We start from the raw sequence: 65,969 nt of genomic DNA on the forward strand, positions 1-65,969 counted from the left end.
TCTTTCTGTTTGATTTTTAGACAAACCCCCACCGAAGCCAGGCCAGCCTTGAACTTTCTATGTAGCTGACGATGGCAGCAAGCACCCATACCTCCTAAGCTGCCTCACCAGCCCACGAGCTAGCATTCTGCGGTCAATTGGGTGCATTGCTAAGTGTCAATAAGTCTCAGTGTTTGTGGGCACAGAGACCAGGATTCTAAGCCCACTTCTAGTTTTTGTAGCTATGTGGAACCTGGGAGTTCCAGCTTCCTCATCTCATAGATGTAATTAGAATATCCACATGCAGGGCTTTCAGAAACCCTTAGCAGAGGGCCTGGCTCATAAATGGTATTTAGTACACAGTAGCTATTAATCATACAAGAAGAAATAATTATAACATGTCATGCTGGCAATCTAATAGTGGAAAAGGCCCTGGTGAACAGGCCAGGCTAATGAGTTGGGAAAAACCCTTCCACCCAAGGGAGGGAAAAGCCAGCGGGAACCAGAGTTCAAAAGTGGAAGACGGAACAGCTGTTTGGAAGCCCCCAGAGGCAACTTCACCTTGACCCACAAAACCGAAAAGAGGTGTGGCTTCCGGTACAGATAAGAATCCTGAGAACAAAGCGTGCTATTAATTAAGTCTGGCCTATTTTAAGTTAATGGGATATTTTCCCCCTAAGGATAAGCTCACAATAAAAGTTCAAGAGGAAAACACAGGGTGGGTGGGGGCCACATTGCTGGCTGCTTGGTCGACCATTCAGTCCTCGGATGCCAGGGTGGGTGGTCTGGTTTCAAAGTCAAGTTTCTTCACCTTGGGCCTCTTGGAGGTCAGATTGAGCATGGATCAGAGCCACCCATAGAGGCAGAGAACCTACCTCAGCCCCCAGTCAGTGGAAAAGTCAAACAGTGGGAAACTTGACCGTGTCTCCACCTTCAGGGGAAAGAGGCCGGACTGGCAAGCCTTTGCTTCCCTGCGGAGGATATGACTCACAGAAAGAGCTGGAGGACAGAAAAAGCAAGCGTCTAGGTGGCCTTGGGCAAGTCACTTTCCACTGTGCCCGGTTCTCATCTGAGAAGTTAATCATTTTTAACCAGACTGCAAAACTTCAGATAACTGCTTTTTTAACTGTGTTAAGTAACAAAATGTATTGGGATAGGAATAGCAAGGACATTTTCCTTCCTTTTTTCTTTTTTAAGAAAGAGTCCCGGCTGAGCAGTGGTGGCGCACACCTTTAATCCCAGTACTCGGGAGGCAGAAGCAGGCGGATCTCTATGAGTTTGAGGTCAGCCTGGTTCACAGAAGCAAGTTCCAGAACAGCTAAGACTGTTACAAAGAGAAGCCTTATCTCCAAAAGGAAGGAAGGAAGGAAGGAAAAAAGGAGCCCCCAGGATGTATCGCAGACAGAACTCCACTTGTCTTGTAGCTGAGGATGACTCCGAACTCCCGCTCCTACCTCTGATGTGCTGCAATTCAAACATACTCTACCATGCCTGTTTCCAGAATCCTGGGAATCGAGCCCAAGACTCTGTGAATGCTAAGTAAACACCCTACAGAGTTACATCGTGCACACTGAGGCAATCTTATTTATTTCACTTTGTATATTGGAACAGTCTTGCTGTGCAGCCCAGGCTGACATGGAACCATGATCCTCCGAGTGCTGGAGCCCAGGAGTTCATCATTATGCTTTGCTTTCTGGTGTGCATCTAAGGTGTCATGTGACACTCCAGCTAGGAGAGGTTAACGCTGCGCCATCAGTCCAGTACCTCCAAGTCAAGACGGAGGAAGACCTTTAAGCCTAGCTCAGAGAAAATTCCAGGAGAGAGAGCTACCTGTATGTGTGAAGGAGTTGAGTCACACCCTACACTAAGCACTGTGCATGGGCATTTTCTTTTCCTTTTTGAGACAGGGCCTCACTATGTAGCCCTGGTTGGCCAGGAACTCACAGAGATCTGGGGGCTTCAGCCTCCCTAGTTCTGGGATTAAAGGGGCTCCTTTTTTCTTCGTTCTTCCTCTCCCTTTCTTCCTTTCTTTTTTCTCTCTCTTTCTTTCATGTGTATAAGCGTAGTTGCATTATGCATGCCTGGTGGCATCAGAAGTCAGAAGAGTGTGTTGGATCCCCTGGAACTAGAGTTACAGACAGTTGTGGGCCCATATGTGGGTGCTAGGAACTGAACCTGGGCCCTCTATAAGAGCAATAAATGCTCTTAGCTGTGGAGTCATCTCTCCAGGCCCTAAAGGAACTATTTCCTTGTAATCTGTAGATTCAGTTCCAAATAAACACACAAAGGCTTGTATTAATTATAAACTGGTTGACCTATTGCTCAGGCTTATTACTAACTAGCTCTTATAACATAAGTTAACTCATAATTCTTATGTATGTTTAGCCATGTGGCTTGGTACTTTTCTCAGCAAGGCATTTTCATCTTTCTTCCTCTGTGTCTGGGTTGTGACTGTGTCTCTGCCTTTCCTCTTCCCAGAATTTTCCTAGTCTGGTTGCCCCACTTATACTTCCTGCCTGGCTATTGGCCAATCAGCATTTTATTAAACTAATATGAGTGACAAATCTTTACAGTGTACAAGACCATTATCCCACAGCAGTAACCAGCTACTGGTTAGGTATTGCTGATAACGAGACTGAGGCTAAAGAAGGACATGTTAGTTCCTTTGGCATAGTTGTAACCACAATGCCAGACAGGATAACTCCAAGAAGAAAGGTTTAGCCTGACTTGTGGCTTCAGAGGCTTCAGCCCATGGTTGCATAGCCCCACAAACTTCGGGAAAAGATCATGGTATAAGGAACATATTGTTGACAAGCTTCCTCACCATGTGCTGGAAGCAAGAGGCAGAGACTACAGAATGGGTTATGCTCCCCCTTATTGTTCCCAGAGTTTCCACCACTTTCAGAGGTAGAGCCTCCAGGCAGGACCGAGACAAAACTTTGTATCCTGTGGGGAGCATTTTACATTTCAACTAAAACTCAGAACTCTGTGCTCAGCTCTGTCAGCTGAAAGCAGGAGCAGGTGACAGTGTAGGTCTGCGATCTGAACCTGCCAGGCACAGCAGGACCAGGGCCACCTTCAGGACCACAAGGCATGGGCAGCCACTTCCAGATAATCAAGGTAGATCCCAGATTCGAGTTGATTGTCTTGTTGCCGTCAACAGGAGGTTCCTGTGCAGATGTTAATTCCCCTGGGGCTGGAGAGGTGGGCAGGCAGTGGACAGCACCCAGACAGGTAATCAGCACATAACCTACTGTAACTCTAACACCAGGGAGTCTGATGCCCTCTTCTGGACCATGTGGGCACAGCACTTACGCTTGCATGGACATCCCCACCCCGTCCCCATGTACACACATACATATGATTTTAAAAATTTAAAAATTGGGGCTGGAGAGAGGTTAAAAGTGCTTACTGCTCTAGAAGAGTACCAGGATTTGGTTCCCAGCAGTCACGTGGTGGCTCGTAACCCTCTATAACTCCAGTCCCAGGGGATGCCATGCCCTCTTCTGGCCTCTGATGGTACCCAGCATGCACGTACTACACAGATATGCATACATGCAGGCAAACATTCATATGCATAAAAACAAGATTTTTGAGGGGGAATTTCGAGACAGGGTTTCTCAGTGTAGCCTTAGTGGTCCTGCAACTCACTCTGTAGACCAGGCTGGCCTCATACTCACAGAGATCCTCCTGCCTCTGTTCCCAAATGCTGGGATTAAAGGCGTGCACCAGCACTCCCAGTTCATCTTCATTTTTACTATATTTTTAACTTATGCCCTTTATTTTATTTTATACTTTTTGCTTGTTTTTTGGGGTGTATTTTTTTGTTGTTTGTTTAAGCATTTATTTATTTGAGGGGGTGCCATCTCATACACACGGGATGGTCAGAGATCTTTCAGGAATCAATTCCTTCCTGCCACTGTGTGGGTCTCAGGGATTGAATTTAAGTCACCAGGCTCTGTGGCAAGTGCCCTTTTTTGTCTTTGATGAACCGGGGGCGGGGAAGCAATTCCTGAACCTGTGGCCTCTGTGAATGGCAAGGGAGCGCTCTAACCACTAAGCCACACCCTAGCAGCTTCTTTTTTAATTTTGAAATTACATTTTGGTTATTTGTTTAGAGTGTGTGGTGGTGGTGGTGGTGGCGGCAAGGGTGGGGGTGTATATGGGTGTGATTCCTCAGGCTGGCCTCCATTTCACAATCCTCCCAGCCCCATTTCCTGAGTGCTCGGATTATAGGTTCATGCTGAGGTGACGCTTGGAGCTCCCACGGGGAGGGAGTGCTCCGAGGCCTTGTCTGGAGAAATTCATCTTGGTTCTAGAAGTCATGGGACCCTAATCTTTAAAGGTCCTATGGGTGGGAGAAGCTAAGATGTAAGGCAGGAGCCCCAGGCATAGAGGAGACGGGAGTCCTGCCCCGTGTCTGAGTATGCGCAGACCTTTCTGCTGGGGCCTGACTACTTCCGCAAGCTCCTTTATCACAGCTGCTGTTGTCTATGGTTTTCAGAGCTATGGAGGGACCCTAGCTTAAGGTTTGTTCCACTCTCTTCTGGGAGGGTTTCTGGAGGGCTCCCCCGCCAGCTGACAGAGCTATCTACAGAGGCCCTTTCTCTTCTAATTGAGCTACCAGCTTTCTGAAAAGCGCAGATCTGGAGTCTCTGAGCAGAGCTAAGCCAGGATAGGAAAAGCAGGGCTGTAGGCCTGTCTAGTGGGGCACAGAGCCAAGGGCTTAGTCTCAGAATTGGATTATTAGAATTTAGAGCTCTCAGCCCTGCTGGCCTCTGGGACATGTGGATTACCGAGGCATCTGGCTGGGGCCCACAGGCCTTTCCCACATTTCCTGCCAGGTCTGAGAACAAGTATCCTCCCTCTGCTGTGACACCAGGGGGCACAGAATGCTCCATCTACCCCCATGCTCTCACTGCCTGCCTCAGATGCCTGGAAACACACCAGCGCACGTGTACCTGGAACTTACCATGGAGTTCTGTGGGCCACAGGCCATAAGCATCAGAATCTTCTGAGGTCTTGTTAAGGATGGAAAATCATGGACCTCACCGCAAACATGGCATCAGAATCAGAGGTGGGTCCATATCTGTGACCTAGTGAATCCTTCAGGTAGGCCAGTGAGAAGGCTCGGTGGGTAAAAGCTCTTCTGCCAAGCCCAACAGCTGGAGTTTGAGGACCAGGAACCACATGGTAGAAGAGAACTGACTCCCAAAAGTCTCCTCTGACCTTCATACACATACCCCCCCATACACACAATAAATAAATTAATAATTTTTAAAAATGTGATTTTTTTTTTCAAGACAGAATTTCTTTGTATTGTTCTGGGTGTCCTAGAACTCACTCTGTAGGCCAGGCTGGCCTCAAACTCACAGAGATCCATCTGCCTCTGCCTGCAGAGTGCTGGGATTAAAGGCCTGCACCACCCGCTACCCCCGCTGGGGATGATTCTTTAGCGTGCTGAAGGGGGGGAAACAAAGGTATGGAGGACGACGCCAGCCATCCCATACAGCCACCCAAGTGTGCGCCAAGCCTGCTGGAGGCTCTAGACAGCTCCTCACAAAGATCTCCATCAGCTGTGGAAACCGACTCAGTGTGCCACACTTCCAGGTGCCACAATTCCATGGCAGTCGGCAAATGACAGTCCCTAAGATACACCACGAGCCAAGCCCCTAGTGGGCACTAGCCTTGCTCTTTCCCATCCTCGCATTACACTTGAGGAAACAGGTGCGAAGAGAGCGCACAGCTACCCAGCACCACACGGTAAACAAGCCCAAGGCCTGATCGCTACACAGCTGCTGTCCTTCTCGTGCACACTCTGGATTTCCTCCAGGGCAAAGCCCTTGACATCACTTCCTAAGGAGTTATTTCTCACCTCCCTAGAGCAGGCCAGGCGAATCTCTGTGAGTTTGAGGCCTGGTCTAGAGTTCCAGGACACCCAGGGCTATTAAATAAAGAAACCTTGCCTCAAAAAAATGCCACATTCTGGCCTATGTATTATATGAGATTGGAAATTGCTGGGTACAAAATGGTTACTCAGTCAATATATGTGGCAGGCAAGAAATTCCATCCAATACGGGGCGTGCAGGAGGTTCTGGGGAAAGGTGAATATCTTCTAACTGGGCCCAAAGCAAAGAACACCTTGGCTGACATTCTCGTTTTTTATTGGTTCTGAGATCAAAGGGCTAGGCGAGCTGGGACGGGCATAGAGCTCAGGAGGGCGCTGAAAGGCTCTGCCCTGGGGCAGACATGCTGTGTGGGGTCTGCTGGCGGGCTCCCTGGCCCACCCAGCCAGCAGCGACTGGGCACATGGCACTTGGCGCCTTGCATGTCCTCTAGCGGCTTGGCACTGTGGCCTCCTCGCTGGTGGGCGCCCCTTTCCAGTTGCAGGAGTTATGAGTCTTTCACAGTGCGGAGGGGTGGGGATCCGGGGTGGGCACCTCCCCGGGGTGCAGGCAGGCCCCATCCGCCAGTACATCCTGGGCTCTGGGCATCTACTGCGGAGTGAGCAAGGCGAGCTCGGCTCTTTTCCCCGCAAGTGGGAGTTGGCAGTCCTGGAGAAGCCCTGGAGGCCTCAGCGGGACATCATCCGGACGAACTCTGGGAGGGAGACAGGAATGGGTGGAGACAGTGGCAGTTAGGAGCCAGTACAGAACTCTACCACCGTCGGTCCGTCCGTATTGCCCTGGCTTCGAGGCTGCTCCTCCTCCACCTCCACGCTGCATCTTTGTGAGGCAGCTCTGTGAAGTGCTACAAGGGCTGGAAAAGAAGAGGCTCAGTCTGCAGAAGACAGAAGAGGTGTTCTGGGAAGGACTCTTACTACTGGGTCTTGGAAAATAAACAGAAATTCACTCAAGGGTGGGCAAGATGACTTAGGAGGTAAGGGCACTTGCTGCCAAGCCTGAAGACCCGAGTTTGATCTTCATGGGATCCCTTGATGGAAGGGAAAAAAAAAAAAAAAAAAGAATCCCTACAAGTTATCCTCTGACCTCCACACTCAGGCTATGGAACGACACACATATTTTCTAGACGGATGGGTGGATAGATGGATGGGTGGATGGGTGGACAACAATTAAAACAATTTAGCCTAAGTGGAAAATAAAATGAAAGGCATCTGGCACAAAAAACAGCACATTCACAGGAGGGCCTCACAGGCTAACGTATCTCGCGTATTTCAGAGTGAAGGAATGGTCGATACTGTGGCTGGGATAGTGACCTGTGGTCAGGTGGCAGAGGCTAAGGACAGGCCGAAGAGTATGGTCCTCAGAAGACAGGATGATGAGTGAACAGACAGACAGATGGGTGGACAGACACAAGGACGGATAAATGTAGAAACAGATGGATATAAAATCGATGGGGAAATGACTGAACGGAGAGCTCAATGGAAATACAGGTAGAAGTACAGACAGCTGGAAGGAAGAGTATGATCATAGGAACAGAGCACAGAGGTGCTGGCGGACGGTGGTGCAGGCAGACGGAGGAGTGGGCGGACGGAGGTGTGGGTAGACAGAGGTGTGGCGTGGCCGACGGAGGAGTGGGCGGACGGAGGAGTGGGAAGACGGAGGTGTGGCGTGGGCGACGGAGGAGCGGGCGGACGGAGGTGCGGGCGGACGGAGGTGTGGGCGGACGGAGGAGCGGGCGGACGGAGGAGCGGGCAGACGGAGGTGCGGGCGGACGAAGGTGCGGGCGGACGGAGGAGTGGGAAGACGGAGGTGCCGGCAGACAGAGTGGGCGGACAGAGGTGTGGGTAGACGGAGGTGCAGGTGCCGGCAGATAGTCGGAGGAGTGGGCGGATGGAGATGTGGGCAGACGGAGGTGCGGCCTGAGGTGTGGGCGGACGGAGGAGTGGGTAGACTGAGGTGCGGGCAGATGGACGGAGGAGTGGGCGGACGGAGGTGTGAACGGACGGACGGAGTGCGGGCGGACTGAGGAGTGGGTGCACGGAGGTGCAGGCAGACGGAGGTGGGGGCAGACAGAGGTGTGGGCGGACTGAGGAGTGGGTGCACGGAGGTGCGGGAAGACGGAGGTGTGGATGGGGACAAAGATACTGAGATGGATGCGAGGGCAGATGGAGAGCAGAATGAAGAGATGGGTAAATGCCTGGGCCAATGGTTGTATGGATGGCTTTAGAGATGATGAAGAACTGACCAGGCATCTGGACAGATGGAGAGACGAGCGAGTGAGAGGTGCGAAAGATGGGCAGCTAGATGGATGCAGGAGGGGGATGGGAGGTGGATCGGTGTATACACAGGTAAGACACAGGTAAGATAAAAGAAATGCAGGGAGGAAGGGCAGGGTGCACCCACAGACTCAGCCGTTTCCAGACCCCGCTACCTTCAAAGTCCACTCGTCCATCTCCATTGAGGTCCACATCGCGGATAATCTCCTCAATGTCTCGGTGTCCCACCTGATGACCCAGCAGCTTCCTCATGGCCTCTCGCAGCTCACTGGTGCTTATCTCCCCATCACCATTGGTGTCGAACTGGAGAGTGAAGGAGGAACAGAGACTGCACTGATGGGCAGTGACCTCAAGGCTGAGCAGTGTCCCGTAGACCAGGGTTCCTTTTCTAACCAAGTTCTCTCCCGTGATCTGGGGCCCAGGGATTCAGAACCCTTCAAAGTCATTCTGAGACTGGGACTCGGCCTGCCCACCCCTGCCTGTCAGCAGCCGTCACTCACCTCCCGAAAGGCATCTCTCAGTTCCTTTACACCGATCATATCTGCTGTCTCTGCCAGGAGTTTAGGACCCATTAGTTCCACAAAGTCATCGAAGTCCACATGGCCGCCCACTGGAGCAAAGAGAATAGCGTGGGTCATCCTCTACCTACCCACTGCCCTCTAGGGAACCTCTGTGATCGCCCCCATCTCCAGGCCCAGGTTGTGACCAAGGCAAGGAGGACAGAACACAGACAGGTGGCTTGACACAGAATGACTCGAGGAGTGGCCAGGGAGTGGGAAAGGAGCAGCCACAAGGTGGACACAAAGGAAGCAGGGACAGGAGGAAGAAGCACTGGGTCGTGGATCTGGGTGAAGAACTTCAGAGACGGAGAAGATGCTTTCGGAGGAAGGTAAAAGAAGACAAAATTTACGGGTACCTGCTCCACGTGCCCCAAGCCTTACTTTAGCTGTGCAAATACAAATTCAACTCCCAAGTGACTCTCAGGAGGTGGAAGGAGACTGGGCACCTACTTGCTGACTACAACTTTGAACAGGGACTGAGCACAGCACAGGGAACGCGGGGCTGGAGGGGTGAAGGCCTTGAATGTTTACATGTGTCTAGAGTATGCAGGTGTATGTCCATCTGTAAAGGACAGAGGTCAGTGTCAAGCATGTTCGTTACTTTTGAAGCAGGGTTTCTCACTAACTCGTGGCTCGCTGATTCAGGTACAGTACTAGGCCGGCAAGCCCCAGCTGTCTCCACCTCTCCAGCACTGGAATTATAAGTACATACTGCCTCTCTTGGCTTTCTCCCCAGACATCATCATCACCATCACCATCACCATCATCTTCATCAAGACAGAGTCATATGTATCCCAGGCTGGCCTCAAACTTGCTCTGTAGCTGAATTTGAACTTCTTTTTAAACATTTTAAAAAAAGATTTATTACTTTATTTTATGTGTATGGGTTTTTCACCTGCCTGCATGTCTGTACTCCATGTGCATGCCTGGTGCCCACAGAGCCAGAAGAAGGACTCAGAGGCTTCTGGAGCTACAGTGATAAAGCCACCACGTGGGTTCTAGGAATCAAACTTGAGTTCTCCAGAGGAACAGCCGGTGTCCATGACTGCTGGACCATCTCTCCAGCCGTCATCGAGAGCTGACCCTCTCTCTCCATCTCCCCAGAGCTGACCGAGGCAGTCTGCACCTGTGCTCTCAGCACCAGGGAGGTGGAGACAGAAGGATCCCTAGGGCTTGCTGGTCAATCACTCTAGCCAAATAGTAGGCATTCCTGAGGACCAAACCAGGGCTTTGAGTACGCTAGACAAATCACTCCACCAACGGGGCCATTCCCTGTCCCCAGTGTCTGTATTCTACATCAACTTTTTTTTTTTTCAAAACAGGGTTTTCTTTCTTCTTTTTTTTTTTAAATGTTTATTTATTTATTATGTATACAATATTCTGTCTACAGGCCAGAAGAGGGCACCAGACCCCATTACAGATGGTTGTGAGCCACCATGTGGTTGCTGGGAATTGAACTCAGGACCTTTGGAAGAGCAGGCGATGCTCTTAACCACTGAGCCATCTCTCCAACCCTCAAGACAGGGTTTTCCTGTGTAGCTTTGAAGCCTGTCCTGGAACTTGCTCTGTAGCCCACATAAAGAGAAAGGAACTCATAATGCTAACAGCACCCTCTGACTTCCTACTGTGAGCCAGGTTTTAGGCTGTTACTCACCTATCCCCTAACTTCCTTCTACTGTCTCATTACAAGCCTGCTTTACATGGGAGGAAACTGAGGTTCCGAGGAACGGGGCCCCAGAGCTGGATCCAGAACTTGGTGCCAGGCCTGTGTGACCTGAGGACGGGGACTCACGGTTCATGTTGATCTGCTGGGAGAGCTCAATGAGTTCCATCTCCGTGGGCATGTAGCCCATGGTGCGCATGCAGTTCCCCAGGTCCCGGCAGTTGATGTAGCCGTCCTTGTCCTTGTCGAATTCTCGGAAGGCCTCTCGAAGCTCTGGGGAAACGAGCAGGGGCAGATGTGGTTGGAGGAGGACCCCGAGACGTCTCAAGTACAGACAGCCCAGGGCCAGCTCACAGAGGTAGACCCTGGAGTCCTCTAGGGCTCTTGTTTGCCCAGTGTGCCCTGCTTTGTGCCCGGGACTCTTCCCACCAACACCTAGAGGTGTGAGTTCAAGGCTGGCCTATTCTACATAGTGAGCTGCAAGACAGCCAGGACTAGCTAGAGGAACGCTGTCTCAAAAAATACAAACCAGCCGGGTGGTGGTGGCACATGCCTTTAGTTCCAACACTCGGGAGGCAGAGGCAGGCAAATCTCTGTGAGTTCAAGGCCAGCCTAGTCTACAGAGTGAGTTCCAGGACAGCCAGGACTACACAGAGAAACCCTGTCTCAAAAAAAAAAAAAAAAAGAAGAAGAAGAAGAAGAAGAAAGAAAGAAAGAAAGAAAGAAAGAAAGAAAGAAAGAAAAAGAGAAAAGAAAAGAAAGAAAGAAGAAAACGAAAACAAAACCCACCCCACCTTCCAGTGGAGATGAACAGCCCTTTTCCCCGAGGGCCTGACTTTACCTTCGATCTCCTCTGGCCGTAATGATCTGTCCTGAAACAAGAGAACATGTCACATTAGCAGCAGCAAGGGACCTAGAACTCACAAGATGCCCATCCAATGGGGGCCATCCAAGTGGCAGCAGGCTCTAGGTGGGAAGGGATGGGAACTGAGCAGAGGTCTTTCAGGACTTTGATGGGGAAAGAAGCAGCCCCCAAGTCTTAGAGTCATGGAGGAGTATTGACGGAGGAGTCCCAAACCCAACAGTCCCCCTAGAAACTGGGCCACCAAAGCGCTGCACCCTTTTCCAGTCACAAGAATGAGTTGGGAACAAAGCTGGTCCAGAGACGGAAACCTGTAATTAAAACAGGGCCAGGGGAAGTCACCACCCAAGGACACCAGGAGGAGCCAGGCATCAGGAGTGAGCAGGACAGCGGGAGATAGGGGACCACAGGAGGAGAGCAGGCAGGGACCACACAGGTAGCCCCAGAAAGAGAATAGAAGATTTAGGTTACGTGAGGAAGAATTGAAGCTGTGTCCCCACCTTTCCCCAGTGTGACCACATGCCTATACCCTGCCCAGTACAGGACACAGCATAGGACCCAGGACTGCCAGTGTCCAAAGCAAGCATCTGCAGCCTCCAGCAGAGCCCGTATCTGCATAGGGAACCACAGAAACTTGGCATTAAAACTGGTACCAGAGAAATCTCCAAAAAGCAAATTTAGGGAGACATGGGGAAGGGTCCTGATGGTGGCATTCATCACCCCAGGTCTGCCGGGGAAGGAGACAGACAGGTACAGAACACGTATGGGTACCCATGTTCCAGCTCTCTGCCTTCGGATGAGAAGAGTACGAGGCAGGTCTGTGACCCTAAGGAGGCTCCCAGCAGAACAGGGACCCAGATCACTAACACAGATGCATAGGAATGCTGTGGTGAGCATGAGGCAGCTCAGCTGTGCACAACGGCTGTTTCGGTCAGTGGGGCCAATGAGGGCAGAGACAGTGGCGCCCAGAGACGATGGCTCCCGGATACAGGCACCCAGTCTGATGATCCTGTCCAAAGGGAACGGTTGTACTGTTGTTCAAAGTGTGTGTGAGTTTGGAATGAGCAAGCTATAGATTCCCCAGGTCCTCCCAGAGGGCATTTCTAGCTGAGGGGAAAGAGTTACTTGAAGGGAGTGTTGTCCAATCGACAGTACTGCGAGGCTTTTCCCTTAATGGCTGGCAGAGTGTATGTGGCATAAGGGTCACTCCTGCTCCCAGACCGAAGTATATGTTCCTGGACATTCTAGGGTGGCCAGAAAGATGTATTTCCATGTATTGTACCACGAGTAAGTGAAAATGAGTGAGTATAGTCATCTCTTACTATCAGTGGGGGATTGATTTCCAGAAACCCCAGGCATGCCAAAATCCAAAGATGCTCAAGTCCTTTACATAAAATGGCACACAATTTGCATATAATTTACATACCTCCTCTGGCATACTTCAAATCATCTTGAGATGACTTATTCTATTTATATGATGCAAATGCTATGCAAATAGTTGCTATGTTGTATTGTTTAAAAAATGAAGACAAAAAAATCCATGTGTTTTCAGTGCAAGTACAAGGTTTTATCTTTTACTTAAAAATTTTTGAAAGATTTATTTTTATTTGATGTATATGAGTGTTTTTCCCGCATGTGTGCATGTGGTCCCCCGGCAGGCTGGTGCCCTAAGAGGCCAGAAGAGGACATCAGATCCCCCAAATCTGGAGTTGCAGTCAGTCGTGAGCCTCAGGTGATTTTGGGAACTGAATTTAGAACCTCTGCAAGAACAGTCAGTGCTTGTAACTGCTGAGCAATTTCTCCAGTTCTAGATAAAAGTTTTTTTTTAACATTTGTGGGTGTGTATGTGCGCATGTGTGTGTATATGTGTGCGCTTGTGTGTGCATGTGTGCGTGCACATGTGCATGTATGTCTGTGTATGTATGTATGTATGTGTGTGCATCTGTGTATGTGTGTACGTGTGTGTGTATGTGTGTGCATATGTGTGTGCATGCTGTGTGTATGTGTGTGCATGTGTATATGTGTGCATGTGTGTGTAGGTCAGAAGAAAACTTACAGCAGTTGATTCTTGCCTTCGACCCTGTGAGTTCTGAGGATTGAACTCAGGTCTTCTGTCTTGGCAGCACCTTTACCTGCTAGCCATCTCACCAGCCTCAGATGCCAATTTTAAAAATATTATTTCTTGCCAGGCTAGCACTTGGGAGGCAGAGGCAGGTGGATCTCTGAGTTCGAGGCCAGCCTGGTCCACAGAGTAAAGACAGGGAAAGCCCAGGGTTATGCAGAGAGACCCTGTCTCGAAGATAAATAAATAAAATTATTTCTTGATCTATTGTTCTTGAATCCCCAAATGCGGGGACCCCAGGAAATGGGGAGCTGACTATATGCATGTGTACACAGTATGCAAGGTAGACTCAGTGGGACAAGCTGCTTAGATAGAGCTCACTTCCCACCCCAGACCCCAAGCAGCTTGCTGCTGTTCCAGGGCCAGTGCTGCAGGTCTGGGGGAGGAGGTGCACGCGGCAGACTCTTCCACTCTGCTCCCAGCTTCCAAGGAGAGGCAAAGCAAGGCACTTCCTCACAGTGAGCCTGCAGCAGCAGCAGCCCTGGTGGCTGTTACCAGGCTCACCCAACGGCCCCAACCCCATGCAGGGCAGTGGAGGAACATGTGTGTATAGGGTTACACACTGAAATATGCACCAATCCTGCAGGGGGGGGCAGGCAGGAAGCATTGGGAACATACAGGTTGTGCAGTTAGAGAGAAGCCCCCAGAACCTAAAGTCAGACTGGCCCAGGTGCGAAGCTCTTAGCTGCTGCCTCCTAGCTGAGGGTCACTCCATTCTCTAAGCCAGCCTCCCCAGTTGTAACATGGCTCTGTAACAGTACTTACCTCACAGGCCTTTATGTGCGTTCCTCAAGGCAAGTATTCAGCACGTGAAATTTAATCAATGCAATCTACAAATGTTTGTATCCATAACATTCTCATTACCCACTTCCCTGTGGCAACTCAGACCTGCAGGAGGCTATTCAGTACAGCGGCCACTGACCACACACCGCTACTTACGTTTGAGTTGGAGGGCTGAGGAAGAGTTCAGGATAGAACATATGCTTAGCATATACAAGACCCTGAGCTCAATCCTCAGCAAACAATGGCTTTTAATGAAAATAAAATAAAAATTAATAATTCTGTTCATTAGCTACATCCCTAGAGGCCTTTAGCCACATCTGATCAGGGCTGCTCACTGGATATCACAGGGTAGACTAACAGGAGAGCATTTGAGTACACAGAATTGCTGGTAAGAGCACAGAATCTGTAGAGTCGGGATATCTGTGTTTGGATCTACCTCTGACACTGCTAGTGTGACCTCAAGTGTGCTACTGCATCCGACTCAGTTTCCCCACATGTGAAATGCGGACGATAGAAGTACCTGTCTCTGGGAGCTGGGGCTTTTAGGAGGCGATTTGCAAAGACACTTAGCAGAGTCCTGCTTTCCTCAGCACACCGTGGGCACTCTGTAAGGCTCCCAAAGAATTGTATATGCTGATTTATTTATCTATGTGTGTGAGGTATGTATGCAGGTGTGTAAGGGTGTGTGTGTGTAGGCGTGTGTGTAGGTATGTATGTGTGCAGGGGTGTCTGTGCAGGTGTGTATGCTGGCAGTATTGTAGCAGTGTTGTGTGCAGGTGGGTGTGTAGGTGTGTGTGCAAGGGTGTATGTGTAAGTGTATGTGTGCGGGGGTATGTAGAGGGACGTGTACAGGGACATACGTATAGGGTGTGTGTGTGCAGGGGTATGTGTGCTTGCATATGTAGGAGTGTGCATGTGGCAAAACAGGGGTCAACCTTGAATGCTGTTTCATAGGCTCCTTCCACCGGTTTTTACGTGTTGTGTGTACACACGCGAGTGCAGATACCCTTGGAGGCCAGAAGGCATCAGCTCTCTGTGGATCTGGGTTAGAGTTACTTGTGACTTGCCTGGCATGAGTGCTGGGAACTGAACTCAGGTCTCCTGAAGGAGCAGTCCCACTTAGGCATCTCGCCAGCCCATCTCCGGCTCAATCCACCTTATGTTTTGAGACAAGGTCCCTTACTGGGTCCTGAGGTTCACTGGTTTTAGGCTGGCGAGTGAACCCAGGGCTCTTCCTGTCTCTGATCCCCCCAGCACCTTATGCAAGAACCACCCATCACCATGTCCAGCTTTAGTGAGTGATGGGGACTAAGCTCAGGCCCTTTCCCAAATACCATCTCCCCAGTCTCTGCTTTTATTATTTTGTTTAAAAATCTTTTATTAGCATTATTTTTTTTTCATCTGAGTGGTTTGCATTCATGAGTATATGTGTACAGTGTACATGGCTGATGCTCATGGAGGTCAAAAAAGGGCAATAGATTCCCCTGGGACTGGAGACACAGATGGTTGTTAGCCACCTAGTGAGTGCTGGGAACCACACTTGGGTCCTTTGGAAGAACAGCCAGTGCTCTTAACCATTAAGCCATCCTTCCAGCCCCTGCTTTAATTATTTCTTGTTGGTTGATGCAGACTCACTTTGGAACCAAGAAACAGTTTCTTAAGTTGGGGGTTTGAGGATAGGGAGTGCTGCGTACAGAACCCCTTTCTTCCCAGCATCTCCTCATGCCCTATGAAGCCAAGTTCGGCCAGCTGCACCTGGCCAACTTACGTACAGGCTGTCTGTTCTCAGCAAAACCCTTCCGAAGAAAAATGCAGGCAGGACCCAGCAGGTTGTGCATGACGGCGCAGTTCTGGGCCAGCATCATGAGTGGTCCCGGAAGCTCACCACCAGTGGCCAGTCCCTCCTCACTTGTCTGTACCACCATGTAGCTGGTCTTCTCCTCCTGGCGCATCTTCAACCAACACCAAGCAAATAAAAAGAGAGGTGAGGTGTCACCTCCCTGTTCATCTGGGCCCTCCCAGCCCCGGGCCTGGCTGTTGATTCTAGGAGATCCTTGAGAGTCACGTGGTGAAGTTCTGAGAGCTTTAGCCTGTACAAGGGCAGTATATAATTGGTCCAACAGATGGAGGCTCCAATCCTTTGCTGAAATAGTTATCCATGGAGAGTTAGATGTGATGCTAGAAGTGAGGTGCTCTCATGCATGGGCGCACATGCACACGCGTGCGCGCACACACACACACACACACATACACACGTATACACAGGAAAACACACTTGTGTGCATGCAGTTCATAGAGTAAAGCAGAGGGAGGCTTCTACCCTAACCCAGAGTGTCACACAGAACCATGTCCTTCCCCCAAGTGTTCCTAGTGTCTCAGCTCAACCCTCAGACCTACATCCTGTCTCCCAGATTTCTGATGAACGCAGACTCTGCCCCAGCTGGACTCCCCCTGTGCCCCCCCCCTCATCGCCACTGGAAAGCCCAGAGGGTGAGCAGAACTGGTCACCCAGAGAACAAACAGGTTCAGCAAGTCTACTGATGTAGATGCCATTGCTGACAAACAAGGCCTGTGAATGGTGGGCATGGAGGAATGGTGCTGTGGACCCACCCGAAAAGGACGGCTCTACATCCCGCATTCCAGCCCACAGGTGCCAAATCTGGGTCAAAGCAGCAGTGGGTAGACAAGACCCACCTGTACCCAGATTCCACCTGCGTGTGACGGCACGACTGGGCAGGCTTCCAGCAATTTCCCTTGCCTACCCTCCCTCTTTCCCTGGCCCCATGCCCAGGCTGGCTTGGCCTGCTTGACCTCTAGAGGCTGTGGCTGGGGCCTCGCCAGCTGACCGAATATAGCTGCGCTCTCAGGCCCCGGCGAGCCTTTCGTCCTCCCTGCAGATTCCCACAGTTATAAAAAGTCAGCACTGCTCCACGGACCCTCCCCTTAGGATAACAGCGGCATCCAGACACAACACATGACTGGACCCAGGCTCCCAGCATAACCGGTGCCTCTCAAGAGTCCAGGTCCCAGCACTGTGCCCTACAAGGAACAGCCTCTCTTCAGTGTGGGAGTCTGTAGCAGAACACCCCCAAGGACAGGCAGGGTAGCTGGACTCCCAGGAGAACTAACTGTCTGCCTGAGACACACAGAGCTGCATTCTCTCGGTCCCAGCCAGCCCTCTTCTAACTAGCTGCCTCTAGCTGAGCAAAGTCACATGTCCTATGGGGCAGCCTGGCCTGGAGGAACCTCCCTTGCCCTGTCCTCTCAAACTTCTCCCTTAAGCCCTCCTCCAGAGGGGCTGTTGATGGAGACTCAATCCCAACCTTCCCCAGACACTCTAAGCCCCTTAGACCTAGAGAAGGAAGAGCAGTATGTCAGGTCCTCAAAGGAGATGCAGCATCTCAGACCAAGGCTGGGGTAGTTGTAGGGAATCGCTGAACACAAAGGCCCACTCTAGCTGGACTCTCTCTCCATCCACTCGCACCCCGGAACCTATGCAGGAACTAGTAAAGAACAGAGTCTTTCCCTCTAAGAAGGGGTCCAAGAGAAGCCCGGGACTAGATGGGGGCGGGTGTGGGCTAACTCCAGGAAGCAATCTTGTTGGAGGTGCTTGTGGAAAAGCAGACTTTCCGTTTCAGGTTGAATCTCACACATGTTGCCTCAGGAGAAGCACAGTCCAAGAAGGAGGCAGCGGCAGGTGGTGCAGAATCCTAATGTGTTGGCTCCGGACACCATCTTGGGAAAAGCTCTGGTCTGCCACTTGCTTGCTATGTGACCTCGTGCGGCTCGCGTCATCTCCCTGCGCCCCAGCATCCTCCACACCCTAGGGGCAATCATCTCAATCCACAAGGCCTTGTGAGCAATGAATGAGCTTCTGTCTACAAAGTGCTTTGTACAGTGTTTAGAACACAGGAAAAGCCAAATAACGGAAGTTGCCGTAGTTACGGCAGTGATGATGATGACAATAGCGATGTTGGTAGAGCAAGTTAAGAGATGTTGGGTGCCAGAAGGCATTTACTTCTGGCTCCAGAGGAAGTGGGGAACATCTGTCAATCAGCAAAGGAATTAGATGGATTTTAGAAGAATTTGCTCCCACAAAGAAGGAACCAGTGGTGGCGGGGAATTTCCACTGCATCTCTTGATTATAACTCTGCCTGGCACCAGGTTGCCCCAGGAGGCAGCCATTCTTCCCTAGTCAGTGATGATGGCACCTGACAGGCTGGTCCTGCCCAGTTCAGGGCCTGAAACAGGCTACCTATCACCATGTCCGGCTCCCCGGCTTCCACTGAAGAGGCTGAGCCAGAGGCCAATAATGTCTGGCCTGGAACCAAGAGAGGCCAGCATATCAGAGAACATCATGACCTCTGGCTCTGCAGCAACACAAGCTGGCTGAGGGCACACAGGTCAAAACTCCCCCCTGCTCATGGCCAAGGAGAGCTTGAAGAGCGTGTGCTCAAGGAGATGGGAGAAGACATGTGCTGCACAGATTAGGCAGCTGGACTAGATGATCACAGAGATCATATTTGAGAATTTATGAATAACATTTCTGGCAGCGGGAGAAAGAAAGAGCACACATAAAATACCAGCTCTGACTTTACACGGTACAGGCTCTAAATCCCAGCTCTGCTTGCTAGCCACTGAGTGACCTTGGAAACCCTTATCTCTGAATCCAGCTCCCTTCCCTGCAAACTAGCCAAGAGGACTATTTGGTGGAAAAGAGCGGGTGAGATGGCAGACGTCTGATATGTCGCAAATAATCCAGAAAAAGAAATAATTGCTAAGATTTAAGATCACGTGTCCAGTGGATCCAGGTGCACCGTGGCTCGGTGGTAGAGGCTCTGGGGAATGCATGCTCTGTCTGGGTGGTGGCTTATGCTTATACTATATTTCCAACACATGGCAAGAAGATCTTGAGTTCCAGGCCAGTCTAGGCTACAGAGCAAGTTCTGGGCCAGCCTGGGCTATCACAGAGGCCTCACCTCAAAAGCAAAATAGACAGCAGAAACAGAACCAAAAACCTGAAGGCACTGGCGACCATCCCCATGGTCTCCACTTCTCTACCCTCCTGTTTATCTCTTGTGGGGATGAAATCCTAACATGTGTCCAGTACTATCCACTTGGCATTGTGCACAGCACACAATCATTCTGAGAGTTACACACCAGGGACTGGCTGTGGTGATGCATGCCTCTGATCCTAGCATTTTGGAGGCCAAGTCATAAGATCTTTGAGTTTGAGGCCAGCCTGGTTTACCTAGTAAATTCCAGGCTAGTTACAAATACACAGTGAGATCTTGCCTAAAGAGAAAAAAAAAAAAAGCAAAAAAGAAAAGAGTTAAGCATTAGGAGCCAGCTGTACGGCTCACACCTGTAATCCCAATATGTGAGATGCCGAGGCGTTGGCTCCGATGTAAGCCCTTGTTTCTAAAAAGCAGAACAAAACACAACAAAACAAAAAACCCACCTTAGGCCTGGGGCATGTGTAAGGCTCTGGGTTTGATCCCCATTAATATACACACACTGGAAGATGTCAGTAGACATTAGCAGTCCCAGGTGATTGGATAGGCAAAGGAACTAAGCCACAGGAAGTTAAGTAATTTGTCCAAGATCACATGAGCAGGAAGAGGAGACCTGCCTGGTAGGAGGCAGAGGAAAGAGCTCGTTCTTAAATCCACCCCGCAAGCTTACGACCCTTTGTGTTGGTGTTTGCCTGGCATACTCTCTAATTCAGATCAGCTTCCGTCTCCCCAAATCACCCCCCTAAGAGGCAGAAGACTTCCCTTAAGAGAATGACAGACCATGAGGCCGGGGACACACAACAGAACAGCAGTATTCCGAGCAACCCAAGGAGCAGGGAAGATTAAATGGAATTTGATGTGAACAGCTTAGCCAAAGGAGACGACGGGCTAAAAAGCCCCAAGTGTCCTAAATCGAGAGGTCAGAAACCTAATGGGAAAGATGGGACGGGACCTGAGTGAAGGCTCCACCAACCAATCCCAAACCTTACATAAGTCACCTGACCCCCCATCCCTGCCACCCCCAATCCCCGTAATTGGCAATCATTTCTTATTTGGAAAATGAAAATATGGGAGGCAAATATCTTTATCAGTGCTGTCTTCTTTAACACGGGTCTATGGCCTGACTACGAAAGGTTAACAATATAGGTGAGCCCCGACTGGAAGACACGCTGCAGATACGGCCCAGACCTTCCTAAAGAGGGGAGAACACTCGCTTTCCCAAAGGAGTTCTGGCAAAAGAATCTTGTCACAGCGTAGAATGCAATAAATCCACTCAGGAAAGTGACACTCACGTAGGCTCCCGACCCACATATCTCTTGGGCACCGTGGTTCTCAAAAGCAGTCACCCTGGCTCTAAGCCCTTAGATACTCTCACACCTGACTCGAGAATTGTTGCAGGTACAAGCAAAAGAAGAAATTTGTTTCGTTAATGGGGTTTCTTCAAACCCCAATTTTAAAGGCTTAGAGAGTACCAGCAAGGAACACAGACCCCCTACAAGCCATCGGGCCTGCTTCTGAAGAGCCTCTGATTGTGGAAGGCTCTGGGATGGCTGTGTGCCATCCACACACACCTTCCTAAGAATCCACACCTTTCATGCTACACCCCAGAAGTCCCAAAGTCACAGGATTTCTTTCTTAGCTCTTGTGTGAATCCCAAATATGGCCTTCCCCGACTCTGTTGCCCCTCCACCCCTACCCTTCAGCCTTAACTTTATTTAGTTCAGAGCCTGCGTAGGACATAAGAATCTGCTAAGGGAGAGTACCTTGAAGTTGGAACAGGGACACAGTATTGGGCAGACACCCTTGGAAGAGTAGCGAGCATCAGGTACCCACCCATTCCATGCCCTCTGGTGCAGGCAGCAGGATGCTCCCAACCCCAGCACTTAGGGACTTGGGGGCTCCAAACATACCTTTCTCGAGAGGTTTCTTAATGGCGACTTGACGCAGTTGCCCATCCTACACTGATGCAGCCCCGCTGGCGATCTCTGGGTCCATGAAGAAGGCGCCTGGGGGGCCAAGAGACCTCAGTCTGGGTCACTGCCAACCTTAGCGTCCCTGCCTGTGCCGCTCTTCCTCCAGGACAGAGCTGAGCCTGTGCGCGCGTGCTCGTCTGCCTGCTTCTGCTGCTTTTTTTTTTTTTCTTTTCCGGGTGGTTTGTATGTGTATTTGTATATCTAGGTTTAACTTTCTTAAGGGGACAAAGGCAGAAGGGAAGAGTGCATGGCATCGAAAAAATCCCCTGGAGAGTTGACGGCAGAGGGCATTGGCGCTGGGAAGCCTTTCCGATCACCAACATCAGATTAGAGCATTAGAGACTCTTCTCGGCTTCTCCCCTTCCCTCAGCCCCTCCTTTCCATGTTGCCAAATATGCAGGGAGATTGCCTTGGGGAGGGGGACCCAAGGTAGCAGCTGCAGCTGGGAATTAGGCCAGCCGATCCAGAAGGGAAAGCCGGCTAGTTTGGGCCCCCAAAGCCCGGGTGCCTTGCAGCTTGCAAACACACACACCACACACACCACACACATGCATGCACACACAGGACCCCAGGGAGTTGGATGCCTCTTCTGCAGAGCAGTGAGCCGGACAAGCATGCTTCATCAGTCACTGGCAATTCCAGCTAGATGAGCATCTGGGTAGTTCTCAGTCGAGGGCCTGGGAGATCTTCTGACGTCTCTATTACGCTCTATTTTTCACACTTGCCTCATCGCTGACATGCGATGAGGCTCGGGGCTGACAGTGCAGCTGAACCCACAGCTGTGATCAGCTATTTCCTTCTGCTCTCTTTGCTCTGTAAAGGCTCCCTGACCCTTGGGGAGCCAAGATATGGCCTTGAGGGGAGGAGGAGCAGGATGGAGGCGGTCCTGGAACAGAGGACATGACCAAGGTCTCCTCTGGTCGTCCTCATTCTGTGCCTATTCCTGATTGAGGCTCTTTCGTTGGGAGTGCAGAACAGGGAGGCTGTCTTTTTAAAATGGTCCTCGAAGTCCCACAGCTGGAACTGTACAAATGACTGGATAGTCCTTGTCCCTCCAAATTCTTGCTTTGGCAAGAAAATCCTTTCCGAGCCTCGAATATCCTTGTTTGAGAGCTCCAGTTGTAGCCGGTACCCAGAGATTTCTGTTTCCTTGTATCCAGCTTTTCCCCAGCAGGGGGCGCCAGAGACGGACCAGGAAGTTGACCCACGCCCAGGCCCCTGATGCAATCACATACTTCAGCCCAGACTGCTTCCTCTCCGGGGGACTTTTGTCCTGTTTGGGTGTCTGGTTAGAAATCTCATTAGGAAGATGGCTGGGTACATTGCCCAGTGGGTGGCACAGACACTGTCCTAGGAGGCTATAAAGTAGTCGCTGGCTGGTTCACCAAGGCTGTGGTGCAGTTGCTGACCAGGGAATGGTTTAGCCAAGGCAATTTCTTGATGCCTTGTTTGGGTCATACTCTTAGGAGGAGGGGTAAAAGGAGGAGAGGCCACTCCCTGAGGACAAAAGGAGGAGCCTGCGTGGGACCAGCTAAGGGGCAGGAAAGAGGGTAAAGAAGCCACGGAGCTGGGAAGGGAAAAACAGAAGGCTAACAAATGCAAAACAGCATGAAGGAGGAACTATTCTGACCCAGGGGTCAGGTTCAATGTCCTCCCATGAGCGAGAAAGGATCTGGGGTCTGAGGTTGAGACTGGGCTCTGCCTGTGATCGCCTTTCATTCCTGAGCTTCGGTTTCCTCCGTTAGAAAATGGGACTTTCCCTGTCTGGCTAATAAAGTGCATACAGGAAAGCCTGTGGTACATAATAGGCACCGATAAGTAATTATTCAAGTGGAAGAAGGAAGTATCGTTTGCCCAGCGTTGATGTGCCGGGCGCTGTGCTTGGCTCTGGGAACAATGAGGAGGAAGAGGAGTTTACATCCTTGCTGGTGGGCAGGAGCAAGTGAGGAGCACAATTATTTACCATTTTTAAGATCAACGCTGAGAAAGAGACCCACAAATTCTGATAGCGACAGGGGAGAGCTAGAACTTAGTCTGTGGAGATCAGGAGAGGCTTGTAGACAGAATCTAAAAAAGGAGACATGGGCTATACTGGGTAATAAATAGTGTTTCCTGTAAAACCTAGGAAACAGATCGTCTGCTTTGTAGCTCTGACTAGCCTTGAACTTGTGGAGGAGAGTCCTGCCTCTCAGGTGCTGGGTTTGTGGTGTTTATGTTGCTGTTGTTGGATTTTTTTGTTGTTGTTGTTGCTGTTTGTTTATTGTGGTTTGGGGGGCGGATTCGAGACAGGGTTTCTCTGTGAAACTGTCCTGGCTGTCCTGGAACTCACTCTGCAGAGCAGGCTGGCCTCGAACTCACAGAGATCCGCCTGCTTCTGCCTCCTGAGTGCTGGGGTTAAAGGCGTGTGCCACCACTGCCCAACTTGTCTGTTTATTTTTAAAATTACATTTATTGATCTGTGTGAGGAGAGGCAGTGTGTGGAGCCAGAGGGATAACTTTTTGGAGTCAAGTTTCTCTTTCTACCGTGAGGATCCTGAGTTTTGAACTCAGGCTGCTGCACTTGGTGGCAAGCACCTTTACCCGCTGAGACCCACCTTGGCCTGAGCTCGCTAGGTAATTGGTTATGATCTTGAAGCCTGGATCCTCCTACTGTGCCCTCTCTCTGTGTGTGGCGTTAAGTCACACAGCATCACACTCAGCTATAAAGTCTTTCTGAAATGACAAACCTGCCCGACCTAGCAGTAGGGCTTATGTTAGGCCTCAGGTCTAAATAAACAGAAAAAGATGGACTAAGATGGGTCCTCAGCCCTGACTGTTGGAACCTGCTCTGAAAACCCTGTTCAGTGGGTGTAGGTGGCTCTCTGAGCACCGAAAGCTGTCTACTCTGCTCCCTAGGGATCTCTAATCTATAGTCGGCATTAGGACCCACTGAGAGGGGCTGGAGGGATGGCTGAGACATTAAGTGTACTTGCTATTCTTGCAGAGGACCTGGGTTTGGTTCTCAGCACCCACAACCCTCTGTAACTCCAGGTTCAGGGAATCCAGTGTCCCTCTTTTGAGCTCTGAAGGCACTGGGCACACATGTGGTACACATACTTACACACAGGAAAAACACTCATACACATAAAATAAAAATAAATAAATCTTGCCAGGCAGTGGTGGTAGTGGCACACCCCTTTAATTCCAGCACTAGGGAAGCAGAGGCAGGCGGATCTCTGAGTTCAAGGCCAGCCTGGTCTACAAGAGCTACTTCCAGGACAGACCCGAAAGCTACAGAGAAACCCTGTCTCGAAAAACTAAAAAATTAAATAAATATTTTTTTTAAAAAAGAAAGGAAAGAAAAAAGATAAAAGACCACCAAGGAAGGGGTCAGAGCTTGGAATGCAGAGGCAGGATGACCTGCTATGGACCAGATTCTCACAGAACTTTTGTAGTCTCGGTCTCTTAGATATTCAGAGCGCCTCTCTCTCAGGGTTTTGCGGGTGGTAAATGAAACAATACTTACACAAGGCCCCGACCACTGTCTTGGCACCTAAAAACTGTCCCCTTCCTCTGCCTAGCATCTGTCTTAAAGAGCTAGGCACAACAGCCACACATCTTCTTAGCCCTGGTGATTTCTGCCCCCTGCAGGCCAGTCCCAGCCATAACAGGTGACAGGCACTTGTCGACCTTGGGCAATGCTTCTGTCCTTGGAAACAGGAGACTAAAGATGGCAAAACCAGTCAAATATTTAACCAAAGCCCATTCTGGGGTGCTCAGTGGGTCAAAGTGCTTACTGCTGAGCTTCACAACCTGAACTGGATTCCTGGGACCCATGTGGTGGAAGGAGAGGATCATCTGAAAGATGTCTTCTGGTCTATACACATACATGTGTGCACACATGCACACACACACAATACACACATATACATACATACACAGTACATACACACAAATGCATGCACATATACATGCACACACATGCACACATATGCACATGTGCACCGTAGCGCGCGTGTGCACACACACACATTTATTCACTTTCGTTTTTTGTTCAGTCAGGGTTTCAGTATGTAGCTCTGGCTGACTTGGAACTCACTATGTAGACCAGGCTAGCCTCGAACTCACAGAGATCCAACTGCCTCTGCCTTTCAAGTGCAGAAATTAAAGGTGTGAACCATCATACCTGGCATACACACATTTGAGGTGAATAAATGTCTATTCTGCTTTGCGGTAAGAGTAGGGCCGAGACTAGTTTGAGATTCATGGCCAGCTAGGAGCCTGGGGACCAAATCTGGGGTTTTAGAGCCTCCTTAAACTGAACTGGGCTGGACAGGAGGCAGGAGGCACAAATGGCTTGGCTTTCCCTAGAAAATGCAGCATGACTGAAGGCTGGGGGACTTTAGTTGAGAAGCTTTATTTTTGTACCCCTGTTTTTTGTTCTTGTGTTGTTTTTTGTTCATTGACAGCCCCTGGGCGTCTGGAGCCACACTTTGAACTCTGGAATAAAATAATAGGATCAGAGGGATGAGAAGAAGCGCTCATCACCGGTTATCCCTGATTAGGGGGAGGCTGACCCTAGGTCTTGATCAGATCCGTCAGCCGCATATGAACTTGGGTGACAACCTAGTGCCAGGACGCTCAGAGTGGAAGCTGGGGTGCAGCATGAAGGGTGCCCTGTGGATACTTCCGACACCGTCCCTTCCCAGCTAGCATGGTGCCACTCAGGTGACAGGTGCTAGCATTTACTTATTACGAGACCTCCGCAAGCGCCGCGCTCTCCAGAGCCTGTGTCCTCATTTCTAAAATGGGGGGTGATAACGTCAACCCTCCCCGGTTGCTGTGCAGATAAGGAGGGCAAACTGATAATTCTGTAGTGGGCTCTGGACCTCGTTGGTTGTCGGAAACAGCTGTAGGCAAATGCAGACCTCCAGACATCCAGAGGATGCTCATCCAACTGACTCAGCCACTTCTCTCATCCATGATTGATGCAAACCACAGGCTGACCTCTTCCCTCATCTCCAGGCCCAGAGAAGAGCTGGTGGGGCAGGAATGAATATTCACAGGCCTTCAAGACACAGGCTTGGTGCGGTTGAATCCGCAGGACCCAAACCATCATGACCCTGGCCTCCTCTTCACCCACACCACAGGAACTAGGAACCCTACGTAACCCGGACACAGGTGACATTAGTCACTCATTCATTCATGAACACCATGATCCTTCTACATGTTGTATATACATGGGGCTGATCTCCCCCAGATCAAGAGGGATGTTTCTCTAGGGTGGGGCCAGAGCTGTTGTTGCTGTTGTTTTGTTTTTTGTTGTTTTTTTTTGCATTTGCATTTGCATTTGCTCTTCTCAGGTTGAGTGCAAGAGCAGAAACTGTGTTTGTTCGTATCACAGTCTTCCGAGACCCAAAGCCCCGTGTCCTGCTTCCTCATTTGTCACACCACGTAGTCTGCCCGGACAGCTGGATGGCATGTCCTTCGCTGGCAGAACTAGGGACGGTTCCCTGGCATTGAGCTCCGAGCCCTTTCCTTTCAAGCCCTTCTCACCCGGCATGGAGGCAGTGTCCTTTACACAGCACTTGTTCAGACAATGTTCTTTTAATGACTATTAATGAGAGCAGTCGCATTAACGCAGGCTGCTCTTTCGCCTGCACTCACGGTGAGCCAGGCCTCTGATAGCCTTAATTTTGTGTGAGCCACGTCAGATCCCTGCGAGGTACTTTTTCCTCAGTCTCATTTCTGGATGGAAGAAACCAGGGCCATAGAGAGAATGATGCCAAGGTCACAAATATACAAAGTGACAGAGGCAGGATCGGAAACAAGGGCTTTACCGTTCTCCCAGCCACCACCCCACACCCCAGCCTCAAAACCACACTATCCCCCTGCAGGCAGCAAAGCCACCCAACTCCCATTTCCCCAAGTGTGGGGAGTCTATCCAGACACCTCTAGTGTGCCTAATCCTGGTTTTCTCTGCTGCTGTAATGACAGAAAGGATGCATCCTGGGAGTTAACCATCATCACCAACAATGGTGCCCTGCCCCACGCAATGGACTGCGCTCTACACACATGCCTGCGTAAATCAGTCAACCCCCCAATTCTCCTTGAGACACTAGGATTGATTTCTATTTTTCAAGTAAATAAAAGCCTCAATGAAAGGAAGCAATTCACCTAAGTCCAAAAACAAAAAAAGTAAAAAAATAAAAACGTAAGTTAAGAGCCATGAAGAAAATATATTTCACCCTAAGCAGATCCATCTGAAAATTTCTGTATTCAGGACCCCATTTTGCTTTCTCTTAGTCCCCACCCTGTCTCTAAGGACAGAAAGGTCAATGCAGAAAAGAGACGGCAAGGAAAGATAATTCCTTTATGTCTCAGGATACTCGGGACTTTGGCACAAGAACTCCAGACTGATTTTTCTGTCCATGACCACCTGGATGCCTTGGAGGTGTCACCAGGAAACTCAAATCGAATGTGCTGGGGTGGGGGGTGGGGGGATTCTGCAGTTCCAAGAGGCCGGAGCCTCTAGAGGGAGGTAGTAAATATTTCATGGGACCTTCCAGCTCCTCCTGACTCAAGTGACCCCGTGACATTTCAGAACATGGGGCTGGAGAATAGTCTCCACTTAATGGCTGGGAAGTCGGAAGAATTGAGTAGCAGGCTGCTGAAGGGGTCTGAGTCCAGATAGGCCCATGCAGGCAAATTTTGCAAGAGTAGGGACGAGAGTCCCTTTTTCCAGATCACTGGCAAACTGAATGATCTGTGACTGAGCCCCTTCCAAACTGCTGTGTTATGGGCTCCAAAACAGCCCAAATCTAGGCTCTGTTTTCCACTGCTCCTTCCTAGTGTACCACCAATGCCCGGGCAGAGGAGGTATTTAATGCTTGGTAATTGAGTGAACCACAGTCACCCACTAGCAACGTAGCATTTGGGTCACAGATCAGTCCTAACATGCTACGGCTCCAAGCAACTGCAGTGAACATCGCCCCTCGGCATGTGGCCAGGCTAACTCTCTCTGGGCTCTGCAGCCGAACCTCTACTCCTGAGAACCGGTTCCAGTTCTCTCAGTGAACCGCTAACGAGGGCTCCCTGCAGGAACAAAGCCATGTGCTGCTGGCCCTGTCACACCGTCACAGCAGTCCCGTGCAACCCGAATCCATGCGCAGCTGCCTTCATGACAGAGCCCCACCTGCACAAGCCACTGCAGAGTAGTGTTTTGAAAAGAAACGAGCAGATCTGAGGCAAAACACACACGGCCTCCTTGTAGTGCTGACTCCACACAGCCAGCCGGGAGCCTGAGGTGGTGGTTTCTCTGCACTAGCAACTACCACAGAAACGCTTAGACCCCTGCGTCTGAAACCATGCCAGCATTCTGAGTGCACCTCTGCAGAACTAACGGCCACGAGTTCAATTCAATTACGGACTCGGAACCAGAGGAAATCTTGGGTTTGCTCAGAAGTTCACAGATTCCTGGGACACAATTCCACACCGTAGCCTTGAACTATAGGGTGAAGCTGTTTGTAAATGCCCTGCTGGCAGGAATCGCGCGCAAAGGTGTGGGAGAAACAAAAAGGGGTCTCTGGTGACCACAGCTCAGTGGTCTCTCTGACCCTAGAATGCACACCAACTCAGGCTTGTGTTTTCTGGGTCTTATCCCACAACCGTCTTAATGTCATCCAGATGGCATCCCTGGAATACCATCTTCCTTAAAACCCTCCAAAGTTCCAGATGGAGCTGTATCTCTAGACAGACCCTCCGTGCCTGCCCAGGCATCTCTTCTCCTCCTCATTTTTCTAACCGCCTAACTTTTCTCGGACCTTTGAGGACACTCTAGGTAAAGGTTAGCGTCACACATCCACAAGCAAGTCCGAGTACTCCCAGGCCCTCCCCTTTGCCTCTCAGTCCCCAAGCCCTTCGCTCTCTAGGGTCACCAGAGGCCAGAGGAGCGGGTTGGCATCGTCTGCTCCAAGCACCGCTCGCGACCGGGGGAAATCTCCGGGAGGGTTGCAGGAGGTCGCTCTTGCAGGTGCGAAGCAGGCTCGGCTGAGCGATGCCCAGGAAGAGGCCCAGAGTGTGGACAGCGCATAGGGTGCTGAATCAGACACCGGGGTGGAGGAGCACCAGGGCCTCGGGAGGATAGAATGAGTCGTGGTGCGCTCCGACCGGGCAGAGTGAGCAGGGCCGGGGACACGCCGCCGCCGTAGGGTCCCGAGCGCCGGTGCCCCGAGCGCGGGCGAGGGGCGCGGCCCTTACCTGGCCGAAGGCGGAGCTGAGCATGGGGTGCAGTCGGTGGAGGAACGGGTCCGCCTCGGGGGCACCGGTGGGAGCCGGGTCCCCGCGACCCCGCGATCGCAGGGAGCCCCGTAGACCGAGCGCCGGCGCCAGCCCCCGTTCCTCCCCATCACTCCCGCGGACCGGCGGCAGCGTCTCCCGGGGCCTGCAGTGCGCCTGGGGCAGCCCACGCCGGCTCCCGCGCGCGCCTTCGTCGCGCTGCACGGGCCGGCACAGGGGCCTCCGCGAGCTGGGGTCCCCGCACGGTGGCGGCGAGCTGGGGCAGGGACCGGTCAGTCGGCGGCCACGCAGCGCGGGGTCCCGTGCAGAGCCGTGGCGGGGAGCCCGGCTGCCCCCGCTCGCCGCCGCCGCCTTGAGCAGCGACGTCTTGGACTCGCTCTTGGCGATGTGCGAGCTCATCGCGGCGGGGCCCGCGCTCGCATGGCCCACCGGGGGTGGTGCGGGGCCCCCGGAGGGCAGGGAGCGGGGCGCCCGCCGGGAGCCGAGCCCGAGGACACGCTGCAGGCGGGCGCCGTCCCCTGGCCGCTTAAATGCGGCCCCGTCGCCGCCGCCCATGTGACAGCGCAGCCTCTGCGCCCGGAGCCCGGAGCTCCCGGCGGCCGGCGCTGCGGATCTGGGGGGCAGCCTGCTGTCCCCCGAGAGCCCACCCCCAGCTCTCCCGCAGCCCAGGTGCCGCCGCGCCCCGCCCCTCGCCCCGCCCCGCGCTCGGGGAGTCCCGTTTCCGGGCGCCTCTGGTGGCCAAGGGGGCGCTGCGGCACTGAACATGAGACCTAGGGAAGGGGCAGGCGAACCTCCCCAAAAAGACCGGCAAAGCCACTTATTATCATGCCTGCAGGATCCCTCCGTGCCCGGCATCGGTTAGTCGCCCCCTGAACGTAAGCAAAGGTACACTCTTCAAAGGGAACAACTTTGGCAAAAGGACCAAAGGGGTACAGGACACTAGAGACTCAGAATGCGGGCACTGTGTGACACCACCCAAACACAGGAGCCAGATGACCTGGAAGAACAATGCTAGAAGGAATGCATCTGTGCATCTGTCCACCCACCCTCCACAGAGCACTGTGGGACTGTAATAGCCCCGGCAAGTCAGCCGCTGAATTTACAGCTGTTACAACAGAAGAGCCAGGTGGCAACTGGCTGCGGTTTACCTGTCCCGGAAGTGCCTGGTGGTGATCGAGTTCCAGGGTAGGGATCCATTTGCTGCGCTTGTTTCTCTCCCCAACCACCTCCTGCCCTTCTAGCTGTTGGGAGGCTCCTGCCCTTGGTAGGCAGCCAGAAAGTCACACTGGGCTGGTTTCAATCTCAAATCCCAGCTCTGCTGCTTGCCATCTGGGTAGCTTGGGCAAGTGTCATCAACTTCCCTGAGCCTGTTTCCCCTCTTCTGTGAAATGCAAATGATTCTTCCAAACTAAACTCGGTGACATCAGAAGACATGGTACACACGAAAGGCTGGACCAGGTGCCTGGACAGGGCACACATGCGGTAAGTGGGTTCTCTTTCTTCTGCATCTATGAGGCCCTTCTTCCACTGGTGTTTAGTGGTGGAAGAGTTAAGATTTGGAGGTGGGGACCTCTCCATGTTCTAGACTCTGTCACTATAACCTGCTCACTGCCTGGCCTCGTTACCATAGATGGACAAACAATAGTACACAGGCTTCAAGGAGGTCCCTCTGTTCTGCATGGTGTACTTTTATTCATGTTCACGCAAGAAAGAAATGGATCTGGATGTGGTAGTGTATTCCTGTAGGCTGAGGCAGGAGGATTGCTATGAACTTGAGGCCAGCTTGAATTAAAGAGCAGTACTACTGCCCTTTCCCTCTTTTGGGGGCGGGAAAGCTGGGTGTGGTGGCACGTGCCTCTAATGCCTTGGGAGATGCGAACAGGAGAATTAGAAAGAAGCTCAAGACTTAGAAGAGGCTAGTCCTGGTTGCATAAAGAGTTCCAGGCCAGCCTGGGCTACGTGAGACCCTGTCAAAAAACAAAAACAAACAAACAAACAAACAAAAAAACCAGGCATGGTTGTGCACACCTTTAATCCCAACACCGAGAAGACAGCGGCAGGCAGATCTCTGTGAGACTGTCCTGCTCTACATAGCGAGTTAAAGGCCAGCCAGGGCTACATAGTGACACCCTGTTTCAAAACAAGCAGGCAAACATATAAAATGCAAAACAGGCAAACAAACAAAAAACCAGGATAACCCAGGAAAGCAATTGCACAGGACCAAATGAACAAGGAAAATTTTACAGTTTGTTCCCAGCTCACTTAATATGACCTCCAGAATTGCCTCATCAACGTGGATCAGGTTCTTTTGTTTGTTTTTTTGAGACAGGGTTCTCTATGTTGCCCTGTTTGACCTGGAATTTGCTTGTAGACCAGGTCATACTTGAACTCAGAGATCCGCTTGCCTCTGCCTCTGTCCTGAGATTAAAAGTGTATACCACTACTGACCAGTGCAAATGGCTCAGGTTTTTAACAACCAGTATGGAGGATTGGGGTGGGGATGAGAAGTGGGGGTGGGGTTGAGGTTGTGGGGGACAAGCGGGGATTGCAACCCTAAAAACACTTGGAACGTCTGATGGGAAAAACAGGGTCTACCTAACAGAACCACCCTTGGGCAGTATCTAACTTGCTCCAGACCTCAGAATAGCCAGTGCTTGGAGGATTAAATACAATGTGCATGCAACATAAACCTCCAGAGATGAACTGAGCAGAATCCCTCAGCAGCCAATGAGCAGCAAAGGGCTGATTCTAAATCCCTGCTGTGCCCATCACTAGCCTTTCTGGAACCTAAACACTCCTGAGAAAGACCTCTGCCCGCCACTAATCTGAAAACCCTAAGAACCTGGTTATCACACGATTATTAAAGCAAATGAAATAAATCAGAATTAAGCTCATAGAACAAATGGCTGAGACATATGTATTCACAGCTCAGCTAATCCTGGATGTGGGCTGGAATTCTGTTTTATCTGTAAGATTTGTGAATTCGCTAGGTATCTGATACACATGTATGTGATCAGGTGTCTACACATGTGCATACAGGGATACACCCGCTCAACAAGCACTTGTTCCTTTGTTAAGCCGGGCAAGGGTTAGAATTTGGGCCTAGCGTGTGCTGGACGAGCATTTGTCAATGCACAATGCTCCCGTTTAGACAGCTGCCAGGGAAGGCATCCCTGCAAGGGGAAATTTTTTTTTTTTTTATCAAAAAACAAAAATGAAGTTAAAAAAAAAAAAGCAAGTCATGTATCTATCTAGGAAAAAGAGTTTTCACAGAGGAAGAGATTCACATGTCCTGAGGAGAAGAGAGCTTGTACTTAAGAAGGCCAAGAGGCAGGCAGGGCTGCAGTGAGCCAGCAGTGGTGGGCAGGAAGGTAGGGGCCAGATACTTAAAGACCTCTGATCATAGGATGTCTCATGGCCAAGGATGGTGTCACCATAGGTGGGGAGTGTGGAAATACGGCGGCAGACAGCAGGTGTTTCAAAGCACTAGTGAAAGGCGGTGATGGCTGGGAGGCTGGGACTGGGGTGATGGTTGGTGGAGCTGGTAAAGAAGAGGTGAGGTTCATGAGCTGTTTACAGAATGGGGAGCCCTAGCCAGTCAGGGTGCCACATGCTTGTAACCCCGGGGCTCTGGAGGAACAGGAGCTTACGAATAATCGAATAATCGTAACCTTGGCCATGCAGAGTTCAAGATGAGCTTGAGCTGCCACAAACCCTGACTCACAGCAAAACAAACAAAATGTTAACACCCGGTCCCTGTAAACTGTGCTCCAGGAACTTGCAAAAAAGAACCCCAAAACACAAAACAAACAGAAAGGAGAAAGCCAACTGTAATAGAATGGGAAGCAGGCAATTAGAGAATTACAGGCTGGGTTCTCCAGAAGCTCAAAGCAGGGGAGTAAGAGAAGGCTGCAGAGGAAGTGACATTTGAGTTGTGTGTCTTTGTGTCTGTGTGTGTCGTATGGGTCTGTGTCTGTGTATCATATGTGTCATATATGTCTATGTCTGTGTGTGTCTATGTGTGTGTCTGTGTGTGTCTATGTGTGTGTCTGTGTATGTATGCCTGTATGTGTGTCTGTGTGTGTCTGCGTGTCTGTGTGTCATATGTGTCTGTGTCTGTGTGTGTCTGTGTATATGTGTGTATGTCTGTGTGTCTGTGTGTATCTGTGTCTGTGTGTTTCTGTGTGTGTCTGTGTATGTATCTGTGTGTGTGTGTGTGTGTTTTGAAGGGCAAGTGAATGTTATCAACTGAAAAACGAGGTTCGGGGAAGGCTGTTCCCCACAGAGGGAATAGTGTTATATAGATGGCCAAGTGCTCTTGGGAAAGTTTCTGGCAACTGAGGAGGAGGGGAGAATAAAGGTTCTGACACAGGTCAGGAAAAGTGGTTTGGAAGCAGACCAGGACAGACCTGGAATGTGACGCTGGAGAGTTTGTAGCTCATCTCACAGGCAATGGAGAATTCTCGAAGAAGCTGATGGGGGGTACGATGCTAGCAGAGCTGCATCGTTTTCTAAGAAAACGCAGCTATTTTGGGGAAGCGACTAAAAAGACAAGGATCAGATCAGCTGGGTTCATTCATCGAATAGAAGTGAGTGAGGCTTCCTGGTCTCCATCAGGGAGACTCTGCCTGTGTCTATGTTAAGGGCAGGACAGACAGACAGCTCGCAGGCCGGCCTTCCCCTGTGTTCTTCAAAGCCAGATATACTGGCATCAGAGAGATAAAGGGATTGCGGTTTACATGGCAAAGCAGTGGTGTGGGGAAGGAAGAGGTCCTAGAAAAGGGTCAAAGCTTCGGCATATGACTTAGGAAAGACTCAGCTTTGGCTTTGGGACCCAGGAAGACAGTCACCTGAGCATCAGACACGACCCAAGTGTTGGTGTCTCTGGCCTGGGCTTCCATGTGGTGATGAGCAGGCCAGGTTTCATCACACGGACAAGAAGCACAAGCAAGCTATGCTGAGACCAAGCAGAGTCAACAGAGAGGAAGCCATGTGCTAATCCCAGTATGCTAGAACATTCTTCCAGGGGTAGGGTTACATTCCAAAAGGCCAAGGAAGAACTGAAGAACTCAACCACTAAAGGCCAGTTCACACTTCTAAATGTCAAGAGTTTGGTTCCCCAAAAGCTAATAAGATGTTTTCATTGAGATGCACAGAACCCAATAACAACAAAACATTAACTCATGCCCACTGTGTGCCAAGCACCGGGAATAAAATAGCAAGTGAATATCATGCATTTCTTCATAGACTTTGTACTATTTATTATTACATTAAAATTATTTATTTAGGGCTGGAGAGATGGCTCAGAGGTTAAGAGCACTGACTGCTCTTCCAGAGGTCCTGAGTTCAATTCCCAGCAACCACATGGTGGCTCATAACCACCTGTAATGAGGTCTGGTGCCCTCTTCTGGCCTGAAGGCATACATGGAGGCTGAACACTGTGTACATAATAAATAAATAAATGTTCAAAAATAAGTAAATAAATAAAATTATTTATTTACTATATTTGTACCTGAGTATATGTATGTGTACCACATGCATGTCAGAGTCCGGGGAGCTCAGAAGTGGCATCAGGTCCCCTAGAACTGTAGCTATACATGGCTGTGAGCCACCATGCAGGTGCTGAGAACCAAACTGGGTCCTCTATGGAGCATCCAGTGCTCCAAACTGCTGAGTCAGCTCCCAGTCCCACGTTTGACTTACCTATATAAAGGGGAGTGCACACTTGGTGATCAAAGGTCAAACTGAAGCAGTCTCTCCTTCTACCATGTGAGTCCGGGCCATTCAACCCAGTCTGTGAGGCTTGGAGTCAAGAGCCTTTATTTGTCTAGCCATCTTACCCACTGTTTTGTTTGTTGTAGGCCAAACTGACCCAGAATTCTTTGAATTGTAGCCCAGGCTGGTCTCAGACTTGTAGCAACCCCCCTTGCCCAGCTTCCTCAGAGCTGATATTATAATTCTGAACCACACCTCAGTTAGCTTCTTCATGGATTTTTTTTTTTTAAGGCAAAGGCCAGTGGTGTACAAGCCTCCATGGCCTTTGATTTTTTTTTAAATATTTTTTATGGTTTATTTAACTTTATTTTATGTGCATTGGTGTGAAGGTGTCAGATCCCCCGGAACTGGGTTTTCAGACAGTTGTGAGCTGCCATGTGGGTGCTGGGAATTGAACCCGGGTCCTCTGAAAGAGCAGTCAGTGCTCTTAACCGCTGAGCCATCTCTCCAGCCCCCATGGATTTTTTTTTTTTTAAAAAGTCTGACAGTCAGGTAATACGAATTTAATGAAGAATTTAATTCAGGGAAATTAGTTTAGTTTAGGGAAATTGCAATATTAAGAAATGGGAAAGTGTAGATGTGGAAAAAAAAATGGCTTGTCTACCAATGGAGAGATGTAATGGAAACGTAGTTACTATAAAACACCCTGCCTGCCATGTAGAGACCATCTGAAACTAACCCTTTGGATTAGGCATACCTCTATAGATTTCAAAGTACTTAAAAAAAAGATTTTATTTATTATATATATTATGTTTTCCCTTCATGTCTGCCTGCAGGCCAGAAGAGGGCACCAGATCTCATCATAGATGGTTGTGAGTCACCATGTGGTTGCTGGGAATTGAACTCAGGACCTCTGAGCCATCTCTGCAGTCCTCCACGTGCTTTCACAAGAAGCCTTGCCCCAGGGGGGTGTTGCCTGAATTGTAATTGTTAAATAATTACATGCTGCTCTGCCATTTGACTGTATAACCAGTCAGGCGAGGAATATGCAAAAGGAACACTGTTCTTGGAGTTCTGAAGGACCTCTCACCATGCCAGGACGGTGAGATGGGGAGGACGGGCTGGACCCCAGCGTCAGCCCAGAAGAGATGCATTTGGCCCATGGAAGAGCTGGGCAGGGTGAGGGCCGCATTCCCAATGCGTTCCTGGGGCTCTCTCAGGGATGTCGCTGATGGATGACGGACAGCTAGCAGACTCCAGAAACGGCTCGTGCCTGCTGGAGTCCTGCAGGGCTGCCCAGCATTTCCACGGTGGACCTGGATTGATGCTCTGTGGATGGCCCTCATCTACGCTTGCTTCTTTCTCTTGTCAGAAGCACATTCTGCACGTAATCTCCCCTTGTTTCAGATCACACAAATCTCTCTGTTAGGCTTCAGAAATCTGGGATTACCAACTGTTCTCAGGGCTCTCGGTCCTCTGAATTGATTGGTGAGCACAGGGGAATTTTCTCCTGGGAGGCAGAGGGGATGGTCGGTATGCTAAACAGAGGATTCCTTCTGAAAATCTGCCTTTGGTCATAAATGTTCATCACTTAAGAGGATTTCAAGATTTTTCAAAGAAGATGGAAAAGAGCGTAGCTATAAAAATGCGTATTTGGGTCAAAACCAAATGTCACACTTAAAGCCAAGCACCTCACTGCATGTAAGTCCTCCAATAAAAACCACCAAGCAAGCAGGAGAGACTGAGCAAAAATAATTGATCCTGACAAGAACAAACTATTGGATCAGCCTAAGGGCATGAACTGTGGTTTTCAAAATGATGGCAGTGCAACTCATTTGTTACACGGATGAAGGAGAGAAAAACCTGGTTTTTTGTGTGTGTTTAAACAAAAAGCTTTCTCAAATGAAAGAAATTCTGTCCCATACAGATCATTGTTTTTCTTTTATTATATTTATTTATTTACTGTAGGGAGTGTGGTGGGCTTTGCACTTGCAGACATGCATTAGGGGAAGCCAGAATGTTAAGCGCACACTGTTTATTGTTTCTTCAACAGAAGGAACACAAAACCTGTTTTCTGCCCAGAAGGCTGAAGCAGACTTGCTTTCTAGCCTGGTGACCATGTTGACCTTGGTGCAATCTGTGTGGCCAGTGACTTTCTGGTTTTCCTCAGTCAATCTATAGAACCTGTCCTTCACGGAAGGTGCCACGGTCAGCTTCCTTTGTTCCTCTAAGAGATTTAGGTGGGCTTTGCTGTGCAATTGAGATAATCTTCACAAGAATGGTTTTCACCAGGTTTAAATACGCCTAAAATAAACAACTCTGGGTCAGATTCTCTCAGTTTGAACCATCTGTGCACTTGCATGCAGAGGTCAGAGGTCACGTTCTTGAAGTCGATTGTATCTTTCTACCACATAGGTTCCAAGGATCCAACTCAGGGCATCAGAATTGGCATCAAGAGATGAGCCAATCAACCAGGCTGTGGTGGCACACGCCTTTAATCCAAGCACTTGGGAGGCAGAGGCAGGCAGATCTCTGTGAGTTCGAGGCCAGCCTGGTCTACAAGAGCTAGTTCCAGGACAGGCCCCAAAGCTACAGAGAAACCCTGTCTTGAAAAAAAAAAGAGAGAGAGAGAGATGAGCCATCTTGCTGGTCCTGGTTGCTATTTTTGTAAAAATGCCCATATGAGCTGTACTGTGTGCGGCTCAATGGTATAAAGGCTGCCTAGCACACATTAGGTCCTGGTTCAGTCCCTAGCGGTGGACACTTGACCTCCAACTCTTATAGCTCACCACCATAATTTCCCAATGTTCTATTTCCCCATCCTTTCCCCTAAGGAGAACTGTTCTCACACTGGATAGAAACCTGACATTTCCTGTCTGGTTCAGGAAATGACTATCCCCAATGCCTCCCCCTCCCCTAGCCCTTTAGAGACACTATACGCCCAGGCTAACCTGGAACTTTTATGTGCAGGCCAGCCTAGCCTCACACTCATGATCCTCATGTTTTAGCCCCCCAGGGGCAGGAATTCCAGACACACCCCACCATCTCCATCTCCTTCATTCTTCAGTCCTGATGTCATATACCCCAGAGGTCGAGTGGTGGTGACACGTGTGGGCCGTGCACAACACACAAGTCACTATCACATCTGTGTTGTGTCCATTCGACAAAACGCAGCCCAAGTTCAGATGACCCTGCTGACACTCTCGTCACAGAGGTCCCTTTGCTGTGTGTCCAGGCTGAATGAGGAAGTCTTTAGCTGAAATAGAGGAGAGCTTCGGTGTTGGTTGGGGGGTGGGGCGGAATCCAACACATTTTTCTCTGCCCTTTCTCTTTTTATGGGCTTTCAGCGTTTTCAATTAATCTTGGAATGATCGCTGAAGGCAAGAAGCCAGCGGTGCCTAAGGAATGAGAAGCGCAAACTGATCCCGAGAAGCAAATGCCAGCGAGGGACCCCACGGCAGAGAGACAGAGACTGAGCCGCTCTCAAGAGGCCGGCGAGGCGTGTGCGCGGGTCTCCGCACTGGCACCATCTGCCGATTCCTCGGGAGGACAGAACAACCCAGCGAGCCATGAAGATTCGATTATGTAACGCTGGAGGATTGCTTGTTTTCAAAAAAGGAAACAAACGGAACAAATTGATTTGTTTGTCAAAGTCATGTCGCTGAAGGAGACCAGTCCTCTCCTCCTCCTAGAGGACCTCACATAAGAGGGGATCCCAGGTTCTCAGAAAATAGGAGACCAGGACAGGGACAGTCGGCTCAGAGGGTAAGGGCGCGCGTGCTGGAGCCTGAGGACCCGAGTTGGATCCTCCGGACCCACATGGTAGAAGGAAAAAAACCGACTTCAGCAAACTGTCCTCTGACCTCACATGTGCATGCAGTGGCAAATGCATACACCCCCCTCCACGGAATAAATAAAGGTATTAGAAAAACTCAAGACCATAATTCATTCCATTCATAAAAACAAGGCCATTTCCAGAGCTGTGCCAGCAAATCCCTTTCTGGTTTCTCTGCTTGAAAAATGACTGTTCCCCTGCTACCTAAAGGGCACAGCCAGAGGAAGGAACATAATTGTCATTGGCTCTCACAAGCTCGGAACCTGCCCACTTTACCTGGCCTTTCTTGCTTTCACGAAAGTAACATCTAATCTTGGGGCCAATGAGGTCATACTACTATTCAGAACGCTGAACAAGTACTTCGAGAGAATCAAGAAACCTTCCTTTTTTTCATTTATATATATATATATATATATATATGTACATATATATATTTTTTTTTATTGAGCTATACATTTTTCTCTACTCCCCTCCCTTTTCCCCTTCCCCTTCAACTCTCTCCCAAGGTCCCCATGCTCCCAATTTACCCAGGAGATCTTGTCTTTTTCTACTTCCCATGGAGGTTAGATCCATGTATGTCTCTCTTAGGGTCCTCATTGGTGTCTAAGTTCCCCGGGATGCTGATTTGTAGGCTGGTTTTCTTTGCTTTATGTTTAAAAACCACTTATGAGTGAGTACATATGACAATTGTCTTTCTGGGTCGGGGTTACCTCACTCAAAATGATGTTTTCTAGCTCCATCCATTTGCCTGAAAATTTCAAGATGTCATATTTTTTTTTTCTGCTGTGTAATACACTCCTGCATTGCTGGTGTGCAAGATGGTACAGTTTCTTTGGATATCAGTATGGCAATTTCTCAGAAAATGAGGAGACAACCTTCCTCAAGACCCAGCAATACCACTTTTGGGTATATATCCAAAGATGCTCAACCGTACCACAAGGACATGTGTTCAACTATGTTCACAGCAGCATTGCTTGTCATAGCCAGAAACTGGAAGCAACCTAAATCCCCCTCGACTGAAGAATGGATAAGGAAAATGTGGTACATTTACAAAATGGAGTACTACATAGAAGAAGCCTTCCTTTTTTAAAGATTTATTTTATATTTAATTCTGTGGTGTGGTGTGTGTGTGTGTGTGTGTGTGGTGTGTGTGTATGTGGTGTGTGTCTGTGGTGTGTGTGTGTATGTGGTGTGTGTGTGTATGTGTGTGGTGTGTGTGTATGTGGTGTGTGTGTGTGGTGTGTCTGTGTGTATGTGGTGTGTGTGTGTGTGTGGTGTGTCTGTGTGGTGTGTATGTGGTATGTGTGGTGTGTGTGGTGTGTGTGTGTGTGGTGTGTGCATGGTGTGTGTGGGGTGTGTGTGTGTGTGTGTGTGTGTGTGTGTGTGGTGTGTGTATGTGTGTACAACTTGCTAAAGTCAGTTCTATCCTTCCATCATGGGCCAGACACCAGCAATCAAACTCTGGTCATCATCAGGCTTGGCAGCAACCAATGAAGCCATCGTAGTGCCCGCCCCTCCATGGAAATTGAACCTACTGCCTGGGATCTTTTCTCTGCACCCCTTCAACCCTCCAGATCCACCTTCCTGTTCTTCTCCACTCCGCTTTCTGCCCTGGGGCTCTGCTCCCTCACCCTCCAGCTTTTGGGAACAGCAGTAGGGGACTGAGCGTGGACAGAGTGAAGATTAAATCCCCACAGCTGCTGGGCAGTGGTGGCACACGCCTTTAGTCCCAGCACTCAGGAGGCAGAGGCAGGCAGATCTCTGTGAGTTTGAGGCCAGCCTGGTCTACAAGAGCTAGTTCCAGGCCAGCCAGGGCTATACAGACACGAGACAGAGAAACCCTGTCTCAAAAAACAAAACAAAACAAAAAGCAAGCAAACAAAACAACAACAAATACCCCCCAGCTCTCTTCCTGGCACAGTGCTTCAGGTTGGTGGTGTCTTAGCATAGAAGGTCACCCTTCCTCAAAGGAGCCTGGTCCCCAGAACCCTCTCTTTCTGGGCTCTGTAACTTCTTCCGAAACAGCACATCTAAGAGTGGGGAAGGCTATGTCTAGCTTGGGCACTGTACCCATCCTGTGGTTCCCTTGTACTCTGCCCAAACCTATTAAACCCTCCTCAATCATCCAGTTTGAGCACACCATCTGTTTCTTTTTTTTTTTTTTTTTAATCTTGGTTTTTGGAGACAGGGTTTCTCTGTGGCTTTGGAGCCTGTCCTGGAACTAGCTCTTATAGATCAGGATGGCCTGGAACTCACAGAGATCCGCCTGCCTCTGCCTCCCGAGTGCTGGAATTAAAGGCATGCACCGCCTGGCTCTCCATCTGTTTCTTATGTCGACCCTGTCTACACATACTGGGCCACATCAGCCTGCCCTAGGCTCCACACCATGTTAAAGTTAAAAAAATAAATAAAAGGCAACATTAATAATACAACATGCTATGGCTTTGTGTAGTTAGTTCATGCATTCACCTTTTCCCAAAGCTATAATAACAACGTAAAAAGAAAGTCTAATTCCTCTTTACAACATAATTGTGCAGTGGAGTTTGTATGAGCTAAATATAATTCGGAGAACAAGCTTTTTCGTGCCGTCAGAATTCATGTTAACAGCTCTAAAGAGAAAACTCCAGAACTGATGCCCCTGAGTCCAGATTTAATGGAAACTGTGTTTCGGTATTTAAATCAATGCACCAATATTCGAGAGTCCATGTGGTCAGTGAGGTGGGGTGTGTGTATGTGTGTGAGAAACAGCAGACATGAATTAGATGGGCTCAGGTCTTCTTTGTAGCAAATCAATGTACTCTCTTAGAGATGAGTCTGAGCTGGTGAGGCGGCTCCATGGGTGAGGGCATTTGCCACCAAGCCTGCCTACCTGAGTTCAGTACATGGCGGAAGGAGAGAACCAGCTCCCTCAAGCTGTTCTTTGGCCTCCACAGGCGTGCACAACACCCCAACCCACACACGCAAAGAAATGTAAAAAACATACAAACTTCAAAAAGGCGAACGCAGCAGGATGTGGTGCTAACAGGCGAACCCCCAACTCAGGAGTCTGAATCAGGAAGAGTGAAAGCTTGAGGCCTGGCTGGGTCGCACATCGAGACCCTGTCTTTCAAAACAAAAACAAGTTGGGGCTGGGGAGATGGCCCAGGAGTTAGAAAAGCTTTGGGAAGGTCCAAGTTCAATTCCCAGCGCCTAGGATGGATGCTCACAATGACCTATAGCTCCAGCTTCCTCTGGCACCTGAACTCATGTTCACACACCCCGCCAACACACACATAATTTAAAAATAATATTTTGAAAAGTTAGATGCAAATTTCATTTCCATAAAGTCAAACGGTATGTTTCATGATCGTGAGGAAGCTTGCTGTTTGCATAATAAGTTGGTGAAATAGGCACCTCTTGATGTTCTGAACCAATCAGATTGCGAGGCACATCGACTCAGTGTCCTTCCAGTGAAATTTATCTTCAGTCTGCAGGGAGGGAAGCAGTCGCCCTCCATGCTCCTGAAATAGCAGAAATTATGGAATGGAATTTAGAGGAAAGATAAGGGAATTGCCGTTTATAGACCACACAGAAACTCGAGGCAATTTGCATTGGTTAGGCACATTTAACCCCGAAAATAAACACGTATTCCATTGCTTTCTTATTTTCTACATCTGAAACACACACACACACACACACGAGAGAGAGAGAGAGAGAGAGAGAGAGAGAGAGAGAGAGAGAGAGAGAAGTCAGTGTGGCAAGTATAGAGATCAAGATCCACGTTTTTCAAAGCAGAAAGCAGTGTGAAAAGATTATTCAGTGCGGGATTATCAGATTCACATCCACAGTTTCAGTGGCTTCTCACTGCTCTTGGTTGGGATCGAGTCCAGATTCTTTACACAGCCTGGCTCCTCAAGCATCCTTACTCTCAGCTCTCCTTGCTGCGTTTGCCTCAAGGGCCTGAGCGTTCCCTGCCCTGCTACACAATCTCCTCCACATTCAAACTTAGATCCATCCGTGCCTTCTCCACGCAGTTTACACGTCCTGCAGAATGTCTCCTTATTGCCAAACACCAGAGAAAGGCTTGCTGCCCTGCCTGATGGTGGGCATTTGCCACGCTTCCCCTCCTTGGTCAGGCTTCCTCTGGTCCCTCAAGGGCACCCTGCAGTGCCTCTCAAACACAGGTACAGTCTAAATCTGGCATGATGGTATACACGTATAAACCCAGCATTCAGAAGAAGGCAGGGTGATCAGAAGTTCAAGGTCATCCTCGGCTACATTGTGAGTTAAAGGCTAGCCTGGGTTACTTGAGACCCTGTCTCAAAAAGAAAATAAACAAACAGATAAACTAAAAATAAAACATGAGAAAGTCAACAAAGCTTTCCTGGAAAATCTATAAGCTCCTTCCCTCACTGTATTTTCTTCCCTTCACACACTCACACACACACACACACACACACACACACACACACATCAAACACACCCATGCACATTCACATACACAACCACACATACTCACACACATACATACTTACACACACATTTACACATGTACACACATACATACTCACACACATACATACTTACACACACACTTACACATGCACACACATACATACACACATACATACTCACACGCATATACACACATACATAATACATACTCACACACACTCACACATACACACACACATACATACATACATACATACACACACACACAGTGGCTCCAGGATGGGACTTCATGCTGAGGTCCCCAGGACAGCGGGAAGCCCCTCAGGTCTTGCACCTGCAGGTTTGTGGAGCACCTGCAGGTCACATGACGATGAAAAAACGGCGGCTCTGCACATGCAGGACACATATGCAGGACACAAGATTGCTTCACTTGCTCCAGGATGTCACAGTCGCGCAGTTGAACTGGGCCAGCTCAGAGGCAGCAGGTAGTGAGGCCTTGGTGAAGATGAGTGTGCCGTGTTGAACATTGCCCACCGGGTGGCATGGCCTTACACTATTCCAGTCTCACCGAATTCAGTACTAACACTTTTGAATAGTAGGGATTGGTGAGCTCATTTTACAGAGGGGAAAACTGAGGCGCTTGTGGTTTTTGTTCTTGATTTTAGAGTTTATTCAAAGGTTCAGGTCACAGTGTCGTGATATCAGCTCAAATTCCTCTGCTTTTCAAATGTCTATGCAATCTGAGGCCCATCTTTATAATTTCAAAAGTAATGTTCTAGTCTCGGGTGATGGCTCCTTTGGTAAAAGTGTTGGCCACAAAAACCCAAGGACCTGAGATGATTCCCCAGCTTCCCTGTAAAAGCGAAAACAAAAACAAAAAGATCAAGCCCAAACAAAAAGCTCTTGGGCCCTGTGCACCCTTGATAATCCTAGGACTGGGAGGTAGAGTCAGGCTCACTGGCCAATCAGGCTAGCTACGTCAGTGGGTTCCAGGTCACTCAGGACAACAAGGTGGATGGCATCTGAAGAGGGACACCCAGGGAACAGGAGCACATACACACCTGCACACACACACACACACACACACACACACACGTACACACATGTACACACACATGTACACACCCGCACACACATGCACACACGTACACACACCTGCACACACATGTACACACATGTACATACACACCTGCACACACACATGTACATACACACCTGCACACATGTACACACATGTACACACACATGCACACACACACACATGTACACACACCTGCCTTTTAAAACAAGAAAAGAAATAAACGGGTGGGCAGTGGTGGCGCAGGCCTTTAATCCCGGCACTAGGGAGGCAGAGGCAGGTGGATCTCTGTGAGTTTGAGGGCAGCTTGATCTACAAGAGCTAGTTCCAGGACAGGCACCAAAGCTACAGAGAAATCTTGTCTCAAAAAAAAAAAAACAAAAAACCAAAAAAACAAAAAACAGAAAGAAAGAAAAAGAAATAAAACTTTAACTGCCTCCCATTACTTATAAAAATCAACTTTAATTTTTTTTATTTTGCTATGCAGGTTTCAAACACTTTTGATCATAGCATTCAGGAGGCAGAGGCAGGAGGATCTCTGTAATCCAGGGCCAGCCTGGTCTACAGAACTATTTCCAGGACAGCCAGGGCTACACAAAGAAACCCTGTCTTGAAAATCAAAAACAAACAAAACAAAACAAAACAAAAACCCAAAATACAAAAAAACACTGAAATTTTTTTTACTTTATGTGTATGGTTGTTTGCCTGCATGTATGTCTGTGTACCGCATACATGTCTGGTGCCTGTGGAAGTCAAAATAGAATGTCAGATCCTCTTGGGCAGAAGTTAAGATGGCTGCTAGCTGCCCTGTGGTAATGGGAATTGAACCCAGGTCCTCTAAAAGAGCAACCAGTGCTCTTAATCACTGGAAAGATAAATATCTTTCCAGCCCCCCAAAATTAACTTTTCCCAACAAAAAATGTAATGTTGTCTAAATAAATGCCAAGCACAGTGTTAGGCCTTGGGGTTTGCTTAGCTCCGTGTAACCCTGGCTGTCCTGGAACTCACTCTGTAGACCAGGCTGGTCTCAAACTCAGAGATCCGCCTGCCTCTGCCTCACAAGTGCTGGGGTTAAAGGGGTGCACCACCACTGCCCAGGTAGGCGATGGGCTGGGCCCTTGCCCATCAATCACTAATTAGGAAAATGCTCCGCAGGCTTGCCTACAGCCTGATCTTACGGAGGCTCCATATTTATGTATTTGTGTCTATGTCTGTGCGAATAACGGCAGGAGGATTCCTAGAGCTCGTCTGCCACACAGCCTAGCCGAACAGTGAGCCCCAGGTACAGTGAGGAACCATGTCTCAAAAACTAAATAAAATAAAAAATGAGGTAGAGTGCTGTCAAGAAAGACAGCAGATGTTGGCCTCCATGATACATGCATGCACAAACATGTACATACATACATACGTACTACATACATACAAACAAACAATTTTAAATTGGGGGCTGAAGGGATAGCTTTGTGGCTGAGCGCACCCGCTGCTCTTCCAGAGGTCCCTTTTGCTATTCCATCCCCAGCACCAACACGGCAGCTCACAACCATGTTACTCCAGTCTCGGGATCTGATGCCCTCTTCTGGCCACTGGGAGAACTGCATGCAGGTGAACAACTCCCCCCCCGCCCCTCCCCCTTACTCTTGATTTGGATGCTGGAGGAAGGTGAGTAGAGAGGCCCAGGGAATGGGGCATGCAATGCATGGTAGGATGTGATGTAGAAAGACCACGGAAGACCTCGTGGAAAAGTCGCTGACTGAGTGAAAATCTGAAAGAGGACTGGGAGGGAAATGTCTCTGAAGGGAGAATGTCCTTGAACGAGGAAATAGGGAAACAGAACAAAGCGTGAGGCCGTGATGTGCTCCTAGGGGGAAAAGAAGAGGATGCTGGAGCAGAGGGTGAGGAGGGCAGAGGCCAGCCGACAAGGGAGGGAACGTAAGCATTTTGTAGGCACCATAAAGACTTTGGCTCCATGACTGGACATGGTAGAATACACCTTTAGTCCCCATACTGGGAAGGTAGGGGCAGGAGGATCTCCGTAAGTTTGAGGCCAGCCTGGTATACTCAGTGGGACCTTGCCTAAAACAGAAAACAAGTCTTTGGCTTCAAAGAAGATAGGAAACCCACAGGGAAATCTAAGCTAGAGAAATATCTAACCAAGTAAAAGGCAGATGCTTTTTCTGTCCACCCACACATCCACCCACCCATCCACCTACCGACTCATCCATCCATCCACCCACCCACCCACCACCCACCCATCTATTCATCCACTCACCCATTCATCCACCTGCCCATCCATCACCCACCCACCCATCCATCCATCCACCCATCCATCACCCACCACCCACATATCTATTCATCCACTCACCCATTCATCCACCTGCCCATCCATCACCCACCCACCCATCCATCCATCCATCCACCCACCCATCACCCACCCACCCACCCATCCATCACCCACCCACCCATCCATCACCCACCTACCCATCCACCCACCCACCCACCTATCCTCCATCCACCCACCCACACGTCCACCCACACGTCCATCCATCCACCCATCCACTCATTCATGCCACTTAGAAGCCACCTGCCTAGGTAAGCTGGACCTCCCCAGAGTGGCCCTGGTCAGTTGGGTGGGTTTTCTGGGCTGCCTATGGAGCCAGAGCAGAGTGGGAGGATTCTTAGCTTTGACCTTACCCACACCTCCCTGCGGCCCTGGAGAATGGCCCCAGGTAGCTGCAGGGCTCTGTACTTGGAGGCTTGGGAACCTGCAGGTTATAAATAGCCTCCCCTGTAGCAGGGAAGGGAACTGAGATGCTGTGTGAGTCAGTGCCGCAGAGCCAGATTCCCCCCCCCCCCCCCCCGCAGCTGCAGCAACGTTCCTACTGTCAGATACCCCGCCTGGGACATCCCCTCTTACCACTTAACCAAGACAGAGCCTCTGTTTCTAGCCATGACCCCCAACACACATGCACACTTCTTCCTTCTCCCAGGTCCTTTCTGGAGCATCAGACGACTGTCTCCTTAGATCTGGGACACAGGGTTGTATAATATTTCAACTCGGTATCTATAGGTGGTCCTGCCTGGATTTCAGGCCCAAATTTTGACTTCTTTTTGGTTTGTGTTTGTGTTTTGTTTTGTTTTATTTGAGACAGGGTTTCCCCCTGGCTACCCTGGAACGCAATTTGTAGACCAGGCTGGCATTGACCTCACAGAGATCTGCCTGCCTCTGCCTCTGAGTGCTGGGATTAAAGGTGTGTGCCACCACTGCCCAGACTTTTTTTTTTTAATTAGGGTGTGTGTGCGAGGTGGGTGTGCATTCTCATGTCACAAAACACGTGTAGAGGTCAGAGGATAGTTTTCGGGAGTCTCTGCCCACCATGTAGGTTCATGGATGGAACATAGATCCCAAGGCTCGGTGGTGAGTGCCTTAAATCACTGAGCCATCCTAGAAGCTCAACTTGGGCAGTTCTGCAAGTCTGTGACCTTCGCGTCACTCATAGGGGACTCATTCGGAAAAATGGAGATGATGATGACCTCACCCACTCTGAGGAAGTGTAGGATGTCAGAATCCAACGTGCAGTCCGACTGTGGCAGGCAGTAGCTGCCCAACTAATGGAATAACAGCCTCTGTGCTCAGTTGTATTATAATCCAGAAGCAAATGACAAGAAGACAACAGCCAGGTGGTGGTGGTGCTTGCCTTTAATCCCAGCACTCGGGAGGCAGAGGCAGGCAGATAGCTGTGAGTTTGAGGTCAGCCTGGTCTACAGAGTGAGTTCCAGGGCATGCTCCAAAGATACAGAGAAATCCTGTCTCAAAAAACTAAAATAAATAAATAAATAAAACGATCCAGGGCCTCACTCATGCTAGGTCACACCTGCCTTGACCCTAAAGCACAAAATCCTGATCTCAAATATTTCCAGTCTTCTAGACTGAGTCTCACGGTCCACCATATACAGGAACATGAAAACCGAGTCTGGGAGAGAACTATGTGATTTGTCCGAGGCCACACTGTACCCCAGATGGTGGAATCTGTAGTCAACAGAGAGACATTCATATTGCCAGAGGCCCAAAGACACAAGCAGAAGCTGTGTGCGGAAGCGGAAGACTGCAGCACAAAAGGAGTGGGTGTCTTCTGCTTCCCCTGGTCGCAGCATCTAGCCTGCGAGGTGAGAGGCTCCCCACTACTCCACTGTGCCCCCAAGGATAGGGTTCTGTTGTTTTAAAGACAGGATCTCCTGGAGCCCAGGCTGACCTTGAACTCATGATACAGATGAGAAACCTGGACCTCTGATCCTCTTGCCTCCAACTTTCAGAGAACTGGATAAGGAGTGTGAGCAATCTTGTCTGGTTTATGTGCTGATGGGGAGAGAAGCCAGGGCCTCACTCACGCTAGGCAAGCACTCTACCAAGGGAGCTACAGCCCCAGCCTTCCCATAAAGATGGCTAATTCAGGCACATTGGCTCAAGCTTCTATTTCCAGTGCTTAAAAGGCAGAAGCTGGAAGATAGGAGAGTTTGAGACACACGATGAAACATCTCAAAAGAAAAGTTTATCAGGGGGCTGGAGAGATGGCTCAGCGGTTAAGAGCATTGCCTGCTCTTCAAAGGTCTTGAGTTCAATTCCCAGCAACCACATGGCGGCTCACAACCATCTGTAATGAGGTCTGGTGCCCTCTTCTGGCCTGCAGGCAAACACACAGATAGAATATTGTATATATAATAAATAAATAAATAAATAAGAAAAGTTTATCATTTCTTTAATTTATTTTTATTTAGGTGTGTGTGTGTGTGTGTGTGTGTGCGTGCGTGTGTGTGAGTGAATGTAGGTACCCTTGGAGGCCAGAAGAGGGCGACAGAGGCCCTGGAGCTGAAGTTCCAGGCGGTTGCAGGTGCCAGGAACCAGACTCCAGCCCGAGAGTAATGCAAGCTCTTGCTGGCTGAGTCATCTCTCCAGCCCCCATTTCTCTGTATCTGGTGCATTGCCTTGTTTCCTTTTTCAGTTATGTTGATTATTTATGAGAGTGACGTACGCGTGCCCTGAGGTGCCTGTGGAAGCCAGAGGACACTTGGAGGACCGTGTGTGTCCCAGGGGTTTAGTGCAAGGTTTTCGGCCTGGCAGCAAGTGGCTTACCTGCTGGGCCATCAGTCTCTCCCAGGGATGGTTTTTTTTCCCTATTTTTTTTTACTGTGTTTTTTTGAGACAGGGTCTCTCTATGCAGCCCTGGTTATCTTTGAACTCCTTCTGTAGACCAGGCTGACCTCTAACTCACAGACATTCACCTGCCTCTGCCTCCTGAGTGCTGGGATTAAAAGCTTGTGCCACCAAGCCTGGCTCATCCACATTATTTAAGGAGAAATGTTTTGGTAAGAATTTGGCTTCACTGATCCCAATACCCTTTGCTCTTCCAGGGTTTTATCTGCTCATTGCCCTTTCTAATTTGCACATTCCTAACGAATCCCCTTATAGTCCCTCCACCATGTTAGACTGACAGAGTAGAAAGGTATACGTTTGGGGTATCAGACGAATCTGGGTTCTCACCTGGCTCTGTCATTTCCTAGCTGTGTGACCTTGGGCAAGTACCTTCCTCTCTCTGAGTTTTGTGCAAGTCCATATCAAATAGTCTCTATTGCCTGCCACAGGACCAGGCACTGTGCAGTAGGTGGTCACAGCCTCTGTCTTTGGGAACTTTTACTTTGGTGAGGGGACACACAGAGACATAACAAGCAAACAAATGATTTCAGAAGGGCTATGTTAATGAAAACAATGGACAAGGGACTGCGATTCACACTGCAGGAGAAGGGGGCTTCTTTTTTAATAAGGCGATCAGTGACATTTGAGTCAGGGTGTGGGGGTGCACACTTTCAATCCCAGGATGCAGAGGCAGAAGTGGGTGGATCCCTGTGAGTCTGAGGATAGCCTGGTCTACATGGTGAGTTCTAGGACAGCCAGAGCTACATAGAGAGACACTGTTTCAAAAAAACAGACAAAAATTGCCCTTCATTTTGAGTAATGGGTGGTAAGAGCCAGCTGTGAGGTAGGTGTAAGCCTCGGGTGCAGAATGAGTTCGGTGTGTAGTAGGAGCAGAGAGCAAGGGAGGGGGGAGAGGTGAAGTCAGGATGGCCGGGGCAGATCGCACAGCTCCGGTTGCCAAGAACTTCCCATCATTTGGCGCAGGGACCAGGCGGAGAGCTAGTGCAGGACTTGGCATCAGGCGCTCAGCACACAGTAACTGTATGTCTGGTAATCCTCGCTTCTCTCCTCCTCCTGCCGTGGACCCTCCTGCGCTCCCCTTACCTCTCTGCCCCTCTCCTCGCCCCTGTCCCTCCCTGGTGGCACAAAAGGGATGAATCCCCGCAGCAAGGAAGCCGCATCCCCCACTCTCTCCCCTCCCTCCCGTCCTCCTCCTAAGCCTCCCACCGCAGCCTAGTGATTTTCCTGCCTCTTCACAAGGCGATTTTATTAAACATCTCGAAAAAATATTCTCTCACTCCCTCTCTCTTTATTTATAAAAATCAACTTAACACCCTGCTCCTTTGTTCTATTTGGATTCTAGAACAGCCTGGTGTATATTTAGCCGAAATCCCGCTCCTTTCCCCACGGATTCCGGCTCAGCCCCGACTACAGGGGCTGCGGGAGGAGGAGGGGCAGGAGCTGGGAAGCGAAGTGGCACTCAGGGTCCTTCCCCTGCAGGCAGGGAGAGCGTCCTTCCCATGGTGTTAGCGATCCCAAGTCCAGGCTTGGCTACGTTCTCGGCCATCCTGACCCTCAATCCCATACAGATGCCCTCAAAGAAGAGAGAACTGGCAGAGAGCAGATGGGGTAGAAGACCTGAGCCCTAATCTGGAGCCAGCCGCAGTAAGTAAGGTGGGCCTGGGTTCAAGTCCAAACTCTCCTCACCCCCTTCCTGTCCGGATATTGAAGAGTGGCAGTTGGTGTCAACATGCTGATGACACTTGAGATGGCCAACCAGGGCTGTCCTAAGGATGGAAGCCGCGGCTTCTTTCTCCAGGCCCTGCCCACGTGAAGCCGCATCTGTCGGCCAGCAGCATCCACACCCTGACCAACTCACAGGGGAATTCCAGAGACAATGAGAAGGGCCTCCCGGGACCTTAAGGTGAGCAGGAAATCTGGACGTGGACAAAGCTGAACTTGCTTTCATGGGTATACAAGGCATGTTCTCTTTCTCCACCAGAACCAAACATGCGCTTGGCACATAGGAACTCACGCACAATAGTGTCTACAGCTGTATGTGGGGGGTTGGGGAGGGGCAGCACAGTTACTTGGTGATTTTGCAAGGCCTGGCTCCATCACTAGTACAAAACAGGAGGGGGATGCAAGTAAGTTGGCCTGAGCCCTAAAACTGGGAGGGGGATGTGTTGTGAGGTCTGAAGGAGCATGGAGTGGATGTCAACAAGACACATTATATATGTCTTAGGAAGTTGTCAAAGAATCTGTTAAAGCTTAATAAAAGCAAGCTTCACAAAAGATACGCAAATAGCCAATAATCACATGCAAAGATGCTCAAATGTCTTGGTGATGAAGTACAAATTAAAATCACAGTTTACAAATTGGAAAGTATAAGCAAATGGGTAAACTAACTATGGTATAGCCATACAGCTGAAGAGTGTTCAGTTATGAGAAGGAATCAAATGCTTGTATATGTCAGAATGTGGATGAGCCTCAAAAATGTTTTGTTTTTACCATGTGTAGTGACACGGGCCTGTAATTCAATTCCAGCACTGCGGACTGAGGCAGAAGAATCAGGAACTCAGAGTCAATCCTACCATATAATGAGAACCCTGTCTCAAGGGGGCAAAAAAATTAGGGTCTGAGAGACAGTTCAGCCGTTAAGAGCACAAGGTCCTGTAGAGGAGCTGAGTTCAGGTTCCAGCATCCATACCAGGTGGCTCACAACTGCCTTTAACTCCAGCCCAGGGTACCCAACATCTCTGGGCTCTACAGGCACCTGCATTCACGTGCACAAACACAGGTATACACACATATACAATTTAAAAAATAAGTTAAAAAAAGAAAAAGATTAGTATTAAGTATTCATTATATATATGACAAAGAATCTGTGGGAGTTAAGATCCCTTTTTACTTGAGCCGGGTGGTGGTGGTGCACGCCTTTATCCCAGCCCTTGGGAGGCAGAGGCAGGTGGATCTCAGTGAGTTCCAGTACAGTTAGGGCTAAACAGAAAAAGTCTCCATTAGTACCTGAGACAAGGAAAACAAACTCATAGCAGGCAATGTCTGCAAGATGGCTCCAACAGTAAAGGTGCTTGCCACACAATCGTGGCACCCTGAGAGGAGAGGACTGACTCACAAAATTGTTTGCTCCCCTCCCAATCCCCCTAAACTGTGGCATGTGCACACACACACAGTAATAATAGTTTTTATTTTATTGTGCATATGAGTGGTTGTCTGCATGTATGTATGCATATGCACCACATACACACCTGGTGTCATAGGAGGCCAGAAGAGGGTGCCACATCCCTTGGACTAGAGTCACAGATGGCTGTGTGCCACCATGTGGGTGCTAACAATCGAATCTGGGTCCTCTGAAAAAGCAGCCAGTGCTCTTACCCACTGAGCCATCTCTCCATCCCCATTACTCATTTTTTTAAATTACAAACTATTTGGCCTATTAGCTCAGGCTTATTATTAACTAGCTCTTACAACTTCAATTAACCCACTTCTATTAGTTTATGTTTTGCCATGAGACTTGTGGCTTCTTATCTCACATCTTGCTTCTCAGGTGGCTCTGACATCTCCCTCTACTCTGCCTTCTTTTTCCCTGTATCTTTGCTTGGATTGCCCACCTCATTCTATTCTGCCTGAGTATTAGCCAAAATAGCTTCTTTACTAACCAATAGTAATAAAACATATTCACAGCATACATAAGGGTACCCTACATAATCTCCCCTTTTTTGTCTAATTAAAAAGGAAGGTTTTAACTTTAACATAGTAAAATTCAAAGCAGGTGTCAAGCAAGAATTACAGTTGCAATATTTAGCCTATTTGTATTTGACAAAATTAAAGAAAATATTCTATTATCTATCGTATCTATCTTTGTCAGTCTAAAGTTTCATATCTAATTTATCTTTTATCAAAACTAAGGGAAACTATAACTATCTAGTCTTCAACTTTATCAAAGACCCCAGAAGGATAATATTACCTAAATAAACAGGAAGCACATTTTAAGCAATTTCAAATACTCTAGAAAGGACAGATATATCTGACTACCTGGACAGTCACCCAAAGTTTTTCTTTAACATTGGAGCATCTATCTTCAGCCTAAAGGCCTAGAATAGCTGGCAGGTTTCTCAGTGATGCAGGAAACTTGAAACCACCCAGCCTATATTGGCAGCTTGTCAGTCATTTTCTTCTGTGTCCCACAGAATGTCTGGCAGACTCTTCCATGAAGCAGGAAATTTGAAGGACTGTCCCACCTATTCTGGCAAAATTCATCAGACGCTTTCTTTTGCGCCCTGAAGAATATCTGGCAAGGGCTGGAGAGATGGCTCAGCGGTTAAGAGCATTGCCTGCTCTTCCAAAGGTCCTGAGTTCAATTCCCAGCAACCACATGGTGGCTCACAGCCATCTGTAATGAGGTCTGGTGCCCTCTTCTGGCCTTCAGGCATACACGGAGACAGAGTATTGTATACATAATAAATAAATAAATATTTAAAAAAAAAGAATATCTGGCAAACACTTTCATGAAGCAAGAACCCTGAAGGACTGCCTCACCTTGTTTTGGAAAGTTTAGCAGTCATTTTCCTGTGGGTCCTGCGTGTTCAGTTTATGCAGCATATTGTCAAGCGGTCCAGGAAAGAGCAGTCTCTTGCCCAAATGGATAGTCTTGAAACATTTAAAACAAACTTTGTAAGGAGCCTCTTCGATTCCCATCATCCTCTTGAAGCTATTGGCACCAACAGGAACAGACACATCTCATTGATCAACCTGTATCAGCCTAGGAGGAATCCACAGCTTCTTATCCTATTTGTTGAGGCAGTCACATCTTGCTTCTTTTGTGGCTGGGTCAGGACTGCAGAGGAATGGGCTTTCCTCTTCCCAGAATTCTCCTGTTCTTGTCGACCTGCCTCTACTTCCTGTCTCTAGTCATTTTTTTTTAAGTAGGTGAAATGACTGAATAAGAGCACAAGAAAAGATCTCAAAACCTTGAGCTGGCAGGGAAGTGCAAGTTAAAACAAGATAAGACAGCCCTGCTCTCGCCAGAATGTATTTCTCAGATGAACAAAACTTCTAAACACTCAGTTTTATGATTTTTTGGAAAAGAGAGCGAGCTCAGGCCAGAAGCTGAAGATCAGCCTGCTTTGAGATGGGATCTTGCTGTTTTGCTCAGGTTGGTCTAGACTCCAGCAATCAAGCAATCTTCCTGTTTCAGCCTCTCAGCGAGCAGGGACTACAGGCAGACACCAGTTTTATTTGGGTCCTCAGTTTTTTGAAGTAGGTCTTGGATGGGTCCTGCCTTTCTGACCCCAGTGTCAGCCCCTACTCGCTGAGCAGGGCTTGCCTACGTAAACAGTGGAAATGACAGTCTGTAGGTTTTTAGATAAGCCCATTAGACACACAAGATCTTGCTTTTGGGTGGGTTTTTCTGCAGAAGCCAGCTCCAGGTCCTAAGGACACATGCACAGCCCTGGGGAAAGCCACCAGCCTCCAGGGCAGCCGGTGTCACCCAGTCAAGACTTAAGAACACAGGCTGTCAGCTGGGCGGTGGTGGCACATGCCTTTAGTCCCAGCACTTAGGAGGTAGGGGCTGGTGGAGCTCTGAGTTTGAGGTCAGTCTGGTCTACAAAGCAAATTCCTGGACAACCGGGGCTACACAGAGAAACAAAAGCAAATAAATAAAGGCTGGCCGAACAATAAGTAGAAACTATGCAAGAGTTCTTGCTCAGGCCAGACTCAGTACCAAAGTTAGACCCAACTGCTAGGGAGGCTGAAGCAGGAGGATCCATTGTGCTGAGGAGTTCAGGGTTAGCCAGGGCAGCATAGCAAGACCATGTCTCATAAATAAGGAGCTGCTGCTGCTGCTAGAAGCCATTACACTGTGGGTAGTTTGTTCTAAATCACAGAGCACTTACCACGTGATTTCTGTCTGCTGCCTGTTTGCCTGTCTAAAACCACTTTCTCCAAGTATGGTGGCACACACCTGCACTCAGCATCGGTGGAAGCAGGTGGTAGAAGCAGGTGGCTCTCTGGTGGCTCTCTGACAGTGCCAGGGCAGCCCGGGCTTCACAGCGAGACCTTGTTTCAAAACAAATAAATAGGAGCTGGAGGAGTGGCTCAGCTCAACTGCTAAGAGCGTGCACGGCTCTTCCAGGGGACCTGAGTTCAGCACCCGTGTCAGCTGACTCACAACCAGCTATACCTCCAGCAGGATCCATTGCCTTCGGCTTCACATGCACATCGCCTACAGACATGCACAGAGACTGTCAGGATGGCTCAGTGGAGAAAGGAGCTTGGCACCAAGCCCGATGACTAGAGTTTAAAACCCGGGACACTCGTGTGGTGGGAGGGGAGAGCTCGCTCCTGAAGATTGTCCTCAGTCCTTCACACAAGCCCCGTGTCACGTGCACACCAATGCACAGAGGAAGGGGATCTCTGAGTTCCAGGCTAGTCACAGTTACTAGTGAGACTTTGTCTCAGAATAAATAGGAGCTGGCCACACAGCTTTGAGAGAAGGGAGAAGGCTAGATATGGTGGCACATGCCTTTAATCCCAGCACTTGGGAGGCAGAGGCAGGCAGAGATCTCAGTGAGTTCAAGGCCAACCTGGTCTACAAAGCGAGTTCCAGGACAGTCAGAGCTGAGGCAGAGGCAGGGGAATCTGTGAGTTTGAGGTCAACCTAGTCTACAAAATAAATTCTGAATTAGTCAGTGTTAAATAGTGAGACGTTGTCTCGGAGATGAGAGGGAAAAAAAGACCCTTGAGAGGGAGTGGAAGAAGATAAAACGGAAAAAAAAAATCCCCTGCTTTAGACAGGGAAGCGGATATTTAAGAGAAACAAGGAGAAAACAGCTAACTGGACACCAAGGGCAAGTTCCTGTGCTCTACCGGTCCAGGGCACTAGCGTGAAAGTGTGACCTGTTGGGACCGAGGACATCCGCCTGTTCTTCCTCCTTGACTGTTAACAGTGGCCACAGTAATACAAGACCTACTCCAGCAGATGCTGATGTTCATCAGCCGGGCCGGAGTCAAAGCTGGTGAAGTTCTGTGCTGCCGGGATGAGCGCAGCCCCGGGACACCCAGGAAGCAGCCCCGGCCTCCGTGAGAGACTCGAGTTATTTTTGAAAAGCAAGCGAGGCCTGCAGGCGGCCCTGGCAGAGCTCGGAGCTGGAAGATGGGCGAGCCAGGAGCAGAGGGAAACAGACAGCTACTGCAGAACCCACGCCGGTCCCTATGACGTCACCCCACGCATTGTGACATAAGACAGTAGCGGTGGCGGCAGGGGATGGGGGAGGCATCCTTGCACCCTCTTGGGTGCACTTTTATAAATTGTGGTAAGATATTCATAACCTAAAATTCATCCTTGGTAATTTTTAACAACTCCCCCCCCAACCCCGAAGGGGGTACTGAGTGACATTGAAGACTGAGTTCTTGCTGGAACAGGGAATGTGGATGCCAGCCAAAAGTATTGGTTCACCAAATGGTGCAGAGGAGGTTTTGCTCTATTGGGGAAGAATTCTGGAATTGGAGGGCAGGTCATTACTCTGGGGCAAAGCTGGGGCCAGGGATCAGGGTAGAGTTGAGGGCTCACGAAGGGAAACTGGGTGGGAAAGGGAGGGGGCAGGAGGGCAGGTGCTCAGACTGGGAGCTGACAGCTGCAGGGGGCAGAAAGCGGCAGAGCTGCTTAATGAAGCGTGCACTGTAAGGGAGAGGTGTTTGCAACTGGGCAGGGGGGTCATGGGCAGCTGGAGGAGGGAGCCATCAAGTCCCCAAAATAACTCACCGCTTCTGCGGGAGACGCTGGGACGAATCAAGGTGGAAATAATCCAGAAACCCAGCGGAGACTGCCAGGAGCATTGGAAGCCGAGGACAATTAGTTAAAGATGTATTTGCCCCCGCGAGAGGTTGGTGGTCCCAGAAAACTGTGCCGAGCTAACAGGGAGATAGGAGATCTTCCTAGGGTTCCATCAGAAGGGCCCCAGTGGCTGGCGCGCATTCTTACTGTGTTACCCTGCGCTGTAGCATATGGTTAAGCGTATGGGCTTGGGAACCAGGCTGCTGAGATGTGAATCTTCTCCCTCGCCCCTCCCGCTTTGGTTTTCTGAGACAGGGTTTCTCTGTGTGGCCCTGGCTGTCCTGGAGCTCACTCTGTAGACCGGGCTGGCCTCGAATTCAGAGATCTAAACTGAGAGACTAAAGGTGTGCACCTCTGGCTATGGGTTCCTCACTCCGAGCCTCTGTTTTCTCACCTGGAAAATGGGAAGTAGTGTTTTTGTTTTTGTTTTGTTTTGTTTTTATTATGAATCGACCAGTAGTTCTGGGGCAAAAGGAGTTACCTTTCTGTCTCCTTCTCTATCAGGGGAATGGACAAAGGCCTGCAGAGATGATATAGAGATGTAAGTCTTGGGGCTGGAGAGATGGCTCAGTGGTTAAGAGCATTACCTGCTCTTCCAAAGGTCCTGAGTTCAATTCCCAGCAACCACATGGTGGCTCACAACCATCTGTAATGAGGTCTGGTGCCCTCTTCTGGCCTGCAGACATACACACAGACAGAATATTGTATACAAAATAAAAAATAAATATATATATTTTTAAAAATGTAAGTCTTGGGGCTGGAGAGATGGCTCAGAGGTTAAGACACTGGCTATTCTTCTAGAGGTCCTGAATTCAATTCCCAGCAATCATATGGTGGCTCACAGCCATCTGTAATAAGATCTGGTGCCCTCTGTATACATAATTAATAAATAAATCTTCAAAAAAAAAGGAAATATAAGTCTTAGGTTTCCAGTTCAGTTAGATGTTCAACATGTAGTGGTACTTGCTGTATAACCTGAGTTTGATCTCATAACCTTTAGTGGGAGGAGAGCAGAGAACCAGAAGTTGTCCTCTGCCCTGCTACTTGCATGCTGTGGTGAGCAGCAACCCCCAATTAGAACGAGAGGTGGCTGGGGAGGTGGCTCAGTGGTTAAGAGCACTTGCTGTTCTTGTAAAGGATCCATGTTTGGTTTCCGGTGCCCACCTTAAGAGCTCACAACTCCAGAGTACCAGCTCTGGGAGGTACAACGCCCTCTGCTGGCCTCTGTGGCACCTGCACAAATAGGGTGCACATAACACACATAGGGTGCACATAAACTCAGGTAGGCACATAAAAGTATACATAAAGAAACATAATAAATACATGCTTAAAAGAGGTTTAGATTTTGATACAGCCTAGCTGCCTTGGCCCCTCCCCCACAGCCGCTGTCTAGGCCCTGCAGAAGGCAGATCCAATAAGGACATTGGAAATGGCCTCAGGTCTCAAGTGAGACATTCAGGGCTCAGTGAGGACTCTTTGCTATGGACTCACTACAGTCCTTGGTCAAAGCCTTTCATTTTTCCGAGCCTCAGTGGGAGAAATTTTTCTCTCACAGGTAGCCGGCTGAACGTGCGGCTTCTCTGTTCTGATCTCTTTCTTCACCTTTGTGCTAAGTGGCCAGCTGAGTCAGATCATGACGCTGAGCTCCGGCACTGGCATGAGACACAGTCACCACATGTAGTAAGTATGAAAGACAGAGGTCATCTTGGCCACGTGCGCTTGCTAGTCTGCTTGGAGTCTGTCCCCCCCACCCCCGTTTTTACAAAAAGGAATCGCCTGGCCGAGCTACTCTGACTTTGTGTGTTCCCTTGTGAGACAATGACCGTGAGGGAATTCTTTTTCCACATTGTTTCCCTGGCTGCTGAACAGGGGCAGTAGTGGGAGAGCCCAACCCTGGGGAGTCTGTTTTTGTTCCCTGACTGTATGAATATTGGGGATAGAGAGCGGAAGAGGGATAAACGTGGAGCCCAACACCAGCAGGCAGGTCCCCTTCTTCCTCCCTCTTCCCTGGGGAAGAGCTCCAAGTAGAGGGATGGCAAAGGCCAGGGAGTGGAGAGGCTGCGAGCAGCCAGCCACGGCCTGTCTTTCTCCTCCCTGCCAGGCACTGTCCCGGACAGTGGCAGTGACGGCAGAGACGGCATTGCACAAAGCACACCAATGTCTTGTCCTCATAGGACTCTTTTTCTAATGGGAGGAAATAGAGAATCAAGCAATAACAACTCAACAGCAGAATAATTTCAGGATGGGAAAATTGCTCTGTGAGCAAAATCTCACGTTGTTAAGACAGGGTCTCCTGTAGACCGGGCTAATTTCAAACTACTATTTTGTTGAGAATGACCTTTAACTCCCATTCTGTTTCCATCTCTTAAGTGTTGGGGGGGGGGGAGAGGATACAGTCATATGTCACAACACTGCTCAAAAAAAAAAGTCAAATCTTTACAAAGCACATCCTGTGCACCAGTCATTGCTAACAGAAGTTAAATAATGTAACTCCTTATGACAGTCTTATGTGATTCAAGGTAATATCGCCACCCTTATTTTATACCTGGGGGAATGGCAGCAGAGAGAGGTGAAGTCGTTTTCCTGACGCCACACAGCCATGATGCAGTAGAGTTGACCTTTATACCCAGGCCATCTGGCCCCATGTGCTGGCTGGCAGGGGCAGCATTAAGTAGGGCAATTTGTCCAGAGAGAAGTCCTGCGAAGAGGCTGACATCTGAGCTGAGATGCAATAAGACAGGGAAGGAAGTCCAGGAGGCAGAGGGTTCCAGATGGTGAGAAGGCCGGGCACAAAGGCCCTGAGGCTGAACCGCAAGGAGACAAACTTTAGCTGTAGCAGAGGACAAACAGGTTGGAAGGGGCTGGCACCTCCTCCCGCCTCTAGGGCGTTCTGGATCTTCCTTGCTGTTCTGAGGAAAGCTCAGAAGTGTGGCCTAAGAGCTTTTGACACAGCAAGGGCGCTTTTCTCCACAGTCAGGTCAATTAAGCCCAGGCCAAGCTGATCCTCTGCCCTGTACTGTTAAACAGCCTTTGTCGGTGGCACGCCTGCTGTCCAGCCTCTGCCCACAGTGCTCCCACAGGATGGCCTTGCTGCCTGGTGGCGTGGGAAGTGACTCTGCACTCCCTCACCCGGACACAGGAACACAGAGGACTCCTAGCTTCAGCCCTGTGGGTGCGAAGGCCGGAGTCCAGTCATAGCTCGGCGAAGAGCTGCAGCCTCCCAAGACCGGGCGGACCGGCAAGGACTCCCTCATGCTTTAGACTGACCCTGCGGTAGTCTGCAACGTGGCTTCCCTTCTGGTAGTATAAGGAAAACTAAACAGAACATATGTGAGAAGGCACAATCTGGGGGCTGAGAATGTTCTAGAGCTTATCTGGTATGTAAGATGTGATGAGCTGTGTGTCTTACTGTATATATATATATATATATATATATATATATATATATATATAGAGAGAGAGAGAGAGAAAGAGAGAGAGAGAGAAATAGATATAGATAGTAAAAAATTGAGCCATCATATATATATAAAACGAGCCTATATAAATTGAGCCATTATATACATATATATGTACATATATATATTGAACCATTATATATATAGGCTCAATTTTTCCCAGCATGCAAAGCCCCTGGCACCTGGTTAATACCACATAATGTTAGCCAGCATTAGTATTAAATATTCCATAAATATTTGTTGAGTAGACCCGGGACCTTTCCACACAGCACTTATCATTTATTTGATCCACAGTGCTCTTGAGGCCTCCCACTCAACACTGTGTCTGGGATTGAGTCCTTCTGTTTATCTTCCTCTTTCTCTTTCCCCAGGCTGTCCTAGCCGCCGTGGCTTCAGCTCAGAAAGGATGACTCCCAGCACTCAGGGGTCAGACGAAGGTGGATCTCTGTGAGTCTGAAGCCAGTCTGGTCTGTATAATAAATGCCAGACCAGCTAAACCAGTTAGCCAGTCCTACAAAGTGAGACCCTCAAAAAGAAGAAGAAGAAGAAGAAGAAGAAGAAGAAGAAGAAGAAGAAGAAGAAGAAGAAGAAGAAGAAGAAGAAGAAGAAGAAGTAGTTATGGAAATGTGTATGCCTGTCTCGGCAGAGCAGCCCACCCCTCTAATGCCAGCCCTTGGAAGGCTGAGGAGATCTGCCTGCCTCTGCTTTCCAAGTGCTGGGATTAAGGGTCTGGGCCACCACACTCGGCCCTAACTCTTTTAAAAATTAAAGATGGGACTAGAGAAATGACTCAGGGGTTAGGATATACTCTTCTGGCACCTAGGGGAACCCCTAGAACCCCCACAGACATATGTAAATGATCTTTTCCTTATTTTTAATTAAAAGAGGTCTGGCGGAGATGGCTCAGTGGTTCAAAGCCCTGTGACTAAGCCTGAGGACTCAAGTTGAATCCTCTGAACTGTGGTGGAGACAACTGGCTCCAAAGGTCGTCTTCTGACCTCCACATGCATGCAATGGCATGCAGGGCCTCCCTCCCCCAAACCCAGATACACACACACACATAAATAAAATGTTTACAAAAATAGTTCGGGGCTGGAGAGATGACTCAGTGGTTAAGAACACTGACTGTTCTTCTGGAGGATCCAGGTTCAATTCCTAGCACCCGCATGGCAGCTCACACCTGTCTGTAACTCCAGTTCCAGGACACTCTCACACAGACATACATGCAGGCCAAACACCAGTGAACGTAAAATAAAAATAAGTCAAGAAGAACAGTTCAATATTACTGCTCATAGTTAATCTCAAGATTCCTAAAGTGGGGAGAGGGTGATAGTTAAGCATTGGCAGGGAGGGGGAAAGACAGGGCTGTTGTCATCCTGACAGTTAGAATGGCTGCAATAACCGTGGGCTGGGTGGAGTGACCTCTAGACGGCCGCTAGGTCTAGAAGCTAGAAGTCTGAGGTGAAAGTGTCCCCTCAGCCCATTTCTGGCAAGGGCAGGTTCCTGAGACAGCAGGAGAGTGCACAGGTGCCATGTTTCAGTCAAAGTTTCTATCGCGGTGATACAGCACCATGACCCAAAGCAATCTGAGGGGAAATGATTTTATTATTATTATTATTATTATTTTATTATTACGTATACAATATTCTGTCTGCGTGTATGCCTGAAGGCCAGAAGAGGGCACCAGCCCTCATTACAGATGGTTGTGGACCACCACGTGGTTGCTGGGAATTGAACTCAGGACCTTTGGAAGAGCAGGCAATGCTCTTAACCACTGAGCCATCTCTCCAGTCCGGAAATGATTTGTTTAGAGTCCGTGACACAGGGAAGTCAGGCAGGAACTGAAGGCAGGGAACCTGGAGGCGGGAGCTGACACAGAGGCCATGGAGGGGTGATGCTTATTGGCTTGTTCCCCAGCCTGCTTTTATATACCACCCAGGACCACCTGCCCAGGGATGGCCCCACCTGCAGTGGGCTGGCCCGTTCCCATCAATCACTAATTAAGAAAACGCCCTACAGGCTTGCCTGAAGGTCAATCTGATGGGGACATTTTCTCAGTTGAGGTTCCTCTTGCCAGATGACTACAGTTTGGGTCAAGTTGAGAAAAGACTTGCCAACATAAGGACTCTAAGCTATTACTATTAATGGGGTGTGTATGTGTGTGCGCGTGTGTGCATGTGTGCGCGCGTGTGTGCATGTGTGCGTGTGTGCATGTGTGCCACAGCATGTATGTAGAGGGCAATTTTGTGGAGTTAGTTCTCTCCTTCAATCCTTGCATAGGTTCTGGGGTGGTCAGGATGCCAGGTTTGCATAACAAGTGCCTTCACACTCTCAGCCACCTCACCAGCCCTGAGGTCTCGCATTTTGTAAATTTTATTTCATGTATAAGGGTGTTTGCACGTGTGCGTGTCTGTGCGTCACTCGTGTGCTTGAAGGAGGCCTGTGGAGGCCAGAGGAAGGTGTCAGATTCTCTGGAATTGGAGTTACAGATGATTGTAAGATGCCATGTGAGAAATGAACCTGGGTCCTTTGCAACAGCAGCAAGCGACGAGCCATCTCTCCAGCGCCACTGAGGGCTTTTTGTTTGTTTGAAACAAGGTATCACTAGGTATGGCTGTCCTGGAACTCACTATGCAGACCAGATCCGCCGGCCTCTGCCTTCCAAGTGCTAGGTTTAAAGGCGTGTGCCACCACACCTGGCTCCACTGAGGTCTTTTCTTCTCTCTCTTTTTTTCTTTAACTTCTTTATTGATTCTTTGGGAGTTTCACATCATGCACCTCAACTCTGCTCACTTCCTGATCCTCCCATATCATCCCCTCACCCCTGCAGTGCCGCCTACAAAAGAAAACAAAACAAAGTAAGCAAGCAAACAAAAATAAAAACAGCAAAACAAAACAGCAAAAACCCCTCTTGCTTCTCCTTTCCCGCCTCTCCAATACCTCTATTCATCCTGGTGACACTGGGGGCCTCAGTATGTGACATAGTACACTCACCCTTCTGTCCTATCAGCTTTACTAGTAAATGTTCATTGCAATGAGTCAAGGCCTCTGGTTCTGGCACACCATCCTCACTGAATCCTCACCGGAACTCTCCTCTGATAGCCTGTTGCTGCCCTGAATCACGGAGACCCTGCGGGTAACATTCCACAAGACCAGTCCCTTCACGAACCCCAGCAAGTCCTAAATGCTAGGATGGGCCAACCCAAGGCCTGGCTGTGGGCTTGGGTGGTAGCTGAGGTATTGGGACCACCTGCCCCAGGCAAGGGGGTGGAGTCAGCTCCCCTTCCTGTGTGTCTTCAGGGTCAGTTCACCCCCACTTGTGGTGAGGGGTGGGGCCAGCTCTCTTGCTATAGTGTCCAGCGAGAGGCAAGGCTGGCATTCCCAGGGCCAGTGAACAGTGGGCCGGCTCAGCATGGCCCTCTGATTTCATCTTGCATAGTTCTGAAGGCCTCCTGAGGTGATAGGGGCCACAGACCTCAACACAGACTCCAGCAGCTGCAGTTGGACCACGGGCTCAGACATGGCCCTTGTTTAGCAGCCTGGGTCCAGATGACACTTGTTGTGGGAGTAACTTCCACTGCCTCAACCAATAGTCGCTGAAATACGAGCCCACAGTGCAGCGGGGAGCGACTTCCGCTCCGTCAGCCAATAGCTGCTGAAATACCAGCCCACTGGGGCGTGGTATATTTCTCTTTTAAAAAGAGAAGCAGATCCGGATCAGGCTCTCTTGGTTCCGGCTCTTGATTCTGGTGCTTGCTCCTGGCTCCTGCTCCCGGCTCCTGCGACTAGGCTCCCTTCCTGATGGTTTATGGTGTATGTAAGTTTTACCCCCCAAAATAAATAACCCCTTAAAACATAACTGGTGTGGGATTGATTCGCCGATAATTGGCGCCCCACGTTGGGCGCCATATGTAACATGAGGGCCGGCTTGTTGGGGTTTCTGTCCCGCCCAGTACCCCAACAAGCCAGCAAGTCCCAAGGAAAATCACACACAGGACTCCATAAGGTTATAAACTGATTGGCTCATTAGGTCAGGCTTCTTGTTAACTCTTATAACTTATATTAACCCATTATTCTCATCTATGTTAGCCATAGTGGCTCCGTACCTTTTTCAGCTGGGCAGGTTACATGCTGTCTCTTCGGTGGTCTGCGCAGGAGTGGCTAAGGAACCTCCCTGCTTCCCAGAATTCTCCTGTTCTCATTGCATCACCTCTACTTCCTGTCTGGTTTTTCCGCCTATACTGCCTGCCTGGCCAATCAGCGTTTTATTAAAACGATTGACAGAATACAGACAATTCTCCCGTATCAGACACTCAACTCGGGATGGTTCTGGCAGACACCACCAAGGCCTCAGGTTGTGGCCCAAACCCTGGGCTTCTAGTGGCCTTTGGTGGCAACATGGGACTCAGACTTCAGCCACTGAGGCCTTAAGGGTAGGTGTCCCACTCAAGAAGTCTGGAGAGCCCCTTATTCCCCTAAGATCTATCTCCTCACTGTATCAAGCTGGGTGTTCAGATCTTAATAAGTGAATTTAGTCCACTACACTCAAACACTGCCGGTGGGTGTGTAAAACAGTGCAGCCACTCTGAAACAGTCTGGCGTTGCCTCAAAAAGTTAAACATAGAATTACGATAAAACAATAACTCCATCCCTACAAGAATTGAAACAGGAACTCGGGCGCTGTTCACCGCTGTTGATAGGGCTCTCCGCACAGCCTGTTGTTTACAGATGGATGGATGAAGACATTCTAGGGATTAAACTGCAGTGGTGGTGCACACCTTCAACCTCAACATTCAGGAGGCATAGGCAAGTAGATCTCTGGGGATTTTTTTTTTTTCTGAGACAGGGTCTCACTGTGTAGCTCTGGCTGTCCTGGAACTCACTCTGTAGACCAGGCTGGCCCTGAAGTCACAGAGATCCTCCTGTCTCTGTCTCCCCAGGTGCTGGGATCAAAGGCATACACTATTACACCAGGCTGATCTCTGGGAGTTTG

General features: G+C 49.4%; 1 protein-coding gene and 2 long non-coding RNA genes across 6 annotated transcripts; 2 read left to right on the plus strand and 1 right to left on the minus strand.

The window, feature by feature from the left end:
* Positions 1-6,126: 6,126 nt before the first annotated feature.
* Positions 6,127-30,038, minus strand: Cabp1 (calcium binding protein 1). Of its 4 annotated transcripts, none has more exons than XM_085680367.2 (7): positions 29,375-30,037; positions 15,921-16,100; positions 11,223-11,253; positions 10,511-10,654; positions 8,659-8,768; positions 8,314-8,461; positions 6,127-6,579 (listed from the first exon to the last, which is right to left on the minus strand). In XM_085680367.2, the coding sequence occupies exons 1-7, from the start codon at positions 29,966-29,968 to the stop codon at positions 6,554-6,556; spliced, it is 1,233 nt and encodes a 410-aa protein (XP_085536493.1). In that variant the 5' UTR covers positions 29,969-30,037; the 3' UTR covers positions 6,127-6,553. The 4 variants fall into 4 exon arrangements, with proteins under 4 accessions (XP_085536493.1, XP_048305458.1, XP_085536480.1 ...); XM_048449501.3 differs by lacking the exon at positions 29,375-30,037 and adding an exon at positions 21,074-21,225; XM_085680354.2 differs by lacking the exon at positions 15,921-16,100 and having other exon boundaries at positions 29,375-30,027.
* A 98-nt stretch (positions 30,039-30,136) lies between these two features.
* Positions 30,137-39,059, plus strand: LOC146895413 (uncharacterized). Its single transcript, XR_014998568.2, has 2 exons — positions 30,137-30,895; positions 35,965-39,059. It is a non-coding gene; the product is annotated as an uncharacterized LOC146895413 (long non-coding RNA).
* Positions 39,060-50,917: 11,858 nt separating this feature from the next.
* Positions 50,918-57,257, plus strand: LOC125411237 (uncharacterized). Its single transcript, XR_007235278.3, has 3 exons — positions 50,918-51,328; positions 51,483-51,587; positions 53,875-57,257. It is a non-coding gene; the product is annotated as an uncharacterized LOC125411237 (long non-coding RNA).
* Positions 57,258-65,969: the final 8,712 nt, after the last annotated feature.

The sequence above is a fragment of the Myodes glareolus genome, chromosome 2 (genome assembly GCF_982192425.1).
Source record: "Myodes glareolus chromosome 2, mMyoGla1.1, whole genome shotgun sequence".
Classification (NCBI taxonomy): domain Eukaryota; kingdom Metazoa; phylum Chordata; class Mammalia; order Rodentia; family Cricetidae; genus Myodes; species Myodes glareolus.

Excerpts from the sequence above, each read along its gene's own strand:
- Cabp1 (XM_085680367.2), bottom strand. The coding sequence starts at position 29,968 with ATGGGCGGCGGCGACGGGGCCGCATTTAAGCGGCCAGGGGACGGCGCC. Across the intron at positions 8,769-10,510 it reads CCAGCAGATCAACATGAACC|TGGGCGGCCATGTGGACTTC; the intron begins GTGAGTCCCCGT and ends TCTTTGCTCCAG. Across the intron at positions 6,580-8,313 it reads TGGACGAGTGGACTTTGAAG|AGTTCGTCCGGATGATGTCC; the intron begins GTAGCGGGGTCT and ends TCTCCCTCCCAG.